This window comes from Micromys minutus (genome assembly GCF_963924665.1).
Source record: "Micromys minutus genome assembly, chromosome: 2".
Taxonomy (NCBI): Eukaryota; Metazoa; Chordata; class Mammalia; order Rodentia; family Muridae; genus Micromys; species Micromys minutus.
This window is the reverse complement of record NC_137971.1, coordinates 89,566,164-89,638,252: the sequence shown is the minus strand read 5'-3', so window position 1 is coordinate 89,638,252 and position 72,089 is coordinate 89,566,164. Positions and strand designations below refer to the sequence as shown.

Here is a 72,089-nt window from a genome sequence, read left to right as displayed (position 1 = left end):
TTGGTGTTATATTTAACAAAGTATAATTTCCAGGGCAATCTTATCTTAGAACTGTTAAAATAGATGATATAATCATTACATTCTAGACATCTAGTTGGAAGCATATATATGTGTTATCTTAGTCCTAACAACAATGTTTTAAAACAAATGTTGTATTACTAAAAATTTATAGCTTTCACACCTTGGTTCAGAAAGGCTACATTCACAGTACTTTACTTGTTTTATCTACTACAAAAATGCATCCTATTGTATGAGTTAGTATTGTTCTCATTATTTTTCTTATAAGTATACTTTCAATAAACTTAAAATCTTATCCTCTCAAACATTTCTTATTGACATGTGGATAAAATTTTCAAAATCCTGGCGTTTTGGTTTTAAAAATCACTGTGCATTAATTTTATGTATTTACACACTACTCTGTAAGATCACATCAGAAGCAGTTGCCACCACCTAACTGCAACTTTGTACCATCGATGATGATCAATACATTCCTGATCCTGTCCCTTACCATCAACTTTACAAAACATCTGGTAAACACGATTCTATATTCGGTTTTTATGATGGAACTCAAAATGATTTTATTGGTGTTATAAATAAATTAGGTATAAGACATCCTTTGAGTTAAACATGAGCATGAAACAATTGTCCAATTTTTATAAATGCAACACAACCTCACATAGTAAAGAATATTAAACTAGCAAAAAAATAAGTTATACTGTTTATTCCTATTAACCTTCCAATTTCACCTATTTGTCCATTGAAACACTTTTATAAATTCTATTTTAACTGACTTACACTATACTAGATTTACACATTTTTAATATACATTTCAACATTCCTGCACCTCCATCATTCTACCACTTCTCTGTTTTAACCTTGCTCCCTCTAATATCTTATTTCTCTACTTTCACATCACCATATTCTGCCAAACTACATTGTTTATAGCATGTTTCCCAATGCACCCTTTCTAGTTTCCTAGCCCTACAAATAATCTAGATTAAACACATGAACTAAGGATTTAGAGCTAGGATCCATAGAAAAGAGATACATACAGTCTTTATTTTGGTGTGTCTATGTTACCTCACTTGGTGTGTTATTATTATTATTTTTTTACAGTTTCATCAATTTAACTACAATATTCATTTTGCAGTTTTCTTTTTATCTGAAGAAACTTCTGGAGTACATACATCCTAAAGTTTCATTATTGATTCATCCATTAATAGATATCTACAGTGATTTTATTTTCTATTATGAACAGAGTTGCAATGAACATAAATTTTCAAGAGTCTTTATGGTAGTATATAAAGTCCATTAATTATGTGCCCAGAAGTGCCATCACTTGGTCATATATTAGTTCTATGTCAAGGTTTTGGAGAAATATCTCAGCTTATTTCCATAGAGGCTACATTCATTAACATTTCCATCTTGTTGTTTGGTGTCCCTCACACCACATCATGGCAATATTTGTTGTCATTTCTCAAAGATAGTGATTTAACCAGGGATTTATGGATACAAATCAACAGAAATTATACATATCCTTATGTAACAAGATGATGCTTCTGCACATGTAAACACTGTACAATGTTTAAGTCATATGTACATATTAAGAATGTGCACTCGAGGTAATTTTGCGATATTTCAAGATAGGTTAAAAAATTAGAAAAGTATCTATTTTTATCATAAAATTAGAAGTATGAATGTTTGGTTCAGTTCAGTTTCCATTATTAAAAATAAAATGGAGAAAGAAAAAATGTATATCACACACACATACAACATAATCTATGGATAGTATCCGTCAAATCTTCCTGAAGGCTGGTGCTAATTCAATAATCAACAAAACTGTGACTGTTATTTTTTTCCAAACAGTATACAAAGCTCAGGAATCTTCCCTGATTGATGTTTCAATGAGAAAATTGAAATATAATCTAAATCTCACTTATTACAGTTACACATTATTGCTTTATTAGCTACAAAAGTTTCCAATTTCCAATGTAAAATCACTCTAGAACATCTAAATGCCATTTACCACCTGGTCTTTTTCTTCATAGATGACAAATCACCAGTTTCCACAATATATCCTGAAAAAAAATTCAAGAAGCATTTCCAAAGGATTGTACACTTCCTTGCCTTTCCATACTTCTCTACCAAAAGACATACTTCTTACTCCAGGATGTAGCAGAAACATTTCATTCCCAACAGGATTCGAACTTTCTGGAAGTTTTAAGTTTAAAAGATTACTACTAGAGCAAACTAGAGGTTGGGCTATGTTGACAATTGCTTTCCCAGGACTCTCTTCAAAGCTCCAGTGACCTCCTTATTCCTCAGGCTGTAGATGAGGGGATTCAGAGCTGGAGTAACAATCGTGTAGAAAACTGAGCTGATATTGTCTTGTTTGGGGCTGTGGAAAGGACTGGGTAGAACATACATGAATGACGCTCCCCCATACCACATTCCAACCACAGTCAGGTGGGAAGAGCAGGTGACAAGGGCTTTCTTCCTGCCCTCATTTGAGGGCATGTTGAGCACAGTGAACAGAATTAGTGAATAGGAGGCCAGGATGGCAGTAAGAGGAAGAATTAGCATAATCACACCCATCAAATAAACCATGAGTTCATACCTGGAAGTATCTGCACAGGCCAGCTTCAGCAATGGGGGTATCTCACAGAACAGGTGATTGACCATACGAGATTTGCAAAAGGAATACTGCATGGTGTAGATGCTATATCCTAGAGCACTGAGGGATGCCAGGGCCCATGAGGTGGCTATCATGAGCCAGCAAACTTTGTGACTCATTAAGATTGTGTAATTCAGAGGTTGACAAATGGCTACATACCTGTCATAGGCCATAAAGGCCAGAAGGAGGTCCTCTGCACTACCCAGTGCCAGTTCTAGAAACATCTGAAGGGCACAACCTCCAAAGGAGATGGTATTATCTTTGAGGAGGAAGTCCACAACAGCCTTGGGAGTGATAACTGATGTGAGGAGGAGGTCCATGAGAGATAGCTGTCCAAGTAGAAGATACATGGGCACATGGAGCCGAGCATCCAAGGTAATGACTAGTAGCAGCAGTCCATTGCTGCTTAGGGCTAAGAAATACAGAGTGGTAATTGCAGCACAAAGGAGTTCAGGTGAGCCACTGCCATCCAGAATTCCCACCAAGATGAAGCCACTTCCCAAGGTTGAGTTCCAGAGCTCCATTTTATGTGGTCTTCTTATCTGGCTAGAAAAATATGGCTCAGGTTCTATGAACTTGGGCTAATATAGGTCCTAATTTTGTGTCATTAGAAGTCCCTTAGGATTCCCAACATGATTTCCTATGTCTTTTATAATACTGAATAACTTTGCTTCTTGATTTTCAAATTTCTCATTCTTTTTAATTTTTTATTCAATTTTTTAAAAGTTCATACATGAATACTATGATTACTCTCATTCTGTTTCCCCCTCAACTCCTTCCATGTCCCCTACTCTCTCTTAAATTCATGACTGGCTTTTAATTCTTTAAGTGTTAATGTTATACATGTGTGTGTGTTTGTGTGTGTGTGTGTGTGTGTGTGTGTGTGTGTGTGTGTGCACACGAGCACACACATACACACATTCATGTATACATACATATATAATCAGTCTATTTAGTGTTGCTCATATATACGTGTTTTTAAGGCTCATTTTCTATATCCTATTAGTCCCCATCTGTGAGTAATCACTGTAGAAATCACACTTTTCCCATGTTAGTTATCTATTTTTCTCAGTCTCCTATTTTTCCATGATGGTTAGAAAAGAATACCAATTCTCTAAAATTATGTGGTGCTATATTTAAAAAAAATGTTGCTATGAGAGTTAAAATTTTGGGAGTAATTTGAACATCTTTGTAAGCTGTAAATACTTAGATTTATAACATGTCTTCCATTGAAAACAAGTATATGTTTTTCTCATAGGAAATAATTAAAAACATCTACAATAGCTATTTTATATTGTGCTATAGATGAATAATCCTATCCAAATGCAGCCTTTAATGATAATGTTTCAGTTCCCCTTTTGCACATCCAGGGTAATTGCACTATGTAGGAATAGGAATGAGAAGAGCAGTTTCTCTATTATGAAAAATCTTATTTGTGTATACTATTTAATCTTATACTGAATACAACAAAGTTTATAGTGTCAGATTTACATGAGCTTATGATCTGCTTACAACAGTACCACTAAAGCCAACTCAGGGTATGAAAATAAAGATGTGGAAGTCAAGTGTCCTTATAGGGATCATTCACCTTTTTCTTGGCATATGTATATTAACATTTCATTAGTCTCCATAGACCTCTTTGGGGACCATTAGCACTGTGACACTTAAACAGTATGGAAGGACAATACAGCCCAAAGATCTAGCAAATCTGACAATGTAGCTCAAGGTCTTAGGGTTGGCTTTGGATTCTGCGTTTTGATTAGCCTCAATTTGAGGCTACACAATTCAATAACATAGAAATGAAATTCTTACTTTACCTGTTGCAAAGCCTTTTGCTTGAGCACTCCTGCTGCACTTGAACAGCTTGAAGACCGAGGATGCAGCCTTTCTTGGCAGCACTTAATTAGTTTTGCTGTTAGTGAAGTATGTTCAAGTATATCCAATATCACATGTCAGGGCTGTTTCTGTCTTTCCTCTCATCTGCAGCTATAAACTTGCTGTAGCAGTGGGCTCAGACAGACTGCTAAGTGTTTTTGGGTGATGTAATATGAGGCAAGACATATAGAGATATAAATTTTTTCCTGGTTTTAAGTCTGAGAATTTGTTGAAATCTCTTTCACATAACAGGCTGAATTTACGTAATGTCTCTTTGTGTCATTTTTGGACTGCTTTTGGGTTCAGATGCTCATGGTTCTTTTCTCTTGATGCTTTCTGACAACACAGATCAAAGTAGTACATAGAACTTTAAAATTAGGAGAGATGTCCAAAGGATGCCATTGAGCCTCACCTAAATGTATCTGGAGGCTAGAGATTTTTTGAGGAAATTCTCTTTGGTTTTCTGAGCCTAGGACCTTTTCTTTCTTTTTCTCCTGAATATTCCCATAAGAAAAGCCTCCCTTTGAGGTACTGGCCTAGGAAAATAAATGTTAATGAATTCTCTTGAGGCTTTCATTTCAGAAGTTTTTCTGTAACTAAATGAGCTCTGGGTCCTTTCTCTGCATATAGGCTCCAGCTTCATTATCCTTCCGAGTGAGGAGACTGTAGGCACACAATAGCCATATTTTCTAGGTTTCTTTGTAACTCTAAAAAACTCTTGCAGTCAATGTTTTCATTTCTAATTGAATAGATTTGCATCGATATTCTCATTTGTAGTTCTCCAACTCATGAACTAGGCTAATTTCTTAGGTTCTATAGAACTATACTTCCCATATTATTGTCCTCTATGGCTGATTTCTAACTCTCTATGGCTCTTTTATGTCGAATCTGTAGATATAAGAATCTCTCTTCATTGACGTCTGGAGACTTAGGACAGCTTCTATGTCTGTTCAGGTCCTGTTGTATTGGTGGTGATTAAAACTTAATCCACTTTCCAGTATTAGGTGGGCAATGAAAAATAAATTCACATAGTACTAGAGTTGTAAAAGATTAATATTTAACATCTTAAATGTTCCAATAAATCAAAGATAGGCTGTTCATTATGTAGACATATTTCACTGACAATTGTTCATCAGTGATAGAAATAGATGAGAAATATATGGTTTTTAAATGATGAGGAAATAAAGCTACTCATATAGACTCTCAGGGCACAGATGAACTGTCATCAGTGAGTGAAATTAAATGAAAAGTAAAGAGAAGTCTTTCCTAAGACTCCCAGTAGAATGACTGTAGTAAGAAGAAAAGTGATGTTTATTAGGTATATTACGTATAAGGAGCTTTGCTGATCTCAAATATAGTTAATGATTGTCATATTTAACTCATGAAATTTAAAAATATTTATATTTTTAATCCTAAAGATTTATTATTTTTAATATTGTGAATAAGATTGCATCTGTTTGGGCCTATGTTTGTGTCAATGCAGTTCCATCCAAAGGCCAGAATTTCCTGAAGTTGTAGCTAGAGACAGGTGTGAGTTCCATATTAGGGAACTAGGACCAGAACTTAAGTCCTTTGGGAAAACAGCAAGTGATCTTACTCTGTGCAATCTACCTACATTTATATTTTTAAAAGGGTGAATCCATAAAAATGATTATATAAGAGTTTAATATAACATTTACTGAGGTACAGAAGCAGTGTCTAAAGCATCATAATTATTCATTAATAATACCATTTCTGTTTTCTTTTTTATAAGACCAAGTTAAATACATTAAAATTAGTATCTTCTTACTTTACAGCTTTGTAAGTTTTGACAAATAAAATAATGTAATAAATGCCAAAGTTAAAAGAACCCAAAAGTTTTTTTGTAACACCTCCAAGTGTGCTAGTGCCCTTTAGATTGCTTTTCATTTATTATTTAAAAAATTCATACATGCAAACAAATATGTGGTCAAATACACTCTCTGCTTCTTCTCACTACCAATTCAGAAGTATCATGCACAAATCTTACTATGAGGGGAACCACTTCATAGTAAAAACAAGAAAACTTCTAAGCAAGAAAACTAAAAGAAGAAAGACACACAGGCACAATTCAACTTACCAAGGCAACAACAGCAGGAAACAGCAACAATATATAATAGATATATTCCTTGATATCTATTAAAATAAATGGACTCAACACCCCAATAAAAATATAAAGGCTATCAGACTGGATACATAAACCAAACCCAGCATTTTGCTGCATACAGGAAACTCATCTCAGAGACAAAGACAGACACCATCTCAGAATAAAAGGTTGGGAAAAAACCTTCTAAGCAAATGGCCTCAAGAAGCAAGCTGGAGTGGCAACTCTGATAATGAATAAAGTAAATTTCCAACCAAAAGTTATCAAAAAAGATATGGAAGGACACTTTTTATTCATTACAGTTGAAATCTGTCAGGAGGAACTCTCAATCTTTAACATATACGCTCCAAATAAAAAAGCACCAATATTCATAAAAGAAACTTTACTAAAGCTCCAAAAATACAATTCACCCCACAAAATAATAGTGGGAGACATTAATACCCCACTCTCACCAATGGACAGATCATGGAAACAAAAACTGAACAAGGACACTGTAAAAATAACAGAAACTATGAACCAACTGGAATTAATAGATATCTATAGAACATATCATCCTAAAACTAAAGAATACACCTTTTTCTCATCACCTCACAGCACCTTCTCAAAAATTGACCACATAATTGGACACATTACGAGGCTCAATCGATACACAAAGATCGAAATTCTCCCATGCATCCTTTCAGATCACCATGGTCTAAGGCTGGTCTTTAATAACAACAAAGACAACAAAAAGCTCATATACACATGGAAACTAATCAATGCTCTGTTAAACAATAGCAGGGTCAAAGAAGAAATAAAGAAAGAAATTAGGGATTTTCTAAAATTCAATAAAAATGAAAACACAACATACCCAAACGTATGGGATGCAATGAAAGCAGTACTGACAGAAAAACTCTGAGTGTTTCGAAAAAGAAAATAATGAGAGCATACACTAGCATCCTGACAGCACAGTTGAAAGCTCTATAACAAAAGGAAGCAGATACATCCAAGAGGAGTAGACAGCAAGAATTAATCAAACTTAGGGCAGAAATAGACCAAATAGAAACAAAAGGAACCATTCAAAGAATCAACAAAACCTAGAGCTGGTTCTTTGAGAAAATTAAAAGGATTGATAAATCCTTAGCCAGAATAACTAGAGAGAAAAGAGATAGTATCCAAATTAACAAAATCAGAAAGCAAAGTGGAGAAATAATGACTGAAACTGAGGAAATTAAAGAAATCATCAGATCCTACTACAAAAGCCTATACTCAACAAAGCTGGAAAATATGGAGAAAATGGATAAAATCCTAGACAGATACCAGATACCAAAGTAAAACCAGGACCAGATAAACCATCTAAATAATCCCATAACACCTAAAGAATTCGAAGCAGTCATCAAAAGACTCCCAACCAAAAAAAGCCCAGGTCCAGACGGGTTCAGTGCAGAATTTTATCAGACATTTATTGACGACATAATACCAATACTCTCCAAACTATTCCACAAAATGGTATCAGATAGAACACTACTTAACTCATTTTTTGAGGCTACAATAACCCTCGTTCCTAAACCACACGAAGACCCTACAAGGATAGAGAACTTCAGAGCAATATCACTTTTGAACATTGATGCAAAAATACTCAACAAAATCTTTGCAAACTGAATCCAAGAACACATCAAAATGATCATTCACCATGATCAAGTAGGTTTCTTCCCTGGGATGAAGGGATGGTTTAATATAAAGAAATCCATCAATGTAATCCACCATATAAACAAACTCAAATTAAAAAACCACATGGTTATCTCACTTGATGCTGAGAAAGCATTTGACAAAATCCAACACCACTTCATGTTAAAAGACTTGGAAAGAACAGGAATCCAAGGCCCATACCTAAACATAATAAAAGCAATATACAGCAAAACAACAGACAATATCAAACTCAACGGTTCCATACTTGAAGCAATCCCACTAAAGTCAAGGACTCAACAAGGCTGCCCACTCTCTTTCTACCTATTCAATATAATACTGGAAGTCCTGGCCGGAGCAATTAGACAGCAAAAGGAAATCAAAGGGATACAAATTGGAAAGGAGGAAATAAAAACATCACTATTTGCAGATGACAAGTTAGTGTACTTAAAAGCAACCCCACAACTTTCAGCAGAGAACTCCTACAGCTGATAAACAAGTTCAGCAAAGTGGCTGGATATAAAATTAACTCAAACAAATCACTAGCCTTCCTATATTTAAAGGACAAACATGTAGAGAAAGAAATTAGGGAAAAGATACCCTTCAGAATAGTCACAAAAACTATGATATACCTTGGTGTGACTCTAACTAGGCAAGTGAAGGACCTGTATGACAAAAACTTCAAACCTCTAAAGAAGGAAATCAAGGAAGATCTCAGAAAATACAAAGATCTCCCATGCTCATGTATTGGAAGGATCAACATTTTAAAAATGGCCATCTTACCAAAAGCAATCTACAGATTCAATGCAATCCCCATCAAAACTCCAACCCAGTTCTTCCTTGAGTTGGAAAGAGCAATGTGCAATTTTATCTGAAATAACAAAAGACCTAGTATAGCGAAATCCATCCTCAACATCAAGAAAATATCTCTGGGAATCACTATCCCTTACCTCAAGCTATATTTCAAGGTAACTGTGCTGAAAACTGCATGGTACTGGTACAGAAATAGGCATGGGGATCAATGAAATAGAATAGAAGATCCAGAAATAATTCCTCATTATATGATCACCTGATCTTTGACAAAGGAGCTGTAAACATTCAACGGAAAAAGGAATGCCTATTCAACAAATGGTGTTGGTCCAACTGGCACTCAGCATGCAGAAGAATGAAAATTGACCCTTTCTTATCTCCTTGTACACAGCTCAAATGTAAGGGGATCAAAGATCTCCACATTAAAACAGGTACACTGAAACTATTAGTTGAGAAAGTAGGGAAAACCTTAGAACACATAGGCACAGGAGAAAATTTCCTGAACAGAACACCAATGGCTCAAGCTCTAAGGTCAAAGATTAACAAATGGGACTTAATGAGATTGCAAAGTTTCTGTAAGGCTAAAGACATTGTAAAGAAAACAAAATGGCAGCCTGATTGGGAAAGATCTTTACCAACCCCACATCAGATAGAAGCCTAATATCCAAGGTATACAAAGAACTCAAAAAGCTGGACACCAGAGAATTAAACAACCCTATTAAAAATGGGGTACAAACTTTAATAAAAGGTTCTCAATGTAGGAATATCGAATGGCTGAGATTCATCTAAGGAAATGCTCAACATTCTTAGCCTTCAGGGAAATGCCAATCAAAACAACCCTGAGATTCCACCTCACACTAGTCAGATTGGCCAAGATCCACAACTCAGATAACAACAGATGCTGTCGAGGATGTGGAGAAAGAGGAACACTTCTTCACTGTTGGTGGGGTTGTAAACTGACACAACCACTCTGGAAATCAGTCTGATGGTTTCTCAGAAAATCGACATAGTATTACCTGAAGACCCATGTATTCCACTTCGGGGCATTTACCACAGAGACGCTACAATGTTGGAAGCCACCCCAATCACCATTACAAGATGGCGCCCAGCCCAAAGGGAGGTTGGCCAGTTTTGAGATAAACACCCTAAGTGCACCTCATGCTGACTCATTCTCTAGTCCCAAGTTTGCTAATTAGGACACACAGGATGCACAAATCAGGTAGGAACACATCGATGCTTAGCATATATAAGGAGGGTTTATCTCTGGGCTCCAGTTCTTTCTAGATTCAATCAAACCCGAAATAAACGCCTGTAGAAGGATCTTGTTGTGGTGTCTCTTTCTTGCTGGCAAGATAGGCAATCGCTACACTCCAACATACAACAAAGATACATGCAGAACAATGTTCATTGCAGCTCTATTTATAATAGCCTGAAGCTGGAAAGAACCCAGATGTCCTTTAGTAGATGAATGGATACAAAAATTGTGGTACATTTACACAATGGAGTACTACTCAGCTATCAGAAACAATGACTTAAACAAATTCTTTTTTTTAAAACAACTTTATTTTACAAAACAAAGATAAATGTACATATTTTAAACATTTTTTGCTTAAAATTATACATTTTTGTAAGTACTTTTTTCAGATTTTAACATAATTTTTACATAAAACTATATAATTATATTTTTTAGTCAGTACTTGATTTTTTTCAAGGTTTGATAGTATACCTTGAAAACTTAATAGTTACAAAGAGCATAAAGTACATGTAAAACAAAATGTAACATGGAAATAGTTAAAGTTTTCTTGTTTTGTAAATATTTTTTTTGTTTTGTTTTGATTTCTTTATTTTTTGGATTTCATACAGTCTGTGAGTTGTTTCTGGGGAAGTGCAAGCCTCTGGGGTTAGCATTCCACTATCAGTGACTGCATATTATGTCTGTTCTTTTGTGACTGGGTTATCTCACTCAGTATGATATTCTCTAGATGCAGACATTTTCTTAAGAATTTGGTTAAGTCATTGTTTCTGGTGGCTGAGTAGTATTCCATTGTGTAAATGTACCACAATTTTTGTATCCATTCATCTTCTGAAGGACATCTGGGTTCTTTCCAGCTTCTGGCTATTATAAATAGAGCCGCTATGAACATTGTGGTGCATATATCTTTGTTGTGTACTAAGGTGTCTCTGAGGTATATGCCCAGAAGTGGAATAGCTGGGTCTTCAGGTAGTACTATATCCAATTTTCTGAGGTATCCCCAGACAGATTTCCAGAGTGGTTGTATTAGCTTGAAAACCCAACAACAGTGGAGAAGTGTTCCTCATTCTCCACAGCATCGCCAACATCTGCTGTCATCTGAGTTTTGGATCTTGGCCAATCTGACTGGTGTAAGGTGGAATCTCAGGGTTGTTTTGATTGGCATTTCCCTGATGGCTAAAGATGTTGAGCACTTCCTCAGATGTTTCTCGGCCATTCGGTGTGCCTCAACTGAAAACGTTTTGTGTAGCTCTGTACCCCATTTTTTAAATAGGGTTATTTGTTTCTCTGGTGCCTAGTTTTTTGAGTTCCTTGTACACCTTGAATATTAGGCCTCTATCTGTTGTGGTGTTGGTAAAGATCTTTTCCCATTCTCTTGGTTGCCTTTTTGTTTTCTTGACAATGTCCTTAGCCTTACAGAAACTTTGCAATCTCATTAAGTCCCATTTGTTAATCTTTGACCTTAGAGCTTGAGCCATTGGTGTTTTGTTCAGGAAATTTTCTCCTGTGCCTATGTGTTCTAAGGTTTTCCCTACTTTCTCATCTAATAGTTTCAGTGTATCTGGTTTGATGTGGAGATCTTTGATCTACTTACACTTGAGCTTTGTACAAGCAGATAAGAAAGGGTCTATTTTCCTTCTTTTGCATGCTGAGAGACAGTTGGACCAGCACCATTTGTTGAATAGGCTGACCTTTTTTTATTGAATGTTTACTGCTCCTTTGTCAAAAATCAGGTGACCATATACACGAGGGCCCATTTCTGGATCTTCTATTCTATTCCATTGATCCACATGCCTATTTCTGTAACAGTACCATGCAGTTTTCAGCACAATTGCCTTGTAATATAGCTTGAGGTCAGGGATAGTGATTCCCGCAGATGTTTTTTTTGTTGTTGTTGAGGATGGATTTAGCTATTCTATATATTTTGTTATTCCATATGAAATTGCACATTGATCTTTCCAGTTCCATGAAGAACTGGGTTGGAATTTTGATGGGGATTGCATTGAATCTGTACATTGCTTTTGGTAGGATGGCCATTTTTAAGATGTTGATTTTTCCAATCCATGAGCATGGGAGATCTTTCCATTTTCTGAGATCCTCCTCAATTTATTTTTTTTAGAGGTTTGAATTTCTTCTCATACAGGTCCTTCACTAGCTTAGTTAGTGTTACACCAAGGTATTTCATAGTTATTGTGACGATTGTGAAGGGTACCTTTCCCCTAATTTCTTTCTTCACATGTTTGTCCTTTGAGTATAGGAAGGCTACTGATTTGTTTGAGTTAATTTTGTATCCAGCCACTTTGCTGAACTTGTTTATCAGCTGTAGGAGTTCTCTGGTGGAATTTTTGGGGTCACTCAAGTACACTATCATGTCATCGGCAAAGAGTGATGTTTTTATCTCTTCCTTTCCCATTTGTATCCCCTTGATATCCATTTGCTGTCTAATTGCTCCAGCCAGGACTTCCAGTACTATTGAATAGGTAGGGGGAGAGTGGGCAGCCTTGTCAAGTCCCTGATTTTAGTGGGATTGCTTCAAGTTTCCCACCATTTAGTTTGATGTTGGCTGTTGGTTTGCTGTATATTGCTTTTATTATGTTTAATTATAGACCTTGGATTCCTGTTCTTTCCAGGACTTTTAACATGAAGGGGTGTTGGATTTTGTCAAATGTTTTCTCAGCATCTAGTGAGATGACCATGTGATTTTGATCTTTGAGTTTGTTTATATGGTGGATTAAGTTGATGGATTTACGTATGTTAAATCATCCCTGCATCCCAGGGATGAAGCCTACTTGGTCATGATGAATGATCGTTTTGATGTGTTCTTGGATTTGGTTTGCAAGGATTTTGTTGAATATTTTTGCATCAATGTTCATAAGTGAGATTGGTCTGATGTTCTCTTTCCTTGTAGGGTTTTGTGTGGTTTAGGTACTAGGGTTATTGTAGCCTCAAAAAATGAGTTGGGTAATATTCCATCTGATTCTCTCTTTTGGAATAGTTTGGAGAGTATTGGTGTTATATCTCCAATAAATGTCTGATAAAATTCTGCACTGAACCCCTCTGGACCTGGGCTTTTTTTGGTTGGGAGGCTTTTGATGACTTCTATTTCTTAGGTGTTATAAGGTTATTTAGATGGTTTACTTGGTCCTGGTTTAACTTTGGGATCTTGTATCTGTCTAGGAATTCATCCATTTCCTCCAGATTTTTCAATTTTGTGGAGTATAAGTTTTTGTAGTAGAATCTGATGATTTTTTGAATTTCCTCAGTTTCAGTTGTTATGTTGCCACTTTCCTTTCAGATTTTGTTAATTTGGATACTCTCTCTTTGCCCTCTAGTTAGTCTGGCTAGGGGATTATCAATCATGTTGATTTTCTCAAAGAACCAACTCTTGGTTTTGTTGATTTTTCAATGGTTCTTTTTGTTTCTATTTGGTTAATTTCTGCCCTAATTTTGATTATTTCTTGCTGTCTACTCTTCTTGGGTATATCTGCTTCCTTTTGTTCTAAGGCTCTTAGCCATGCTGTCAGGTTGCTGATGTAAGCTCTCTCCAGTTTCTTTTTGGAAGCACTGAGGGCTGAGTTTTCCTCTCAATACTGCTTTCATTGCATCCCATAGGTATGGGAATGTTGTGTTTTCGTTTGGGTTGAATTCTAGAAAATTGATTATTTCTTTCTTTATTTCTTCTTTGAGTCTGCTATAGTTTAACAGAGCATTGTTTAGTTTTAATGTGTATGTGGGCTTTTTGTTGTCTTTGTTGTTGTTAAAGATCAGCCATAGACCATGGTGATCTGAAAGGATGCATGGGAGTATTTCAATCTTCTTATATCGATGAAGGCTCATTCTGTGTCCAATTATGTGGTCAATTTTTGAGATTGTGCAATGGGGTGGTGAGAAGAAGGTGTATTCTTTTACTTTAGGATGATATGTTCTGTAGATATCTATTAATTTTAGTTGGTTCAAAGTCTCTGCTAGTTTTTCAGTGTTCTTGTTCAGTTTCTGTTTCCATGACCTGTCCATTGGTGAGAGTGGGGTATTAAAGTCTCCCACTATTATTGTGTGGTGTGAAATGTATTTTTTTGCACTTTAGAAGGGTTTCTTTTATGAATGTGGGTGCTTTTTTATTTGGAGCATATATGTTGAGGATTGAGAGTTCCTCCTGACAGATTTACCCAGTAATGAGTAAAAAGTGTCCTTCCATAGTTTCAGTTGTTATGTCACCACTTTCCTTTCTGATTTTGTTAATTTGGATACTCTCTCTTTGCCCTTTAGTTAGTCTGGCTAGGGGTTTATCAATCTTGTTGATTTTCTCAAAGAACCAACTCTTTGTTTTGTTGATTTTTTCAATGGTTTTTTTTTGTTTCTATTTGGTCTATTTCTGCCCTAATTTTGATTATTTCTTGCCATCTACTCTTTTTGGGTAAATCTGCTTCCTTTTGTTCTAGGGCTTTTAGCTGTGCTGTCAGGTTGCTGATGTGAGCTCTCTCCAGTTTCTTCTTGGAAGCACTTAGAGCAATGAGTTTTCCTCTCAATACTGCTTTCATTGCATCCCATAGGTTTGGGTATGTTGTGTTTTCGTTTTCGTTGAATTCTAGAAAATCCTTAATTTCTTTCTTTATTTCTTCTTTGACCCTGCTATCCTTTAGCAGAGTGTTGTTTAGTTTCCATGTGTATGTGGGCATTTTGTTGTCTTTGTTGTTGTTAAAGACCAGCCGTAGACCATGGTGATCTGAGAGGATGCATGGGAGTATTTCAATCTTCTTATATCGTGAAGGCTCGTTCTGTGTCCAATTATGTGGTCAATTTTCGAGAAGGTGCCATGGGGTGGTGAGAAGAAGGTGTATTCTTTTACTTTAGGATAGTATGTTCTGTATATATCTATTAATTCTAGTTGGTTCAAAGTCTCTGCTAGTTTTGCAGTGTCCTTGTTCAGTTTTTGTTTCCCTGATCTGTCCATTGGTGAGAGTGGGGTGTTAAAGTCTTCCACTATTATTGTGTGGGATGAAATGTATTTTTTGAGCTTTAGTAGAGTTTCTTTTATGAATGTGGGTGATTTTTTATTTGGAGCATATCCAAATTAACAAAATCAGAAAGGAAAGTAGTGACATAACAACTGAAACTAAGGAAATTCAAGAAATCATCAGATCCTACTACAAAAACTTATACTCCACAAAATTGGAAAATCTGGAGGAAATGGACAAATTCCTAGACAGATACAAGGTACCAAAGTTGAACCAGGACCAAGTAAACCATCTAAATAACCCTATAACACCTAAAGAAATAGAAGAAGTCATTAAAAGCCTCCCAACCAAAAAAAGCCCAGGTCCAGATGGGTTCAGTGCAGAATTTTATCAGACATTTATTGGGGATATAACACCAATATTCACCAAGCTATTCCAAAAGATAGAATCAGATGGAATATTACCCAACTCATTTTTTGAGGCTACAATAACCCTCGTACCTAAGCCACACAAAGACCCTACAAGGAAAGAGAACTTCAGACCAATCTCACTTATGAACATTGATGCAAAAATACTCAACAAAATCCTTGCAAACCGAATCCAAGAACACATCAAAACCATCATTCATCATGACCAAGTAGGCTTCATCCCTGGGATGCAGGGATGGTTTAACATAAGGAAATCCATCAATGTAATCCACCATATAAACAAACTTAAAGACCAAAATCACATGGTCATCTCACTAGACGCTGAGAAAGAATTCGACAAAATCCAACACCCCTTCATGTTAAAAGTCCTGGAAAGAACAGGAATCCAAGGCCCATATTTAAACATAATAAAAGCAATATACAGCAAACCAACAGCCAACATCAAACTTAATGGCGAGAAACTTGAAGCAATCCCACTAAAATCAGGGACTCGAGAAGGCTGCCCACTCTCTCCCTACCTATTCAACATAGTACTGGAAGTCCTGGCTGGAGCAATTAGACAGCAAAAGGAGATCAAGGGGATACAAATCGGAAAGGAAGAGATAAAAACATCACTCTTTGCCGATGACATGATAGTGTACTTGAGTGACCCCAAAAATTCCACCAGAGAACTCCTACAGCTGATAAACAAGTTCAACAAAGTGGCCGGATACAAATTTAACTCAAACAAATCAGTAGCATTCCTATACTCAAAAAACAAACATGTGGAGAAAGAAAATGGGGAAAAGGTACCCTTCACAATAGTTACAAAAGCTATGAAATACCTTGGTGTGACTCTAACTAAGGAAGTGAAGGACCTGTATGACAAGAACTTCAAACCTCTGAAGAAAGAAATTGAGGAGGATCTCAGAAAATGGAAAGATCTCCCATGCTCATGGATTGGAAAGATCAACATCTTAAAAATGGCCATCCTACCAAGAGCAATCTACAGATTCAATGCAATCCCCATCAAAATTCCAACCCAGTTCTTCATGGAATTGGAAAGATCAATGTGCAATTTCATCTGGAATAACAAAAGACCTAGAATAGCGAAAACCATCCTCAACAACAAAAAAACATCAGCGGGAATCACTATCCCTGACCTCAAGCTATATTACAAGGCAATTGTGCTGAAAACTGCATGGTACTGGTACAGAAATAGGCAAGTGGATCAATGGAATAGAATAGAAGATTCAGAAATGAGCCCTCATGTATATGGTCACCTGATTTTTGACAAAGGAGCAGTAAACATTCAATGGAAAAAGGACAGCCTATTCAACAAATGGTGCTGGTCAAACTGGCACTCAACATGCAAAAGAATGAAAATAGACCCGTTCTTATCTCCTTGTACAAAGCTCAAGTGTAAGTGGATTAAAGGTCTCCACATTAAACCTGATACACTGGAATTATTAGATGAGAAATTAGGGAAAACCTTAGAACACATAGGCACAGGAGAAAATTTCCTAAACAAAACACCAATGGCTCAAGCTCTAAGGTCAAAGATTAACAAATGGGACTTAATGAGATTGCAAAGTTTCTGTAAGGCTAAGGACATCGTCAAGAAAACAAAACGGCAACCAACAGAATGGGAAAAGATCTTTACCAACACCACATCAGATAGAGGCCTAATATCTAAGGTGTACAAGGAACTCAAAAAGCTCGACACCAGAGAATCAAATAACCCTATTAAAAAATGGGGTACAGAGCTAAACAAATCTTTTTCAGTTGAGGAACTCCGAATGGCCGAAAAACATCTGAGGAAGTGCTCGACATCCTTAGCCATCAGGGAAATGCAAATCAAAACAACCCTAAGATTCCACCTCACTCCAGTCAGATTGGCCAAGATCCAAAACTCAGATGACAGCAGATGCTGGCGAGGCTGCGGAGAAATAGGAACACTTCTCCAGTGTTGGTGGGGTTGCAAGCTAATACAACCACTCTGGAAATCGGTCTGGCGATACCTCAGAAAATTGGATATAGTACTACCTGAAGACCCAGCTATTCCACTTCTGGGCATATACCCCAGAGACACTTTAATACACAACAAAGATATATGCACCACAATGTTCATAGCGGCTCTATTTATAATAGCCAGAAGCTGGAAGGAACCCAGATGTCCTTCAGAAGACGAATGGATACAAAAATTGTGGTACATATACACAATGGAATACTACTCAGCCACCAGAAACAATGACTTAACCAAATTCTTAAGAAAATGGCTGCATCTAGAGAAGATCATCCTGAGTGAGATAACCCAGTCACAAAAGAACAGACATAATATGCAGTCACTGATAGTGGGATGCTAACCCCAGAGGCTTGCACTCCCCCAGAAACAACTCACAGACTGTATGAAGTCCAAGAAATAAAGAAAACAAAAACTATACATATATTCACAAAACAAGAAGACTTTGACTATTTCCATGTTGCGTTTTGTTTTGCATGTACTTTACGCTTATTGCAACTAGTACGTTTTCAATGCATACTGTCAAGCCCTTGAAAAAAATCAAGTACCGACTAAAAAACATATTCACATGGTTTTATGTAAAATTTATTTTAATGTCTGAAAAAACAGTACTGACAAAAATGTACAATTTTAAGCAAAAAATGTTTAAAATCTTTACATCTATCTTTGTTTTGAAAAATAAAATTGTTTAAAAAAAAAGAAAAAAAAAAAGAAAGATTACTGTGTGGATAATATTATTTGAATTCATCTTTGGAGTTCATGCACAACACTAGAAAAACTTTTCAGAAACACATGTAAGATTCCCTCGGTTTATTCTGATGGAAATAATGGTGTCAATGATGTAAATACTTATGGTTCTTTCCTGGCGGTTGTCTGATCACCGTCTTTGTTTTTTTGGTTTGTTTGTTTTCCATCCTCATGGAAGTGATGATGGCTGTTGTCAGGGCATAAACCTGATAGTTTCCTGCCTTTCAGGATGATCCTTTATCCCTCAGGTCCACATGACCATGCTCTTCCCAGACAAAAGCTAAATGCATGGCATCTCTTTGGCATCTTCAAACCCACAGTCTTGAGTATGAGCCTGGCAGGCTCCTTCCTTCCCCTTCATCTCACCCAGTGTGAGCTCAGCCTACTTCACTGTGTTTGTGCTTCATCCGGATCCTCTTCACTGTTCCATATGCAACCATCACTCAAATGATGCTGAACTTAATAAAGAAAGTTGTGCTTGGTCAACGGGACCAGGAAAAAAAAAAAGTGTCCTTCCATATCTTTTTTGATAACTTTTGGTTGGAAATTTACTTTATTCGATATTAGAATAGCCACCCCCACTTGCTTCTTGGAGCTGTTTGCTTGGAAGTTTTTTCCCACCCTTTTACTCTGAGATAGTTTCTGTCTCTGTCTCTGAGATGAGTTTCCTGTATGCAGCAAAAGGCTGGATTTTGTTTATGTATCCAGTCTGATAGTCTATGTCTTTTTATTGGGGAGTTGAGTCCATTTATGTTAATAGATATCAAGGAATAGTTGTTTCTCTTTTCTGCCATTATTGCTTTTTTGGGTTGTGTTGTGTCTGTGTTTTTTTCTTCTTTTAGTTTTCTTGTTTAGGAGTTTTCTTGTTCTTACTAGGCTGTATTTTCCCTCATTGTATTGGGTTTTCCACCTTTAATTCGTTGTAGTGCTGGGTTTGTGGTCAGATATTGTGTAAATTTTGATTTGTCTTGAAATATCTTCATCTCTCCATCGATGGTGACTGATAGTTTTGCTGGGTATAGCAGCTTGGGCTGGCACTTTTGCTCTCTTAGACTGTGCATGATATCTGTCCAGGCTCTTCTAGCTTTTTTAGTCTCTGTTGAGAAATCGGGTGTGATTCTGATTGGCCTGCCTTTATATGTTACCTGAACTTTTTCCCTTACCGCTTTTAGTATTCTTTTTTTGTTTTGAGCACTTGATGTTTTTACTATTATGTGTGGGGAGGTATTTCTTTTCTGGTCCAACCTACTTGGAGTTCTGAAGGCTTCTTTTATGCTCGTGGTCATCTCATTCTTGAGGGTAGTGAAGTTTTCTTCTACAATTTTGTTGAAAATATTTACTGTGCCTCTTAGTTGATACTCTTCTCCCTCTTCTATTTCCATTATCCTTAGGTTTGGTCTTCTCATTGTGTCTTGTATTTCCTGGACATTTTGTGTTAGGAGCTTTTTGTTTTTTGCATCTTCTCTGGCTGTTTTGTCTATGTTTGCAATGTTGTCTTCTGCCCCCGAGATTCTCTCTTTGATCTCTTGTAATCTATTGGAAATGCTTGCTTCTGTGACTCCTGATTTCTTTATTTGGTGTTCTGCCTCTAGGGTTATCTCTTTTAGCGTTTTCTTTATTGTGTCAATTTCCGTTTTAATTTCCCTCTTCCATTCCTTTATTTCTTTGCCTCTGTTTTCTTCTAGTTCTTTGAGTTTTTTGAGTGTTTTTCTTGTTTCTTCTTTGAAAGCTTCTGAGTCTTTTTGCTTTTCCTCCCTTTTTTGTTTAAGCATCTCTATCAGTGTCTTGAAGTATGATTTCAGGTCTGTGTCTTCTTTTTCTGGAGTGTATGGATTTCCGATGTTTGCTGTTATGGGAGAGCGGGGTTCTGGTGTTGGTAGTTTTTCCTGGTTTTTTTGGAATATACTCTTTAGCTTTCTTCTTGCCATTTTGTTGTCAGTGATATGTTCTTGCCTTTCCCTTGTATCTGGTCTGTTTCCCTGTATCTCCACTGGTCCAGGTGTCAGATGGGCTGAGCCCTTTTCTATGCCCCAGAGTCTTCGGGTGGGAACAGAAGTTCTAAATCTCTGTTCCCGATCTCTTGATCAGGCATGGCAGGGCAGGGCAAGGCAGGGGGGTTCACTTTCCGTGTGAGCTCTGCAGAGATCCCTCTGCTCCCCTGCAGCCTAGGTCTCCTCGACTTAACCAAATTCTTAAGAAAATGGTTGCATCTAGAGAATATCATCCTGAGTGAGATAACACAGTCACAAAAGTAGAGACATAATATGCAGCCACTGATAATGGGACACTAACCCTAGAAAGCTCTGAACACCCCAGAAACAACTCACAGACTGTGTGAAGCTCAACAACAACAAAAAGAACGTATTTTAATCAAAATAGAACTGTTTCACATCCCCCTTTCCTTTCTACAGCCCCTCCTAGTCTCTCTCTTATCCCCTCAATTTAATAGCCTCTTTTCCTATATTATTGTTACATATATACTTATGTGTATGTATATGTAAAAAAAAGAATTGAGTTAAAATTATGCCCATTTATTTGAATATCAGCTGTAGATTTTCCCAAATAGTCTATGTAAAAATACCTTGTTTGGTATTTATAGACTAAAAACCATGCCAGGCATATTTCTATGTTCTGGGGATGGCCTTAAATCCAAGTAGAAATAGTTGTATTCTCCCATAGAATGTGTGCCCGGATCCATAGAGATACTGTACCAGGCATGATACAGTTTACAGAGTTGACATTTTGGTAAGACTAATAATAACTTTTCTCCTCCAGTAGTATTTGTTGATTGACATAAGTCACACATGACATAATAGAGAAGCTTGCCAAGATGCTAGACCTTCAATTCCTGAAAGAACAGGGGTGTTCAGATTTTTTAAAAAAGTATGACACTCAACTAGTTTAACTCAGTGACTTTATTCAAATATTATACAAAGTTAATTGGAGCTTGGAAAAGTTCTGTCTATTGAAGTTACCATGTCCTCAATGCTTATTAGAACAGAAAAGCCATACAGATCTAGGTCCCTTTGACCGAGACCTGCCATAACCAAAGTAAGAACTTCAAGTTTCCAGGACTGTCTTAGCACCAAAGACGGTGCAGCTGCTTGTTTTCATGTAGCACCAAGTGCAGATTCTTTTTATAGCCATCACTTCTTCAAGGTTTAAACAGTCTCAAAACAATTTCTCAGCCTCCACTGATTGACCCACACATAGTAAATGTTTTGTTAAAATATTTCACTCAAAGCCGGACACAACAACATTACTATATTTATTGCTATAGAATTCACAGTAACTTTCAGAACTCTGAAAGCCAGAGAATATGTATGAAACTTTCAGATACATATTTAATTTCTCCTTGCTATATCATTCAAATATGTCATGTCTTTAGTAACAATGTTTCACCACTAAGGTCTGGAGGGTTAGCAATAGTATTGGCAATAACTTGTAATGTTTGTGAACCCCACAAGCCAAGAACTCCAATAGAGGTACCACATTCCTGGAGCTGCTTGCTTATTTATTTATTTATTTATTTATTTATTTATTTATTTATTTATTTATTTATTTATTTATCTATTCATTCATTCATTCATTATTTATTTTTGTTTTTTGTTTTGCTTTTCTTATTCTTTTCCTTTTTATGGGATATTTTATTTACATTTCAAATGTTATCTCCTTTCCCGATTTCTTCTCTGGAATCCCCCTATCCCATTTCCCCCTCCCCTGCTTCTGTGAGGTACTCATTCCTCCAATTCCTTCGTACCTCCCCACCCTGGTATTCTCCTACACTGGGGTATCAAGCCTTCCTGCTGATGTCCGATAAGGCCATTCTTTGCTACATGTTGCTACAAATGTGGCTGGAGCTATGGGTTGTTCCATGTATATTCTTTGATTCGTAGTTTAGCCCCTGGGAGCTCTGGGGGGAGGAATGGTTGCTGTTCTTTCTATGGTATTGCAAACCCCTTCAGCTTCCTCGGATTTTTTTCAAACTTCTCCATTGTGGACCTTGTTCTCAGTCCAATAGTTGGCTTTAAACATCTATCTGCCTCAGTATTTGTCAGGCTCTGGCAAATTCCCACTGTAATATGCCATAATCCAAATAAGAAAATACAGAGTGAGCAGAGTTTAGTGGCACAGTACTGTAGTATGTGAGATTTTCTTCTTTTACATTCTGTAGAAGAGCTTTAAAAAATATTCACACTTTCAAACATTTTAATATTTTATATGTATTACAATCTAAAATCTTATAATTTTCAATAATATATACAATTATGAAGATTGTAGATTAGTATATATACCTTCCTGTTTTTCTTCAACTTAATGACTTATTCATGTTCATTTTTATATTCTGTTTAGCTTTATTTTGTGTGATAGAATATTAACAGATTTTATATGCTCTCACTATTAGTAAATATGTATAATTTCATTATAATTCTTGATGAATTGCTATGTAATCATATTTTAATTTTCAGATTTGCAATGCTCTTAGACCTATTGGGGACCTTGCCTGAACTTCAGGTTCCCTCTCCCTCAGCCCAATTCTTAGGGACACTCCCTAGCTTTGCAACAGAACACCAGCCCTTACCTCCTTACCTTACCAGTCCACGCCTTCTGTGGATCTGACAGTCTACACTCTGACTTCGTTCTCCACTTTAAACAGTCAGAAAAGAAGCAGAAACCAAGAAAAGCACCCACCCAAAAAAGGCAAATCCGCAAATTAGCACCTAGTCCTATAATAATCCCGAACGTAGGTACTTAGACAACAGTATTAGAACACAATCAATAACAACCAGGGCAATGTTTCTCCACCAGGGCTCAACTATTTTATCCTACCAAAATTGTAATTGTTTGCTTTCCTAGTGCTGTTTGTTTCTGCATCTCTTGCATATACTATATACTAACCCTTTGTCAGAGGTGGAGCTGATAAAAGGTTTTTTTTTAAAGGGTATGACTTTACTATAATGATGTGATATTCTTTGGCACACAGGTTTTAATTTCATAAGGTTCCATTTATTAATTGTTTGTCTTAATGCCAGGTCAATTGGTATCCTGTTCAGAAAGTCTTTTCCCATATCTACAAATTGATGTGCATTCCTATATTTCTTAAGATGCAGGGAATTTGGTTATAAATTTAAGTCCTTCATCCATTTGGAGTAAGTTTTATGTAGAGTAAACATAACATGTTGGTCCTCAAATCTATTCTGCTGATGAATATGATTATTTTTCTGTCAGTATGATGCTTTTTGTTTTGATACTCTAGAGTTAGTTCATATAACCTGAAAATAGGAATGGCAATATCTTTTGCAGTAAGTTTACTGTTATGGACTGCTTGGGTTATCATGCGATTCTTGTTTTCACATAAAGTCTAAAATTATTTGTTTTCCATCAATTGAATAATTGCATTAGAATTAGTGTGTGGATTGTGCTGACTCTGAATTTTTTTTTAAATAGGGTGATATCCTTTTAAGATAGTTCTGTTCTTGATTGCAAGGTGTGTTTCATGGAAACAACAAAATTATGGTTCCTATTTTCTAATTTAATCTGTTAGTTTGTGTCTTTTCATGGTGTAATTAAGACTGTCAGTTAGTGTTGAGTTATTATTGAACAGTGCTTATAGTGTTGTGATTTTTTTCAGACCTCTTTTGGTTAACTTTTCTAAGATAATTTATCCCTTGTATTTTCTTGGGTGTAGATAACTTCTTCAGACTGAGATATTCCTTCTAATCTCTGTATAGATGACTTGGTAAATATAACTTCTTTAATTATGGTCTTATTGTGAAATGGTTTCTTTCTCTTTCTACTCTAAAAAGATGTTTTTTGGGTACAGTAATAAAACTACTCTATGTGGCCTCTCAGAGCTCTGAGTACATCATTTTAGGCCCATTCAGCTTCCAGGTTTCCATTTTATTCATTATAAAAGAGTCACATTTTGTTCTAATGAGCCTGCCTCTTTGTGAAAGTTGGTTTTTTAATCTGGAAGTTTTTAAGATCCTTTCTTTGTCCTATATATTTAGTGTTTTTTTATGTCTTGAGTATGTGTACTGGGAGTTTCTTATACCTACTGAAATGCAGTTACAACTATAGCAGATAACACAGATATGGCTACATTATTAATTGTGGTTTCTCTATACACATTACTCTTTATGACATTATTAATATTATTTTCTACATCATGAAAAGCCAATGAAAATAATAACATCGAAATATTCAACTCAAAATTAATTGGTAACTTAAACAGTTTTTACCATACTCAGTTTATGACAAAAAAAAACATTGTCATGTTTTCCAAATATATTCCTGTTTCCTTTTTAATAGATGCTTGATATTTTTGATATCACCTTATCATCTTGTCCAATATTTTATTTAGAGTAGACTATTCAGTCAATAGTGTATTCATCTCTTTTTCCTCTTCAAATCTTCTATCTACTTGCATCTGAGTTTAAACAGCATGTGCTGGTTTCCCTAATATAATTTTATATCAATTGCTATCCAATGTCCAATTTCATTGGACTCCTCAAAAAATTTGATCCTGAACAATAATTTTTAAAGGAAACTATATTTTTCTATTTTCTGGAAGATAACCACAAAGTACAAATAAATACTGATTGCCTCATCATAGATACTGTTCCCCACAACTCAGTTTGTTTCAGTTATTGCACCATTTTTTTCAGTCTCATCACATAAAGGAAAAAATTAATATTTTTTCCTCTAATGACCATTAGATTCAATGCCAATCAAGCTTTTTTCTCATTTCATATGCATGTTATTGCTAATTCACCATTTGAGCTATATAGAAAGCCCCTTTCTAATCTTTCTTTTCCACACTCTCAGCAACATAGATAGTTGATTATTTACTCTTCCCTTGAAAGCTTTTATCTCTTAGTTTCCACAAACACAGAGACACTGGTTTTCTCCCTTTTCTCCACTGTCATACTTTTTTATCCCATCTCTTTCTAGTTATGGAAGTTTCTTGAGATTTTTTTCTCAATGGCAAGAAATCAATGCATTTACTTGTAAGCAGTAAGAATTCCAAGTATAAGTAACTGTGCATGCTTTGTCCTAATTAGAACTCCATTTTCAAGTTCTAATTCAAACTCACTCTCAAAATCAGCAAGACTGAGAAAACATGAAAGGATTGCTGCAAAATTCCAGTGGTGGTACATGCACTGAAGAAAAGAATAATACAGTATAGATGAAAGTAGAGAGCTGAAATGTGGGGTACAGAAAGGTTGAAACTGCTAAGAATATGAAGGTGGGGATATGAGGCAGACAGGTAAAGTCTAAGTAGTCCAAAGTGTGTATAAAGAAGATACACTGGAACCTATAATTTTCAAACTTAAATAAGCAAAATAATCAGAGTGAATATTACAATACAATGGTGTGAAACAGGCTACTAGAAGCCAAAGGTTTAGGAAGGTATATGGGCAGGGTTGGATAGGAAAGATAGGAGAAGTTTACTTTAAAAGTAGGATCTATAAAGAAACTTTTACAAAACCACTTTTGTTTCTGAGCTAATTAAAATATACTTCTTTCAAAAGGAGTTTGAGCAGAGGTACTCCACATAGGTGAACACTGTTTACCACAGAATACATGAGCTATTGATGAAAATCTAAGTTACAGATATGTCACCCTTTGGTAGGGTCAGAAAGTCCCAACACATGCATGCAATCCAACAAAAACTATGGTTGTAGCTCTTGTTTACAAACCATAACTAGATGATAAGTTTCTGATAACTCTACAAACTTTGAAAAGTTCTACTTTCAATTTCTATGATATCAAAGCAAATAATAATAATAATGAATGTTTATTTCATTTTATAATTTAACCAGTTCCTACACTATTTATTACAGATTAAAATCAAAGACTTAGAAAGAATTAAAAAAAATCCACACCAGTAATATCTCATTATGTATAACATATTTAAAACAGATGAAAAATACTTTCAAATAAATTTTAAATTTATTTTTAAGTTGGGTTACAAGATAGTAGATTTTCGTATGACTTTTCCATACAGCATTTATTTTTATCCACACCCCCATCCTATCACTTCCCCATCTTTTATACCTTCATTCCACCCCCAGTATTCCCACCTCTACTCTTATATTCTATATGTTCTGCTACAATTTGTTTTTAAAGCTACCCACACTATAATATTCCCACTAAACTCTCATTGCTTCTTTTACAGATGTATAAGGTTCAACATACAAATCTAAATACTCAAAGTCAGGTTCAATACATGAGAAGATATGGAGCACCTGTCTTTCAGTATATGAGTTACCTCACTCATTATTACTTTTCAGGCTAGAGAGATGACTCAGCACTTCAGAGTACTGACTATTTCCTTTAGTCTTTCTTCCAAACTTTGTCTTCGTATTTCTTTCTGTGCACATTTTGTTTTCTCTTCTAAGAAGAACTGAAGTGTCCACTCTTTGATTTTCCATCTTCTTGAGCTTCATGTGCTTTGTGGAGTGTATCTTGGGTATTCTGAGAGTTTGGGCTAATGTCCACTCATCAGTGACTACATACCATGTGTGTTCTTTTATGATTGGGTTACTTTATTCAGTATGATATTTTCTAGTTCTATTTGCCTAAGAATTTCATGAATTCATTCTTTTTAATACCTGAGTACTACTCCATTTTTTAAATGTACCACATTTTCTGTATCCATTCCTCTGTTGAAGGACATCTTGGTTATTTCCAGCTTCTGACCAATAAATTAAGGCTGCTATCAACATAGTGGAGCATGTGTTCTTGTTATATGTTGGAGCATCTTTTGGGTATATGTCCAGGAGTGGTATAGCTGGCTTTTCATGTAGTACTATGTCCAATTTCCTGAGGAACCACCAGACTGATTTCCAGAGTGGTTGTACCAGCTTGCAATACCATTAACAATGGAGGAGGATAGGCCATCCATAGACAGTGTCACTTGGGGATCCATCCCATACACAGTCACCAAACCCAGACAATATCATGGATGACAAAAAATGCTTGTTGACAGGAGCTTGATATAGCTGTCTCTTGAGAAGCTCTTCCAGAGCCTGACAAATATAGAGGGAGATACTCATAGCCAACCATTGGACTGAGAATGGGGTATTCAATGGAGGAGCTAGACAAAGGACTGGTGGAGCTAAAGAAGTTTTCAACCCTATAGGAAGAACAACAATATCAACCAACCAGACCCCCCAGACCTTCCAGAGACTAAACCACCAACCAAAAATTACACATGGAGGGACCCATTTCTTCAGCCTCATATGTAGCAGAGGATGGCCTTATCAGACATCAACAAGAGGAGAGACCCTTGATCCTGTAAAGGTTGTATGCCCCAGTGTTCAGGAATTCCATGGCAGGGAGGTGTGAGGGAGTGGGTAGGTTAGTGGGGGAGTACTCTTATAGAAGAAGAGGGGGATGGAAGGAGGATTGCAGAGAGGAAGCAGGGAAAGGGATAACATTGAAATGTAAATAAAGAAAATATCCAATAAAAAATTCAGTACAAGAAAAAGAAGAAAAGAAAAGAAAAGCACTAACTCATATTCCAGAGGTCCTGAGTTCTGTAATCAGATCCAAAGCCCTCTTCTGGTTTATCAGAAGATAGCATCAGTGTACTCGTGTATAAAATAAATCAATTTTTTAAAAATTAGTTTTCAATTGCATCAGGTTGTCTGCCAATTTCATATTTTTCCTGACTGATTTTTTTTTATTGTGATTCATTTCTAGCTGTTATAAACAGGACAGAAAAAATACGGACAAGCAAGTGTCTCTGTAATGTGGTACAGATTCTTTTTAGTATGCTTCTAGGAGAATATGGAATGGTAACATGGCAGTTTGAATTTAGTTTTTTGAGAAACCTCTAGATGGATTTTCAAAGTTTAATCATTATTTTACTCTACTGCTAACAGTGTGCATGTAAACTTCCTCATGCCATCATTTGCTTTTTTTTTTTTAAATGTTTTTATAATGGTAATCCTGACTAGGTTTTTCACTAATTGAAAAAGGTATAAAACCCAAACATATATTTGGGGTGCCATCGGTTATTTTGACAAATGTTCAGATTGTATATTGTTTAAAGTACACACACCAAATATATGAATCATTTATGCTTGTTAAGATACTTTGAAAACATGATTAGAACAAATGAAAAGCCATTATTTTATTCTGCCCCCTTTAATATATTATTCACAAGTTAGAATTAAAATTGACGATTTTATTACCAAGCATTTCAAGAAGAAGAAAAAAGAATGCAAAGGAAAAGGAAGAGGGGAAAAAGAGAAGGTTGAGGAGGTGGAATGGAAGGAGGGAGGTATATTATGTCACATACACACATCACATGTACACACACAGACACACAGACACACAGGCACACATGCACACTCAAACACACACACACACACACACACACACACACACACACACACACACACACACACAACCACACACATGCACTGAATCAAAGAAAAGTCATCTGTCAGCTTACCCTTAAAAGCTGATGCTTACAGGGAGAGGAAGAGAAAACAGGGTGCAGAGCTCTGTTAGCTGAACCTTAGACAAAACTGTCTGTGTTGGTTTATATCTGACCAAGAGTACTTGGTTTGAAATGTGTGAGAACCTCAAAAATCCTCTTCTATTGATCTTTGAGAAACCCACTTAAGATTACTTTCTCTGATTTTAAGGTTCAATATGGACACAAGTCCAGAGTGGTCTTGTCTCACTATCCTTTATACCCTAAAAAAAACAGCTACACTGGGAAACAGAAACTAACTTCTAAAGACAATGAATGATTTTAAATAGTGTGAACCTCTTCTTGTATGAAGCCAAATAATGAGAAGATTCATATTCCCTGCTTTTCTAGAAAAACAAAACCTTTTTCTTTCTTGGTTTCATTTGGGAGAATTTCATTTATAACAGAAATCTGATGATACTGAGAAAGAATTAAGTCTAGAAGATACCTATTAGAAGCCACTAAAAAGTAGTCCGTGTAGGCAGAAATCATTTACCCAAGACCCTCCTCAAGGCCCCAGTGACCTCCTTATTCCTCAGGCTGTAAATGAGGGGATTTAGAGTTGGGGTCACTACAGTGTAGAAAACAGAGAGCATGTTCTTTTGTTTGTGACTAAGAAAGGAACTGGGTAAGACATACATAACCGTGAGAGCCCCATAATACAGACCGACTACTGTCAAGTGGGAAGAACAGGTGACAAGGGCTTTTTTCCTTCCTTCATTTGAAGGCTTGTTGAACACTGTGGAAAGAATTAATAGGTAGGAAGTCAGGATTGCAGTAAGTGGGGGAATTAGGAAGGCCACACCCATCACGTAAACCATGAGTTCATATTTGGAGGTGTCTGCACAAGCCAGCTTCAGCAATGAAGGGATCTCACAAAATAGATCTCTGATCTTATGAGATTTGCAGAAGGGATATTGCATTGTGTGGATGGTATATCCTAGAGCACTCAGAAATCCAAGGATCCATGATGTGGCTACTCCAAGCCAGCAGATGCTTGGCCTCATGAAAACCATATAGTTCAGAGGATGACAAATGGCCACATATCTGTCATAGGCCATGAAGGCCAGAAGGAGGTCCTCTGCACCACCAAGTGTCAGTGCAAGGAACATCTGAAGGGCACAACCCTCTAATGAGATGGTGTTGTCTTTGAGAAGAAAATCCATGACAGCCTTGGGAATAATAATTGAAGCGATAAAGAAGTCTATGAGAGAGAGCTGCCCAAGCAGAAGGTACATGGGTACATGGAGCTGTCCATCCATGGTGATGACCAAGAGCAGCAGTCCATTGCTGGTCATTGCCAAAACGTACAGGGCTGTGATTACAGCACAGAGAAGTTCAGGGGAGCTACTGTCATCCAGAATCCCCACCAAGATGAAAGCACCTCCTAGTGTAAAGTTCCAGGACTCCATTCTGTGTCATTTCTTTAGTAGCCAAAAGAAGATGGTTCAACACAATTTTGCTAATATGGATTGTGTTTTTGTAACATCAGATTTTACTTAGGATGTTCAATAGGACTCCGGTAAAGTGATGTCTTTTCCACTAGTGAAGATCTTTTCTTCTTGGTTTCCAAAGTTAGAATTTATGATTATATCTTGAAGAAAGATTTATCTAAGTGGAGATCATATACTACAGAAGTATTTTTAAAATAGGTTATAACCTGATGAAAATATTATACAAGATATAACTTTAAGAAGAATTTCTCTAGAAAGACCAAATTATCTCTTTGTTATGATTAATAAAATACTCATAATTACTTTAGAGTCAATTTGGTAAATAGTTTTAACATTCCAGTTTTCTTTATGAATAGAAATATTTTAAATATGAGATTCTCAACTGAGATAGAGGTGTGGCTTTAATAAAGTATATCTATTGATTGTCCACATTTTTTAGGTTTTATTATTTATTTATTTATTTCTTATGTTTTCTTTAAGACAGGGTTTCTCTGTGTAATCCTGGCTGTCCTGAAACTCACTTTATCCTAATGCAGCCATTGATCCTAATGTCCACTCTTTCTCCTATGAGTACAGAAAATATACTCTAGATACAATGGAAACAGGGATAGGAAAGCTTCCTCTCTAAGAAGTTGATATTGTAGATTGGCACAAAAAGCCATTGAGAAGCCAGTATAAGGAACCATCTAAGATTGAAAAGAGCTTTGCTGCAGACCATGGAACAGGACAGATGAGGCCAACTGAAAGCATTAAGTCAAAATTAATGTAAAAATGAAACATCTCATGTAAGTCATGTAGCTATATATTGGCATATTCACATTAATATTTCAAATCTCCATTGTCTTGTCTGGGGGACATTACTATTTTGAGAATTAAAAGATATGAGAATGTGGAACAAGTATCTCATTAATTCAGGTAGTGATTATGGTCATTCTTCTATCTTATAGTCATTATCAGGAGCCAGGGACATTACTCAAGTCTAGACTATGACATGAAATTGATCAGGCCTAATGATATTCTTTTCATGTTCAAAAATGAAAAGTAGATAGACTGACAAAGTTGTGGATTTGAAGCATTAGAAAGACTGAGAAATGTCAGTTTAACCTCATAGGTATTTCTTTGGACTCTTTGTAGACTCAAAATACTTTAAAACTACATAAATGTCTTTAAAAGAGATAAAAGTCCTTACCTTGGGTGGTAAGAATCCTAGCTGCCTGGATCCAGGCTTCACATTGGATTGTTTGGCAAGAAGGATAATCTATCACAAACATGGAGGGGAGATGTGGTTTCCTTCAATACTTTTTGATTTAAGTTTTGCTACATTGGTGCAGTATATTATGAATCCATCTTGTCAGGTATAAAGGATGTGTTGTAAACTCCTTTCATCTGCATACATCTCTGGAAATAACCATGGGATAGGCAGGCAGCTAACAGATTTTGGTCAGTGTCCAATGCAGCAATAAAATGTCTCTTCTGTTCTCACACTTAAGCAGAATTACTAGAAAATGTCAACTAAAACAATTCGCATTGAGTTAGCCCTCTGTTAAAGCTTCCTGTCAGTCTTCAGACTGTTTTTGTGTGTCACACTGAGGTTTCGACATTTCTGTTGCCAATATCAAAGTGTGGTAAGGAAGTAAAATACTTGATCAAAAGCTCAAAGGTCCTTGCCTAGTACTATTAAAAATCCCTGAGGCCTTGTTTTCTATTCCCAAGAACCTCTCTCTTCATCATTCTATAAATATTTTTAGGTGGACTTATATCTTATCTCAAATGACCTTCTTGAAAATGTTTATTTCTGAAACAAGTTAATGAGTTCTCTTGGGTTTGTTTTCTGGCTTAATTTTCTGACGTCTTCTGCCACTAAATGACATTTCAGGCTCTAGGTTTCTCTTCCCATTGAATGTAGGATCCAGTTTTCTTAGCCTTTTGACTGATGAGATTAAGAATGTACAAGATCACCAAGACCTCATCAGACTTTCCAAAGTTTTTATGTCATTGTAAATGAAAAAAAAACTAACTGAGTAGAACTACAAAAGTTTTTTTTTTTTTTTGATAATCTCTCTATTCTATAAAGTAATGTCCTCTTACCAGTATTTGTGGAATGCTGCTTCCCTCCCCCTTTAATTTAGCATGGTTTCTTTAGGTAGTTGTAGATGTGGGATATTTGCATTGTCCACTGGCAGCCTAGTACCGTTTTCTGTATGTGCTCATGTCTTAGTGCCACCAGTAATGGCTAAAAAAAAAAAAAGAGCTTAATTTTCTTTTTATTAAGCATGAAAATAGAAAGGAATTTATTCAGTGGTAGAGTTATAAAGATACATGTTAATGTGAATCATTTAAATGCTTTCAGAGCCAAAATACCCACTATATAGGCACACATAGATGATAATAGCTTATCATTGACAGTAATAGGACAATGAGGGTTTGTCTTCAAAAATGCTTAGAAAATAAAACTGCATATTCAAGAAGTGGGTGATTGCGGGAGTTATGCAGATGAAATACTTCCATGTAAATTCCTCCAAAACATGTTTAAATCATCAATAATACATAAGTGTGAATGCTACAAAATTCAATAACCATCCAGGGCAATAATTAAACAATGCCTTTGGAGTAACCAGCCATTTTCTGATTAGATTTAAGGCCCATAGCACAAGGTGAAATCAGTAACTGTCACTAATGTCATGGCCAAGTATCTAACTGTGGCTAAAGAGGTCACCATCCCTAGGGCAAAACCTACTGTACTGTACTATAAATGAGCAAAGTATTAAACCAGATCCCAGATACTTGTAATTATACTCACAATTTCTCATCAGAAACATTTTTGCTTGTAGTGGATTACAACACACAGACCAAAAGTAGTCAAGGCGAGAAAAGATAAGAGATTACATAGTGGTCATTCCTAAAGGAAACACTTATATCACACACTATTCCCCAGTGTTCTAGGATCATTCTGAAAGTATAGAAAGATTATTAAAACCAGAAGTGGATCACTACAAAAAATAGTGTTTTCTGGAACCAGCAGGGCAATTGTACACGGGGTTTTGCAGCAATTGAGGTACTATATACAAGACCTGTCCAAGATCAAGCCAGACAAAATCCAAACATAAAGGGAGAAGTGACAGGAATGAAGCCTTAGTCCTACCTAGGGATCTATTGGTAATTGATGACTGCTGAGAAAGATAGAGTCAGTTTTTCTGGTGGGTTGACCATGCTTCTTTATTAAAAAACTCACCAAAAAATGAGAAAGAAAGAAAACTATTATAATTGTAAAAAATTATTCTTTGAAAATTTTATAAATGTATCCAGTGATATACTTATACACAAATTTCTTTATCTACCTTCCTCAATATACTATACTTTCCACTTTTTGTAATTCTTTAAAACCAATTAGGGCTATAAATATGTATATGAGAATTTGGCTATCCAATGTACATGAGGAGCCTACCAGTTCCCACATCCTCAAAGAAGAATGATTGTTCTACCCTTAGCCGCTATTAAGTAGCAAGAAACTTCTTAGTTAGAGATAAGATCTTGAGAACTTATTGCTCTTGTAGGCTTGAATTTTGGGTGACTTTGTATTTTGCAATTGTGTGTACGTAACTACAGGTTCTGAACGTTCATGAGTGCATGCTGTATTTTGTTCAGAGGACTGCATTTCTCTATTTGTTGGCTCATATTTATCCTTCCCATTCACAATGTTTCCTGAGTTATGGTAGGTTAATGAGGAGGTTCCATTTAGAGCTGAGCACTCATAAGAACCTTTTCTCTGTCTTTTGGATACTCATAATTCTCTTCATTGACTTATGTCCACTGCAAAAAGAAACTTCTCTGACCAAGTCTGAAGATAACCCAAATCTATGACTATACACACAAATGCTTAGAAGGTACTTTCACAATAAAATTAAGTTCTACCCTAGGGCCTATTACCTCTACAGACATGACTATTAGAACATGTTTAGGGTATCATGCCTGCATGAATTACAACCTGTGGGTCAGAACTCAAAATTATAGAATGGTTGGTCAACCATAGTCATATCACTAATAGACCTATCATGTCTTTCCTGACATGTCAATATTATAATATCCAACATTAGGTAAGCCCATCTATGTTTTTTCCTCCATCCTGACAGCTTCTTAATATATTCCACTACTCTCTAGACACTACTGGAGATGTTTCATGATCTGTTTGAGATTTCTCTATGTCCTTCAGTCAGAGTACATGGTGTCTTCAGCAACAATTTTTATCATATAATTTGTGGTGACTAAAAAAGAGCAATAGAAATGACCTTCATTAATTTGTAGGTATATGTGCCCTACTGACCAATAATTTGTGGGAAGGTATTCCATGCCTGGCATCATGATTTTAATGACAAATGTCTTCCTGGAATACTACCACTACTTACCCATCAAGGGTAACTCCATTAATATTTCTTATATGAACATGTGATTTGGAATGAGCTTACTAAATTGTGGGTTTTAATAAAACTTTTTGAGGTATTATTATTTTTGGTTAACCTAAATACCAATAATGTATACTCTATACTGCCATTCTCCATACTCATCTTGCTTAAAAATCTACTTTCCACAAACTTTCCTTTTTTGTTTCAGATGTGTTCTATTACTACTTCCAATTATATGTCCAAATTTTGTTTCAAAATAGTATGTTTTCATATGTCTTTTTCATAGTCCCTTTCTTTAGGTTGAATTCCTATTGACTCCTTCATTTCGCTTGCTTCTTTTGCCTCTTCCTATTTAAATCTGCCAATTATAAATATTCCATTTATCTTCATTTTTATCTTATTTATGATCTTTTATTTACTTTCTCTTAAAAAATTCTACAGAGGCCATTTATAGGACACATGGATTTTACTTGTGCACCATGTTAAACACCCAAATCAAATGTTTGAATCTTAGTTCCCCTTGTAAGCAAAAATAGCCTGAGTTTGTTTTCTGGTCTTGAGATACTCCCATGTAACTTTTGGGTACCATTTATCTACAGATTTCAATTTTTTTCATTAAGTAATTCTATTGTATGCATGTACCATATATTCATAGAGTAGTTTTAGGTTGCATTTTCTAAACAGTTAAGGATGATGAGCACTTTTTATGTGTTTATTAACTATTTGTATTTTTTTTCTAATGTGGTTTCCTAATATTCAACTCCAATTCTTTAGCTCTACTCAGACCTATTTCTTACATTTCTGATAATTTGTGTGCTTTTTACTAACCCTTCAAGAACAATTTATGATTCCCAAATAATGTTCAATGTGTGGTATTTCACTGTAGTGTGGTTGACTTATCAGGGGCTATATACTCTTGAAGAAGAGTGTCTCTTTCTTCTCTACTAGCTACACAACTACTTCACTGGGACAACTGGGTGCTGAAATCCCCTCCCATGATTGAATTTGATCATATTGGGGCTTGGACTGGTCTTTTGTGTGTTCATATGTGCAACTTCCCTGTTGTGATCAGATATAATGTTTTCTTGTAGTTATATGCCACCACTGGCTTTTGTAATTTTTCTTTCCATTCTCCCCAATCATCCCTAAGGCCTTGAAGAGATTGTGTGATATAGATGTTACTCTTAAAAATGATGATTCTGCAGGCTCTTGTTTTCTGTACTTTGGCCAGTTGTGGGATTTTTGTGTTAATCACCATCTATGGCAAGCAGAAGCTTCTAAGATGAGGATTGATATATGCATTAATTCATTGGTTTAATGTCATTAAGAATCAGATTAATATACTTAGCAGCATTGTAAAAGTAGTAGTTGATCTCTTAGAGCCAATGCTCTGTTTAGGTTCTTGTCCTAATAATGGTACTAGATACAGGTTTTATCTTATGCATTTCTCCTTTTGATAAATTTTCTGTTCAGTTCTATAGCTCATTTTAAAAATTATTTTATTTATTTATATCCAAAATGTTGCCATCCTTCAGAGTTCTTTACCTCATCACCCTACTCCTTCACATCTGAGAAGGTGCTACCCCCTCCTCAGGGAAACCCCTTTCCTTAGGGCACTAAGTCTCTATAGATTTAGGTGCATCCTTTCTCATTGAGGTTTGACAAGGCAGTCCTCTGCTACATATGTGCCAGGGGTCTTGGGCCAGTCTGTGTATGCTCTTTGATTGGTGGCTTAGTCTCTGGGATCTCCCAGAGGTGGTCCAGGTTAAATGACATGTTGGTTTTCCTATAGGGTTGCCATCCTTTTCTGTTCCTTCAATTATTTCCCTAACTCTCCTATAGGGGTACTCCACCTCAGTTCAATGATTGTGTATAAGTATCTGTATGTGTCTCAAACAGCTGTTTGTAGAGCTTCTCAGAAGATAGCCATGTTAGGCTCTTGTTTGTAAGCACAGAATAATTAGTAATAGTGTCAGGGTTCAGTGTCTGCCCATGGGATAGATCTCTAGTTGTGTCAGTCACTGGAGGGTCTTTCCTTCAGTCTCTGCTCCAAATTTGTCCTTGCATTTCTTTTAGACAGGAACAATTGTGGGTCAACATTTTGAAGAAAGTTTGATGACCTCATCCCTCTACTGAGGGCCCTGTCGATCTACTGGAGGTAATCTCAACAGATTCCATCTCCCCACAGTGGGACATTTCAGCTAAGGTCATTCCTATTAAGTCCTTAGAGCCTCTCATATTTCAGGTCTCTGGCATTTTCTAGATATTCCTTCCACCTCCACTCCCATTTATTTCCATTTTTTTCACCTTGCCCTCTAGGCTTCTTGCCTGTCATTCCCAAAGCTAATCATCCTCCCATTTTCCCTGTTCTTCTCCTGTCCACTCAGGTTCTTCCCTCCATTTATCCCCCATGATTATTTTGTTTCTCCTTCTATGTGGAGTTGAAACACTCACACTTGGGCCTTCCTTCTTGTTAAACTTCTTAGTCTGTGGAATGTATCATAGATATTTCATACTTTTGGGATAATATTCACTTATCAGTGAGTAAATACTATGCCTGTTCTTTTGGGTTAGGGTTACCTCATTCAGGATGATATTTTCTAGTTTTATTCATTTGCCTCCAAAATTGATGATGTCCTCATCTTGAATATGTGAATAATATATCACTGTGTAAATGAACTATATTTTCTGTATCCATTCTTTTGTTGAGGGACAGCTGGGTTGCTTCCAGTTTCTGGCTATTGTGAATAAGGCTGCTATTATTGTAGTGGAGCACATGTCCTTCTGGTATGGGGAAACATCTTTTGGGTATGTTCAGGAGCAATATAACTGGGTCTTGAGGTAGAACCATTTTTAATTTTCTGAGAAGCCATCAGATCGATGTCCAGAATTGTTTTTCCAGTTGGTAATCCCACAAACAATGGAGGAGTGCTCATCTTTCTCTCCATCCTTTCTGTCACTTAAGTTTTTGATCTTAGTCATGTTGATTCATGTAAGACAGAATCTCAAGGTCATTTGATATGCATTTCTATGATGACTGAGGATGGTGAACATTTCTTTAAGTGCTTCACAACCATTAAAGATTTCTCAGTTAAGAATTCTCTTTTTATCTTGGTACTACACTTTTTAGTTGGGTTACTTGTTTTTTTGGAGTCTAATTTCTTGAGTTCTTTACATACTGGGAATTTTAATCTTCTATTAGATGTAGGGTTAGTAAAGATCTTTTTTTCAATTCTTAGGTTGCTGTTTTGTTTTATTGATGATATCCTTTGCCTTACTGAGTCTTTTAGAGAGATTCTATATTAGCAAATTCACAGCATACCTGAAAACTCTAGAACAAAAAGAAGCAAACACATACAAGAGAAATAGAATATAGGAAATAATCAAAATCAAGGCTGAAATTAACCAATTTGAAACAAAGAGATCAATACAAAGAATCAACAAAACCAATACCTGGTTCTTGAAGAACATCAACATGATAAATAAATCCTTAGCCTAACTAACTAAAAGGCACAGAGGCAGAATCCAAATTAACTAAATCAGAAATGAAAAGGGAAACAACCAACAGAAACAGAAATTGAAAAAAACTATCATCACATGTTACTACAGTAGCCTGTAGTTGACATAACTGGAAAACCTAGATGAAAGAATGATTTTCTGTGGAGATACTGTTAACCAAAGTTAGATCGATATCTGGTAAACTAACCAGTCCCATAATTCCTGAAGAAATAGAAGCAGTCATTTAAAACCTCCCAAATCCTTCTCCCAATAAAAAGAAGCCCAGGGCCAAATGATTTTAGTGCATAATTCTATCAGACCTTTAAGAAGAGCTAATATAAATGATATTCACACTATTCCACAAAATGGAAATAAAAGGAATTAATTCATTTTATGAAGAACAGTGACTCTGATATCTAAATAACACAAAGACTCAACAAAGAAATAGAATTTCAAACCAGTTTCACTAATGACAGTATTTGTTGTCAGTTTTACACTTAATGATGGCAGTTTTGACTTAGGTTTTATGTTACACAAATCCCATAAAATTGTGCATACAGAAAGACTGCCATAAGATGTTTTGACACATGTTCTTATCAGGTAGACACATCATGCATACAGACCTTTCAAAATTATTAATGTATTGCATGATACACTTGGAAAAATAGAAAAGACCAATTTTATTCAGCCTATTTGTTCTTAGTATTCACAGTATAGAAGCATAAATATTCACTTCAATTTCCATCACCAAAGCATCAAAAGATAATAGAAAGAAGAAAGAAAAAGATGAGGAAGAAGTGGAATGAAAGAGGAGAACAGGATGAAAAGAAAAATGTGGGCTCACACACACACACACACACACACACACAAACACTCACTCACTCACTCACAGAGCCATGACATTTGTCAGAATATCCACAGAAGTTGATTCTTGAAAAGACATTAAAAGTTGAACATAGTCAACTTTTACCAATAGGGCTTTAGATAAAACTATCAAAATTAACTTTACCAAGATTAGTTTTTTAAAAATTGTGCAAATGTCAAAAAATTTCCTCACTGGTATCACTTAAAATATTTTCTGTGGTATTAGTTCAAATATATATTTAAAAGTTCAAGGGTAGTGTCCCGGTGATTATGTTTGGAAAATGAAGGGTTATCCATTTAAAACTATAAAAAGTAATATTAAACACTGTAAATCATATCCTGTTAGTACCTCATAAAGAAGAGTGTCAAAGAGTATTTGACATGTATAATCAAGTTCTAAGTCTCTAATCAAATGTTTTAATAAATATTTTAGTGTGTCCCTTTGTAAGTTAGAATTTCATTTATAGCAGAAATCATATAATTTTGAGAAGAAATGAAGAGGAGGGGCCTGCTAGAACAACTTAGAACGTAGAGTGTTCTGGCAAGAGGCGTCCTCCCAGGACTCTCCTCAAAGCCCCAGTCACTTCCTTATTCCTCATGCTGTAGATGAGGGGGTTCAGAGCTGGAGTGACAATTGTATAGAAAACAGAGAAGATATTGTCTAGTTTGGGTGTGTGAAAGGCACTGGGTAGGATATACATAAAAGAAGCTCCCCCGTACCACATCCCAACCACAGTTAGGTGTGACAAGTAGGTGACAAGGGCTTTCTTTCTGCCTTTATATGAAGGCATGTGAAGCACAGTGAGAAGAATTAGTGTATAAGAGGAAAGAATAGCAGCAAGAGGGAGAAGTAGAAAGATCACACCCATCACATAAACCATGAGCTCATATTTGGAGGTGTCTACACAGGCCAGCTTCAGCAATGGAGGGATCTCACAGAACAGGTGTCTGATTTTCCTAGATTTGCAGAAAGGGTATTGCATGGTATAGACGGTATATCCTACTGCACTCAGAGATGCCAGGGTCCATGACATTAATACCCCAAACCAGCAGATCCTGGGTTTCATGAAGATCATGTAGTTCAGAGGGTGACAAATAGCCACATACCTGATAGGCCATGAGGGCCAGAAGAAGGTCTTCTGCACCCCCGAGTGTCAGTTCCAGGAACATCTGAAAGGCACAGCCCCCAAAGGAGATAGTGTTGTCTTTAAGCAGAAAATCTATAACAGCCTTGGGAGTGATAACTGACGTAAGGAGGAGGTCCATAAGAGAGAGCTGCCAGAGCAGAAAGTACATGGGGATGTGGAGCCGGGCATCCATAGTGATGATCAGGAGTATCACTCCATTGCTGATTATAGCCAACATGTACTAGTCTGTGAATGTGGCACAGTGCAGTTCAAGAGAGCCACTGTCATCCAGAATCCCCACCAATATGAAGCCGCTTTCCAAAGTAGAGTTCCAAAACTCCATTCTGTGAAGCTTCCTTGTCTTCCTAGGAAGAGATGGCTCATTGAAGTTTTGCTAATATAAACTCCAGTTTTATAATATCAGATACCTGTGATAATTCCAGGAATATAATACTCTTTTCCATGGGCAAATATGTTTCCAATTTCTTGCTGTTAATTCTATCCCGGTAGTAGACCCATGTAATGCGATCATATGCTTATAATAGCAGATAGCTAAACATTAGTAGGTCACCTCCTAGAAATATTTATCATGCATTGTAACTGAAAAAAAATCTTTTAAGAAAGGTTAACTGCTTCTTTGTTAAGAGGAAAGCAATACTCTGTCATGCATGAAATTTACTGTAAGTGTTTGGCTAATGCCCTAGAAATCTCAGTAAATTTTCTGCAGAGACAGTATGCAAGTACGAATTTCTGACAGGATCAGAGGCATGATTTCAATAAATTACTTAGAGCGGTTTGGCTTTGTTCTTGTTTCTTTGTTTTTATTGTTTTGTACATTTTGTCCAGGTCTTTGTATGTGGGAGGGCCACAATCTATGAACCTTTTGACTTGACCTCTTATTTTTTAATGAATTTATAATTTTTTAAACGACTTTATTTTACAAATCAAAGATAAATGTACAGATTTTAAACATTTTTTTCTTAAAATTAGATATTTTTGTCAGTACTTTTTTCAGATATTAAAATAATTTTAACATAAAACTATGCGAATATATTTTTTAGTCAGTACTTGATTTTTAAAAGGCTTGACAGAATGCATTGAAAACCTAATAGTTACAATGAGCGTAAAATACATGCAAAACAAAACGCAACATGGAAATAGTCATAGTCTTCTTGTTTTGGAAATATTTATTTTGTTTTGTTTTCTTTATTTCTTGGACTGCATACAGTCTGTGAGTTGTTTCTCGGGGAGTGCAAGCCTCTGTGGTTAGCATCCCACAATCAGTGACTACATATTATGTTTGTTTTATTGTGACTGGGTTATATCACTCAGGATGATATTCCCTAGATGCAGCCATTTTCTTAAGAATTTGGTTAAGTCATTGTTTCTGGTGTCTGAGTAGTATTCCATTGTGTAAATGTACCACAATTTTTGTATCCATTCATCTTCTGAAGGACATCTGGGTTTTTTCCAGCTTCTGGCTATTATAAATAGAGCTGCTATGAACATTGTGGTGCATATATCTTTGTTGTGTATTAAAGTGTCTCTGGGGTATATGCCCAGAAGTGGAGCAGCTGGGTCTTCAGGTAGTACTATATCCAATTTTCTGAGGTATCGCCAGACTGATTTCCAGAGTGGTTGTATTAGTTTGCAACCCCACCAACAGTGGAGAAGTGTTCCTCTTTCTCTGCAGCCTAGCCAGCATCTGCTGTCATCTGAGTTTTGGATCTTGGCCAATCTGACTGGTGTGAGGTAGAATCTCAGGGTTGTTTTGATTTGCATTTCCCTGATGGCTAATGATGTGGAGCACTTCCTCAGATGTTTCGCGGCCATTTGGTGTTCCTCAGCTGAGAAGGTTTTGTTTAGCTCTGTACCCCATTTTTTAATAGGGTTATTTGATTCTCTGGTGTCTAGCTTTTTGAGTTCCTTGTACACCTTGGATATTAGGCCTCTATCTGATGTGGGGTTGGTAAAGATCTTTTCCCATTCTGTTGGTTGCCGTTTTGTTTTCTTGACAATGTCCTTAGTCTTACAGAAACTTTGCAATCTCATTAAGTCCCATTTGTTAATCTTTGACCTTAGAGCTTGAGCCTTTGGTGTTTTGTTCAGGAAATTTTCTCCTGTGCCTATGAGTTCTAAGGTTTTCCCTACTTTCTCATCTAATAATATCAGTGTATCTGTTTTAATATGGAGATCTTTGATCCACTTATACTTGAGCTTTGTACAAGGAGATAAGAAAGGGTCTATTTTTCTTCTTTTGCATGCTGAGTGCCAGTTGGACCAGCACCATTTGTTGAATAGGCTGTCCTTTTTCCATTGAATGTTTATGGCTCCTTTGTCAAAAATCAGGTGACCATATACATGAGGGCTCATTTCTGGATCTTCTATTCTATTCCATTGATCCACATGCCTATTTCTGTACCAGTACAATGCAGTTTTCAACAAAATTGCCTTGTAATATAGCTTGACGTCAGGAATAGTGATTCCCGCAGATGTTTTTTTGTTGTTGAGGTTGGATTTCGCTATTCTAAGTCTTTTGTTATTTCATATGAAATTGCACATTGATCTTTCCACTTCCTTAAAGAACTGGGTTGGAATTTTGATGGGGATTGCATTGAATCTGTAGATTGCTTTTGGTAGGATGGCAATTTTTAAGATGTTGATCTTTCCAATACCTGAGCATGGGAGATCTTTCCATATTCTGAGATCCTCCTCAATTTCTTTCTTTAGAGGTTTGAAGTTCTTGTCATACAGGTCCTTCACTTGCTTAGGTAGAGTCACACCAAGGTATTTCATAGTTTTTGTGACGATTGTGAAGGCTATCTTTTCCCTAATTTCTTTTTCCACATGTTTGTCCTTTGAGTATAGAAAGGCTACTGATTTGTTTGAGTTTATTTTGTATCCAGCCACTTTGCTGAACTTGTTTATCAGCTGTAGGAGTTCTCTGGTGGAATTTTTGGGGTCATTCAAGTACACTATCATGTTTTTATCTCATTCTTTCCGATTTGTATCCCCTTGATTTCCTTTTGCTGTCTAATTGTTCCATCCAGGACTTCCAGTACTATGTTGAATAGGTAGGGGGAGAGTGGGCAGCCTTGTCGAGTCCCTGATTTTAGTGGGATTGCTTCAAGTTTCTCGCCATTAAGTTTGATGTTGGCTGTTGGTTTGCTGTATATTGCTTTTATTATGTTTAAGTATGGACCTTGGCTTCCTGTTCTTTCCAGGACTTTTAACTTGAAGGTGTGTTGAATTTTTCCAATGTTTCTAAGCATCTAGTGAGATGACCATGTGATTTTGATCTTGAGTTTGTTTATATGGTAGATTACATTGACGGATTTCCTTATATTAAACCATCCCTGCATCCCAGGGATGAAGCCTACTTGGTCATGATGAATGATCATTTTGAGGTGTTCTTGGATTCGGTTTGCAAGGATTTTGTTGAGTATTTTTGCATCAATGTTCATAAGTGAGATTGGTCTGAAGTTCTTTCCTTGTAGGGTCTTTGTGTGGTATAGGTACGAGTGTTATTGTAGCCTCAAAAAATGAGTTAGGTATTATTTCATCTGATTCTATCTTTTGGAATAGTTTGGAGAGTATTGGTGTTATATCCCCAATAAATGTCTGATAAAATTCTGCACTGAATCTGTCTGGACCTGGGTTTTTTTTGGTTGGGAGAAGTTTGATGACTTCTTCTATTTCTTTAGATGTTATATGGTTATTTAGATGGTTTACTTGGTCCTGGTTTAACTTTGGGATCTTGTGTTTGTCTAGGAATTCATCTATTTCCTCCAGATTTGCCAATTTTGTGGAGTATAAGTTTTTGTTGTAGGATCTGATGATTTCTTGAATTTCCTCAGTTTCAGTTGTTATTCTTTACTTTCCTTTCTGATTTTCTTAATTTGTATACTCTCTCTTTGCCCTCTAGTTAGTCTGGCTAGCGGTTTATCAATCTTGTTGATTTTCTAAAAGAACCAACTCTTGGTTTTGATGATTTTTTCATTGGTTCTTTTTGATTCTATTTGGTCTATTTCTGGCCTAATTTTGATTATTTCTTGCCATCTACTCATTTTGGGTATATTTGCTTCCTTCTGTTCTAGGGCTTTTATCTGGGCTGTCATGTTGCTGGTGTAAGCTCTCTCCAGTTTCTTTTTGGAAGCACTTAGGGCTATGAGTTTTCCTCTCAGTACTGCTTTCATTGCATCCCATAGGTTTGGGTATGTTGTGTTTTCATTTTCATTGAATTCTAGAAAATCCATAATTCCTTTTTTTATTTTTTCTTTGACCCTGCTATCATTTAACAGAGTGTTGTTTAGTTTCCATGTGTATGTGGGCTTTTTGTTGTTTTTGTTGTTGTTGAAGACCATCTGTAGACCATGGTAATCTGAGAGGATGCATGGGAGTATTTCAATCTTCTTATATAAATTAAGGCTTTTTCTGTGTCCAATTATGTGGTCAATTTTTGAGAAGGTGCCAAGGGGTGGTGACAAAAATGTGTATTCTTTTACTTTAGGAAAACATGTTCTCTATATATCTATTAATTCTAGTTGGTTCAAAGTCTCTGTTAGTTTTGCAGTGTCCTTGTTCAGTTTCTGTTTCCACGATCTGTCCATTGGTGAGAGTGGGGTATTAAAGTCTCCCACTATTATTGTGTGGGGTGAAATGTATGTTTTGAACTTTAGTAGGGTTTCTTTTATGAATGTGGGTGCTTTTTCATTTGGAGCATATATGTTAAGAATTGAAAGTTTCTCCTGACAGATTTCCCCGGCAATGAGTAAAAATTGTCCTTCCTTATCTTTTTTGGTAACTTTTGGTTGGAAATTTACTTTATTCGATATTAGAATAGCCACTCCAGCTTGTTTCTTGGAGCTGTTTTCTTGGAAGTTTTTTTTCGCACCTTTAACTCTGAGATAGTGTCTGTCTTTGTCTCTGAGATGAGTTTCCTGTATGCAGCAAAAGGCTGGATTTTTTTTATGTATCCAGTCTGACAGCCTATGTCTCTTTATTTTGGAGTTGAGTCCATTTATGTTAATAGATATCAAGGAATAGTTGTTTCTGTTTCCAGCCATTATTACTTTTGTGGGTAGAGTTGTGTCTGTTTCTTTTTTTTCTTTTAGTTATCTTGTTTAGGAGTTTTCTTGTTTTCACTAGGCTGTATTTTCCCTCATTGTATTGGGTTTCCACCTATAATTCATTGTAGTGCTGTGTTTATGGTCAGATATTGTGTAAATTTTGATTTGTCTTAAAATATCTTCATCTCTTCCTCGATGATGATTGATAGTTTTGCTGGGTATAGCAGCTTGGGCTGGCACTTGTCCTCTCTTAGGGTGTGCATGATGTTTGTCCAGGCTCTTCTAGCTTTCATAGTCTATGTTGAGAAATCGGGTGTGAATCTGATTGGCCTGCCTTTATACGTTACCTGACATTTTTCCCTTACTGCTTTTAGTATTCCTTCTTTGCTTGGGGAACTTGGAGTTTTTACTATTATGTGTCGCGAGGTATTTCTTTTCTGGTCCAACCTACTTGGAGTTCTGAAGGCTTCTTTTATGCTCATGGTCATCTCATTCTTGAGGGTACAAAAGTTTTCTTCTATGATTTTGTTGAAGATATTTACTGTGCCTCTTTGTTGATACTCTTCTCCCTCTTCTATTCTTATTATCCTTAGGTTCGGTCTTCTCATTGTGTCCTGGATTTCCTGGACATTTAGGTTAGGAGCTTTTTGTTTTTTGCATCTTCTCTGGTTGTTTTGTCTATGTTTACAATGTTGTCTTCTGCCCCAAAAATTCTCTCTTCCATCTCTTGTAATCTATTGGAAATGCTTGCTTCTGTTACTCCTGATTTCTTTTTTAGGTGTTCTACCTCTAGGGTTATCTCTTTTAGTGTTTTTTTTTTTAATTTATTTTAAGTAATAATTTTTTGAATTCTTTTATGTATATTAATGAATTAATCAAGGTGCACCAAATTGTACAAATATCACAGTAAGGAATAAAAACTGAAGCTTCCTCATGGAACAGTTTGACCAGAAAGCTATATTTGAAGTCTCTATTTCTTTCTCTATGTCTTCTGCTGTCTATAGTCTGTAGTTTCTGACCCGCCTAATCAGTCTATTTTTGCTGCTCCCCTCCTGTGCCTGACATTGTGTTATGCCTATCTGAGGTCTGTGTCTTTCCCTAACAATGGGCTTTGCTCTGTGTTTGTTGCTAACACCCCCCAAAAAAACCAGTATAGAAAAAAAAATGAAGAATACCTGATTATAGAAACCCCTAACAAAGTTTTATAAAGTAAAAAGATACTTTGCCGATCCCAACTGACCCAGAATAGTACTCAAAAAAAAAAAAAAAAAAACAAATTATAAAACAAAACCAGATGTTATTAACCTATGTCCATACATCATTGTCTCCAATATTTATGAAATATTTGTTTCATTTAAGGTGGTTACATTCAGTAAAAGACTACCATCATATTTGTACTCTCTTCTGGGTCAGAGGGATGCAAGATCTATAACTGAATATTAAAGTTATGCATTAATTAGATGGTAAAAGCAGATTACATGTAAAAGCAGAAATACAAGACATGGTAAGTTTGTTTACATTGCTTTCTTAAAGGCAAGTTAAACAGTCTGAGTGAGAGTAGGACAATAGGTTAAGTCCATAATCTTTTTTCCTTAAACAACTTTATTTTACAAAACAAAGATAAATGTACAGGTTTTAAACATTTTTTTGCTTAGAATAATACATTTTTGTCAGTACTGTTTTTTTCAGATTTTAAAATAATTTTTACATAAAAATATATGAATATATTTTTTAGTCAGTACTTGATTTTTTCAAAGGCTTGACAGTATGCATTGAAAACCTAATAGTTACAATGAGCATAAAGTACATGCAAAACAAAACGCAACATGGAAATAGTCAAAGTCTTCTTGCTTTGGAAATATATATTTTGTTTTGTTTTCTTTATTTCTTGGACTTCATACAGTCTGTGAGTTGTTTCTGGGGGAGTGCAAGACTCTGGGGTTAGCATCCCAATATCAGTGACTGCATATTATGTCTGTCCTTTTGTGACTGGGTTATTTCACTCAGGATGATATTCTCTAGATGCAGCCATTTTCTTAAGAATTTGGTTAAGTCATTGTTTCTGGTGGCTGAGTAGTATTCCATTGTGTAAATGTACCACAATTTTTGTATCCATTCATCTTCTGAAGGACATCTGGGTTCTTTCCAGCCTCTGGCTATTATAAATAGAGCTGCTATGAACATTGTGGTGCATATATCTTTGTTGTGTATTAAAGTGTCTCTGGGGTATATGCCCAGAAGTGGAGCAGCTGGGTCTTCAGGTAGTACTATATCCAATTTTCTGAGGTATCGCCAGACTGATTTCCAGAGTGGTTGTATTAGTTTGCAACCCCACCAACAGTGGAGAAGTGTTCCTCTTTCTCTGCAGCCTAGCCAGCATCTGCTGTCATCTGAGTTTTGGATCTTGGCCAATCTGACTGGTGTGAGGTGGAATCTCAGGGTTGTTTTGATTTGCATTTCCCTAATGGCTAAGGAAGTGGAGCACTTCCTCAGATGTTTCGCGGCCATTTGGTGTTCCTCAACTGAGAAGGTTTTGTTTAGCTCTGTACCCCATTTTTCAATAGGGTTATTTGATTCTCTGGTGTCTAGCTTTTTGAGTTCCTTGTACACCTTGGATATTAGGCCTCTATCTGATGTGGTGTTGGTAAAGATCTTTTCCCATTCTGTTGGTTGCCGTTTTGTTTTCTTGACAATGTCCTTAGTCTTACAGAAACTGTGCAATCTCATTAAGTCCCATTTGTTAATCTTTGACCTTAGAGCTTGAGCCTTTGGTGTTTTGTTCAGGAAATTTTCTCCTGTGCCTATGTGTTCTAAGGTTTTCCCTACTTTCTCATCTAATAATATCAGTGTATCTGTTTTAATATGGAGATCTTTGATCCACTTACACTTGAGATTTGTACAAGGAGATAAGTAAGGGTCTATTTTCCTTCTTTTGCATGCTGAGTGCAAGTTGGACCAGCACCATTTGTGGAATAGGCTGTCCTTTTTCCATTGAATGTTTATGGCTCCTTTGTCAAAAATCAGGTGACCATATACATGAGGGCTTATTGCTGGACCTTCTATTTTATTCCTTTGATCCACATGCCTATTTCTGTACCTGTACCATGCAGTTTTCAGCACAATTGCCTTGTTATATAGCTTGAGGTCAGGAATAGTGATTCCTGCAGATGTTTTTTTTTGTTGTTGAGGGTGGATTTCGCTATTCTAGGTCTTTTGTTATTCCATATGAAATTGCACATTGATCTTTCCAATTCCTTAAAGAACTGTGTTGGAATTTAATGGGGATTGCATTGAATCTGTAGATTGCTTTTGGTAGGATGGCAATTTTTAAGATGTTGATCTTTCCAGTCCATGAGCATGGGAGATCTTTCCATTTTCTGAGATCCTCCTCAATTTCTTTCTTTAGAGGTTTGAAGTTCTTGTCATACAAGTCCTTCACTTGCTTAGTTAGAGTCACACCAAGGTATTTCATAGATTTTGTGACGATTGTGAAGGCTTCCTTTTCCCTAATTTCTTTCTCCACATGTTTGTCCTTTGAGTATAGGAAGGCTACTCATTTGTTCGAGTTAATTTTGTATCCAGCCACTTTGCTAAACTTGTTTATCAGCTGTAGGAGTTCTCTGGTGGAAGTTTTGGGGTCACTCAAGTACACTATCATGTCATCAGCAAAAAGTGATGTTCTTATCTCTTCCTTTCCAATTTGTATCCCCTTGATCTCCTTTTGCTGTCTAATTGTTCCATCCAGGACTTCCAGTACTATGTTGAATAGGTAGCGGGAGAGTGGACACCCTTGTCAAGTCCCTGAATTTAGTGGCATTGCTTCAAGTTTCTTGCCATTAAGTTTGATGTTGGATGTTGGTTTGCTGTATATTGCTTTTATTATGTTTAAGTATGGGCCTTGGATTCCTTTTCTTTTTAGGACTTTTAACATGAAGGGGTGTTGGATTTTGTCAAATTCTTTCTCAGCATCTAGTGAGATGACCATGTGATTTTGATCTTGAGTTTGTTTATATGGTAGATTACATTGATGGATTTCCTTATATTAAACCATCCCTGCATCCCAGGGATGAAGCCTACTTGGTCATGATGAATGATCATTTTGATGTGTTCTTGGATTCGGTTTGCAAGGATTTTGTTGAGTATTTTTGCATCAATGTTCATAAGTGAGATTGGTCTGAAATTCTCTTTCCTTGTAGGGTCTTTGTGTGGTTTAGGTACGAGTGCTATTGTAGCCTCAAAAAATGAGTTAGGTAGTATTCCATCTGATTCTATCTTGTGGAATAGTTTGGAGAGTATTGTTGTTTTATCCGCAATAAATGTCTGATAAAATCCTGCACTGAAACCGTCTGTACCTGGGCTTTTTTTGGTTGGGAGGCTTTTGATGATTTCTTCTATTTCTTTCGATGTTATAGGGTTATTTAGGTGGTTTACTTGGTCCTGGTTTAACTTTAAGATCTTGTATCTGTCTAGAAATTTGTCTATTTCCTCCAGATTTTCCAATTTTGTGGAGTATAAGTTTTTGTAGAAGGATCTGATGATTTCTTGAATTACCTCACTTTCGGTTGTTATGTCTCTACTTTCCTTTCTGATTTTGTTAATTTGTATACTCTCTCTTTGCCCTCTAGTTAGTCTGGCTAGGGGTTTATCAATCTTGTTGATTTTCTCAAAGAACCAACTTTTGGTTTTGTTGATTTTTTCAATGGTTCTTTTTGTTTCTATTTGGTCTATTTCTGCCTTAATTTTGATTATTTCTTGCTGTCTACTCTTCTTGGGTATATCTGCTTCCTTTTGTTCTAGGGCTTTTATCTGTGCTGTCAGGTTGCTGGTGTAAGCTCTCTCCAGTTTCTTTTTGGAAGCACTTAGGGCTATGAGTTTTCTTCTCAGTACTGCTTTCATTGCATCTCATAGGTTTGGGTATGTTTTGTTTTCGTTTTTGTTGAATTCTAGAAAATCTTTATTTTCATTCTTTATTTCTTCTTTTACCGTGCTATCGTTTAACAGAGCGTTGTTTAGTTTCAATGTGTATGTGGGCTTTTTGTTGTCTTTGTTGTTGTTAAAGACCAGCTGTAGACCATGGTGATCTTAGAGGATGCATGGGAGTATTTCAATCTTCTTATATTGATTGAGGCTCCCTCTGTGTCCAATTATGTGGTCTATTTTCGAGAAGGTGCCATGGGGTGGTGAGAAGAAGGTGTATTCTTTTACTTTAAGATAATATGTTCTGTATATATCTATTAATTCTAATTGGTTCAAAGTTTCTGCTAGTTTTTCAGTGTTCTTGTTCAGTTTCTGTTTCCATGATCTGTCCATTGGTGAGAATGGGGTATTAAAGTCTCCCACTATTATTGTTTGGGGTAAAATGTATTTTTTGAACTTTAGTAGGGTTTCTTTTATGAATGTGGGTGCTTTTTCATTTGGAGCATATATCTTAATAATTGAGAGTTCCTCCTGACATATTTCTCTGTTAATGAGCAAAAAGTGTCCTTCCTCATCTTTTTTGATAACTTTTGGTTGGAAATTTACTTTATTCGATATTAGAATAGCCACTCCAGCCTGCTTCTTGGAGCTGTTTGCTTGGAAGTTTTTTCCCACCCTTTTACTCTGAGATAGTGTCTGTCTTTGTCTCTGAGATGAGTTTCCTGTATGCAGAAAAATGCTGGATTTTTTTATGTATCCAGTCTGATAGCCTATGTCTCTTTATTGGGGAGTTGAGTCCATTTATGTTAATAGATATCAAGGAATAGTAGTTTCTGTTTCCTGCCATTATTGCTTTTGTGGGTTGAGTTGTGTCTGTTTCTTTTTCTTTTTTTAGTTTTCTTGTTTAGGAGTTTTCTTGTTTTTACTAGGCTGTATTTTCCCTCATTGTATTGGGTTTTCCACCTATAATTCATTGTAGTGCTGGGTTTTTGGTCAGATATTGTATAAATTTTGATTTGTTTTGAAATATCTTTATCTCTCCATCGATGGTGATTGATAGTTTTGCTGGGTATAGCAGCTTGGGCTGGCACTTGTCCTCTCTTAGGGTGTGCATGATGTCTGTCCTGGCTCTTCTAGCTTTCATAGTCTGTTGAGAAATCGGGTGTGAGTCTGGTTGGCCTGCCTTTATATGTTACCTGACCTTTTTCCCTTACTGCTTTTAGTATTCTTTCTTTGCTTTGGGAACTTGGTGTTTTTACTATTATGTGTCCGGAGGTATTTCTTTTCTGGTCCAACCTACTTGGAGTTCTGAAGGCTTCTTTTATGCTTGTGGTCATCTCATTCTTGAGGGTACAAAAGTTTTCTTCTTTGATTTTCTTGAAGATATTTACTGTGCCTCTTTGTTGATACTCTTCTCCCTCTTCTATTCCTATTATCCTTAGGTTCAGTTTTCTCATTGTGTCCTGGATTTCCAGGACATTTTGGGTTAGGAGCTTTTTGTTTTTTGCATCTTCTCTGGCTGTTTTGTCTATGTTTACAATGTTGTCTTCTGCCCCCGAGATTCTCTCTTCTATCTCTTGTAATCTATTGGAAATGCTTGCTTCTGTGACTCCCGATTTCCTTTTTAGGTGTTCTACCTCTAGGGTTATCTCTTTTATTGTTTTCTTTGTTGTGTCAATTTCTGTTTTAAATTCCCTCTTCCATTCCTTCATTTCTTTGGTTGTGTTTTCCACTAGTTCTTTGAGTTCTTTCAGTGTTTTTCTTGTTTCCTCTTTAAAAGATTCTCAATCATTGTGCTTTTCCTCCCCTTCTTGTTTAAGTATCTCTATCAGCATCTTGAGGTATGATTTCAGGTCTGTGTCTTCTTTCTTTTGGAGTGTTTGGCATTCCTATGTTTGCTCTTATGGAAGAGCTGGGTTCTGGTGTTGCCAGTTTGTCTTGGTTTCCTTGGAATATACTCTTTTGCTTTCCTCTTTCCATTTTGTTTTCAGTGACATGTTCTCGACTTTCCCTTGTTTCTGGTCTGTGTTCCTAGATCTCCACTGGTCCAGGTGGCAGATGGGCCAAGCCCTACTCTATGCCTCAGAATCGCCGGGTGGAAACAGAAGTTCCAAAGTTCTGTTCCTGGTCCCTGGATCAAGAAGGTCGGAGGGTGTGCTTTAAGTGCGCACTCCGCATAAATCTCTCTGCTCCCTTGCTGCCTAGTTCTCCTACTCACCAGGTTTTCAGCCTTTACGAGCTGCCGGTCTGGGTGGCAGTTGGGCTGGGCTCTGTTCTGCCTGAATTTTTTTTTTTTTTAAATAGGGTGATAACCTTTTAAGATAGTTCTGTTTTTGATGGCAAGGTGTGATTCTTGGAGACAACAAATTGATGGTTCCCATTTCCTATTTTAATATATTAGTTTGTGTATTTTCATGGTGTATTTAAGACTGTCAATTAGTGTTGAGTTATTATTGAACAGTGCTTATAGTGTTGTGATTTTTATCAGACCTCTTTTGGTTAACTTTTCTAAGATAATTTATCCCTTGTATTTTCTTGGGTGTAGATAACTTCTTCACACTGAGATATTTCTTCTAATCTTTGTATAGATGACTTGGTAAATATAACTTCTTTAATTTTGGTCTTATTGTGAAATGGTTTATTTCTCTTTCTACTCTAAAAAGATATTTTTTGGGTACAGTAATCAAAATAATCTATGTGGCCTCTCAGAGCTCTGAGTATATCATTTTAGGGCCATTCAGCTTTCAGGTTTCCATTTTATTCATTATAAAAGAGTCACATTTTATTCTAATGAGCCTGCCTCTTTGTGAGAGTTGGTTTTTTAATCTGGAAGTTTTAAAGATCCTTTCTTTGTCCTATATATTTTGTGTTTTTTATATTTAGTGTTTTGAGTATGTGTACTGGGAGTTTCTTATACCTACTGAAATGCAGTTACAATTATAGCACATAACATAGATATGACTACATTATTAATTGTGGTATCTCTATACACTTTACTCTTTATGACATTATTAATATTATTTTCCACATTATGAAAAGCCAATGCAAAAATACCATTGAAATATTTAACTCAAAATTAATTGGTAACTTAAACAGTTTTTACCATACTCAGTTTACGACACAAAAAACATTGTCATGTTTTCCAAATATATTCCTGTTTCATTTTTAATAGATGCTTGATACTTTGATATCACCTGATCATCTTGTCTCATATTTTATTTAGAGCAGACTATTCAGTCAATAGTGTATTCATCTCTTTTTCCTCTTCAAATCTTCCATCTACTTGCATCTGAATTTAAACAGCATGTGCTGGTTTCCCTCAATATAATTTTATATCAATTGCTATCCAATGTCCAATTCATTGGACTCCTCAAAAAATTTGCTCCTGAACAATAATTTTTTAAGGAAACTGTATTTTTCTATTTTCTGGAAGATAACCACAAAGTACAAATAAATACTGATTGCCTCATCATAGATACTGTTCCCCACAACTCAGTTTGTTTCAGTTATTGCACCATTTTTTTCTGTTTCATCACATAAAGGAATTTTTCCTCTAATGACCATTAGATTCAATACCAATCAAGCTTTTTTCTCATTTCATATGCCTGTTATTGCTAATTCACCATTATGAGCTATATAGAAAGCCCCTTTCTAATCTTTCTTTTCCACACTCTCAGCAACATAGATAGTTGATCATTCACTCTTCCCTGAAAGCTTTTATTCTCTTAGTTTCCACAAACACAGAGAGACTGGTTTTCTCCATTTTCTACACTGTCATACTTTTTTATCCCATCTCTTTCTAGTTATGAAAGTTTCTTGAGATTTTTTTTCCAATGGCAAGAAATCAATGCATTTACTTGTAAGCAGTAAGAATTCAAAGTATAAGTAACTGTGCATGCTTTGTCCTAATTAGAACTTCGTTTTCAAGTCCTAATTCAAACTCACTCTCAAAATCAGCAAGACTGAGAAAACATGGAAGGATTGCTGCAAAATGCTAGTGGTGGTACATGTACTGAAGGAAAGAATAATACAGTATAGATGAAAGTAGAAAGCTGAAATGTGAGTACAGAAAGGTTGAAACTGCTAGTAATATGAAGGTGGGGATATGAGGCAGATAGGTAAAGTCTAAGTATTCCAAAGCGTGTATAAATAAGATACACTGGAACCTATAATTTTCAAACTTAAATAAGCAATATAATAAGAGTGGATATTACAATACAATGGTGCAATGGTGTGAAACAGGCTACTAGAAGCCAAAGCTTTAGGAAGGTGTATGGGCAGGGTTGGATAGGAAAGACAGGAGAAGTTTACTTTAAAAGTAGGATGTATGAAGAAACTTTTACAAAACCACTTTTGTTTCTGAGCTAATTAAAATATACTTCTTTCAAAAGGAGTTTGAGCAGAGGTACTCCACATATGTGAACACTGCTGATGACAGAATACATGAGCTATCGATGAAAATCTAAGTTACAGATATAAGTCACCCTTCGGTAGGGTCAGAAAGCCCCAATGCATGCATGCAATCCAACCTAAACTATTGTTGTAGCTCTTGTTTGCAAAGCATAACTAGATGATAAGTTTCTGAAAACTCTACAAATTTTGAAAAGTTCTACTTTCAATTTCTACGATATCAAAGCAAATAATAATAATAATGAATGTTTATTTCATTTTATAATTTAACCAGTTCGAAGACAATTTATTACAGATTGAAATCTAAGACTTAGAAAGAATTAAAAAATTCCAAACCAGTAATATCCCATTACGTATAACATATTTAAAACAGGTGAAAAACACTTTTAAATAAATTTTAAATTTATTTTTAACTTGAGTTACGAGATAGTAGGTTTTCGTATAACTTTTCCATACAGCATTTATTTTTATCCACACCCCCATCTTATCACTTCCCCATTTTTGATACCTCCATTCCACCACCAGTATTTCCACCTCTACTTTTATATTCTATATGTTCTGCTACAATTTGTTTTTAAAGCTACCCACACTATAATATTCCCACTAAACTCTCCTTGCTTCTTTTACAGATGTATAAGGTTCAACATACAAATCTAAATACTCAAAGTCAGGTTCAATACCTGAGAAGATATGGAGCACCTGTCTTTCAGTATATGAGTTACCTAACTCATTATTACTTTTCAGGCTAGAGAGATGACTCAGCACTTCAGAGTACTGACTATTTCCTTTAGTATTTCTTCCAAACTTTGTCTTTGTATTTCTTCCTGTGAACATTTTGTTTTCCCTTCTAAGAAGGACTGAAGTGTCCACTCTTTGGTCTTCCATCTTCTTGAGCTTCATGTGGTCTGTGGAGTGTATATTGGGTATTCTGAGATTTTGGGCTAATATCCACTTATCAGTGACTACATACCATGTGTGTTCTTTTATGATTGGGTTACCTTATTCAGTATATTTTCTAGTTCTATCTATTTGCCTAATAATTTCATGAATTCATTTTTTCTAATACCTGAGAACTAGTCTATTTTTTAAATGTACCACATTTTCTGTATCCATTCCTCTGTTGAAGGACATCTTGGTTCTTTCCAGCTTCTGACCAATAAAATAAAGCTGCTATCAACATAGTGGAGCATGTGTTCTTGTTATATGTTGGAGCATCTTTTGGGTATATGTCCAGGAGTGGTATAGCTGGCTTTTCATGTAGTACTATGTCCAATTTCCTGAGGAACCACCAGACTGATTTCCAGAGTGGTTGTATCAGCTTGTAATATCATCAACAATGGAGGAGTATAGGTCATCCAGAGACAGTGCCACTTGGGCATCCGTCCCATACACAATCACCAAACCCAGACAATATCATGGATGACAGAAAGTGCTTGTTGACAGAAACCTGATATAGATGTCTCCTGAGAGGTTCTGCCAGAGCCTGACAAATACAGAGACATATACTCATAGACAACCATTGGACTGAGAATGGGGTATCCAATGGAGGAGCTAGACAAAGGACTGGTGGAGCTAAAGAAGTTATTAACCCTATAGGAAGAACAACAATATCAATCAACCAGACCCCCCAGACCTTCCAGAGACTAAACCACCAACCAAAGATTACACATGGAGGGACCCATTTCTTCAGCCTCATATGTAGCAGAGGATGGCCTTACTGGACATGAACAAGAGGAGAGGCCCTTGATCCTGTAAAGGCTGTATGCCCCAGTGTTTGGGAATTCCATGGCAGGGAGGTGTGAGGGAGTATGTAGGTTAGTGGGGGAGCACTCTCATAGAAGCAGTGGGAGGGGGATGGGAGGAGGATTCCAGAGAGGAAACAGAAAAAAGGGATAACATTGAAATGTAAATAAAGAAAATATCCAATAAAAAAATCCAATACAAGAAAAAGAAGAAAAGAAAAGCACTAATTCCTATTCCAGAGGTCCTGAGTTCTGTAATGGGATCCAGTGCCCTTTTCTGGTGTGTCAGAATATAGCATCAGTGTACTCATGTGTATAAAATAAATCAATTTTTAAAAAATTAGTTTTCAATTGCATCAGGTTGTATGCCAATTTCATAATTTTTTGACTGAGTTTTTAATTGTGATTCCATTTCTAGCTGTTATAAACAGGACAGAAATGAATATGGACAAGCAAGTGTCTCTGCAATGTGGTACAGATTCTTTTCAGTATGCTTCTAGGAGAATATGGAATGGTCACATGGTAGTTTGAATTTAGTTTTTTGAGAAACCTCTAGATAGATTTTCAAAGTTTAATCATTATTTTACTCTATTTTTAACAGTGTGCATGTAAACTTCCCCATGCCATCATTTGCTTTTTTTTTTTTTTTTTAATGTTTTTATAATGGTAATCCTGACTAGGTTTTTCACTAATTGAAAAAAGTATAAAACCAAAACATATACTTGGGGTGCCATTGGCTATTTTGACAAATGTTCAGATTATATATTGTTAAAAGTACACAAACCAAGTATATGAGTCATTTATGCTTGTTAAGATACTTTGAAAACATGATTAGAACAAATGAAAAGCCATTGTTTTATTCTGCCCCCTTTAATATATTATTCAAAAGTTAGAAGTAAAATTGGCAATTTTATTACCATGCATTTCAAGAAGAAAAAGAAAAATGGATGCCAAGAAAAAGGAAGAGGGGAAAAAAGAGAAGGTGGAGGAGGTAGAATGAAAGGAAGGAGGTATATTATGTCACATACACACATGTACACACAGACACACAGGCACACATGTACACACACATGCACTGAATCAAAGAAAATTCATCTGACAGCTTACCCTTAAAAGCTGATGCTTACAGGGAGAGGAAGAGAAAACAGGGTGCAGAGCTCTGTTAGCTGAACCTTAGACAAAACTGTCTGTGTTGGTTTATATCTGACCAAGAGTAGTTGGTTTGGAATATGTGAGAACCTCAAAAATCCTCTTCTATTGATCTTTGAGAAACCCACTTAAGATTACTTTCTCTGATTTTAAGGTTCAATATGGACACAAGTCCAGAGTGGTCTTGTCTCACTATCCTTTATACCCTAAAAAACAGCTACACTGGGAAACAGAGACTAACTTCTAAAGACAATGAATGATTTTAAATAGTGTGAACCTCTTCTTGTAAGAAGCCAAATAATGAGAAGATTCATATTCCCTGCTTTTCTAGAAAAAGAAAACCTTTTACTTTCTTGGTTTCATTTGGGAGAATTTCATTTATAACAGAAATCTGATGATACTGAGAAAGAATTAAGTCTAGAAGATACCTATTAGAAGCCACTAAAAAGTAGTCCGTGTAGGCAGAAACCATTTACCCAAGACCCTCCTCAAGGCCCCAGTGACCTCCTTATTCCTCAGACTGTAAATGAGGGGATTTAGAGCTGGGGTCACTACAGTGTAGAAAACAGAGAGCATGTTCTCTTGTTTGTGACTAAGAAAGGAACTGGGTAAGACATACATAACTGTGAGAGCCCCATAATACAGACCGACTACTGTCAAGTGGGAAGAACAGGTGACAAGGGCTTTTTTCCTTCCTTCATTTGAAGGCTTGTTGAACACTGTGAAAAGAATTAATAGGTAGGAAGTCAGGATTGCAGTAAGTGGGGGAATTAGGAAGGCCACACCCATCACGTAAACCATGAGTTCATATTTGGAGGTGTCTGCACAAGCCAGCTTCAGCAATGAAGGGATCTCACAAAATAGATCTCTGATCTTATGAGATTTGCAGAAGGGATATTGCATTGTGTGGATGGTATATCCTAGAGCACTCAGAAATCCAAGGATCCATGATGTGGCTACTCCAAGCCAGCATATGCTTGGCCTCATGAAAACCATATAGTTCAGAGGATGACAAATGGCCACATATCTGTCATAGGCCATGAAGGCCAGAAGGAGGTCCTCTGCACCACCAAGTGTCAGTGCAAGGAACATCTGAAGGGCACAACCCTCTAATGAGATGGTGTTGTCTTTGAGAAGAAAATCCATGACAGCCTTGGGAATAATAATTGAAGTGAGAAAGAAGTCTATGAGAGAGAGCTGCCCAAGCAGAAGGTACATGGGTACATGGAGCTGTCCATCCATGGTGATGACCAAGAGTAGCAGTCCATTGCTGGTCATTGCCAAAATGTACAGGGCTGTGATTACAGCACAGAGAAGTTCAGGGGAGCTACTGTCATCCAGAATCCCCACCAAGATGAAAGCACCTCCTAGTGTAAAGTTCCAGGACTCCATTCTGTGTTATTTCTTTAGTAGCCAAAAGAAGATGGTTCAACACAATTTTGCTAATATGGATTCTGTTTTTGTAACATCAGATTTTACATAGGATGTTCAATAGGACTCCGGTAAAATGATGTCTTTTCCTCTAGTGAAGATCTTTTATTATTGGTTTCCAAAGTTAGAATTTAAAATTATATCTTGAAGAAAGATTTATCTAAGTAGAGATAATATACTACAGTAATATTTTTAAAATAGGTTATAACCTGATGAAAATATTATACAAGATATAACTTGAAGAAGAATCTCTCTAGAAAGACCGAATTATCTCTTTGTTATGATTAATAAAATACTCATAATTTCTTTAGGGTAAATTTGGTAAATAGTTTCAACATTCCAGTTTTCTTTATGAATAGAAATATTTTAAATATGAGATTCTCAACTGATATAGAGGTTTGACTTTAATAAATTACATCTATTGATTGTCCACATTTTTTAGGTTTTATTATTTATTTATTTATTTATTTATTTATTTATTTATTTATTTATTTAATGTTTTCTTTAAGACAGGGCTTCTCTGTGTAATCCTGGCTGCCCTGAAACTCACTTTATCCTTATGCAGCCATTCATCCTAATGTCTACTCTTTCTCCTATGAGTACAGAAAATATATACTAGATACAAGGGAAACAGGAATAGGATAGCTTCCTCTCTAAGAAGTTGATATTGTAGATTGGCACAAAAAGCCATTGAGAAGCCAGTATAGGGAACCATCTAAGATTGAAAAGAGCTTTGCTGCAGACCATGGAACAGGACAGATGAGGCCAACTGAAAGCATTAAGTCAAAATTAATGTAAAAATGAAACATCTCATGTAAGTTATGTAGCTATATATTGGTATATTCACATTAATATTTCAAATCTCCATTGTATTGTCTGGGGGCCATTACTATTTTGAGAATTAAAAGATATGAGAATGTGGAACAAGTATCTCATTAATTCAGGTAGTGATTATGGGTCATTCTTCTATTTTATAGTTATTATCAGGAGCCAGGAACATTACTCAAGTCTAGACTATGACATGAAATTGATCAGGTCTAATGATATTTTTTTCCTGTTCAAAAATGAAAAGTAGATAGACTGACAAAGTTGTGGATTTTAAGCATTAGAAAGACTGAGAAATGTCAGTTTAACATCATAGGTATTTCTTTGGACTCTTTGTAGTCTCAAAATACTTTAAAACTACATAAATGTCTTTAAAAGAGATAAAAGTCCTTACCTTGGGTGGTAAGAATCCTAGCTGCCTTGATCCAGGCTTCACATTGGATTGTTTTGCAAGGAGGATAATCTATCACAAACATGGAGGGGAGATGTGGTTTCCTTCAATAGTTTTTGATTTAAGTTTTGCTACATTGGTGCAGTATATTATGAATCCATCTTGTCAGGTATAAAGGATGTGTTGCAAACTCCTTTCATCTGCATACATCTCTGGAAATAACCATGGGATAGGCAGGCAGCTAACAGATTTTGGTCAGTGTCCAATGCAGCAATAAAATGTCTCTTCTGTTCTCACACTTAAGCAGAATTACTAGAAAATGTCAACTAAAACAATTCGCATTGAGTTAGCCCTCTGTTAAAGCTTCCTGTCAGTCTTCAGACTGTTTTTGTGTGTCACACTGAGGTTACAACATTTCTGCTGCCAATATCAAAGTGTGGTAAGGAAGTAAAATACTTGATCAAAAGCTCAAAGGTCCTTGTCTAGTACTATTAAAAATCCCCGAGGCCTTGTTTTCTTTTCCCAAGAACCTCTCTCTTCATCATTATATAAATATTTTTAGGTGGACTTATATCTTATCTCAAATGACCTCCTTGAAAATGTTTATTTCTGAAACAAGTTAATGAGTTCTCTTGGGTGTGTTTTCTGGCTTAATTTTCTGAGGTCTTCTCCCACTAAATGAGATTTCAGGCTCTAGGTTTCTCTTCCCATTGAATGTAGGATCCAGTTTCCTTAGCCTCTTGTCTGATGAGATTAAGAAGGTACATGATCACCAAGACCTCACAAGACTTTCCACAGTTTTTATGTCATTGTAAATGAAAAAAAAAGTAACTGAATAGAACTACAAAAGTTTTTTTGATAATCTTTCTATTCTATAAAGTAATGTTCTCTTCCCAGTATTTGTGGAATGCTGCTTTTCCCCCCTCTAATTTAGCATGGTTTTTTTAGGTAGTTGTAGATGTGGGATATTTCGTTGTCCACTGGCAGCCTAGCACAGTTTTCTGTATGTGCTCATGTCTTAGTGCCACCAGTAATGGCTAAAAAAAGGGCTTAATTTTCTTTTTATTAAGCATGAAAATAGAAAGAAATCCATTCAGTGCTAGAGATATAAAGATACATGTTAATGCGAATCATTTAAATGCTTTCAGAGACAAAATACCCACTATATAGACACACAAAGATGATAATAGCTTATCATTGACAGTAATAGGACAATGAGGGTTTGTCTTCAAAAATGCATAGAAAATAAAACTGCATAATCAAGAAGTGGGTGATTGCGGGAGTTATGTAGATGAAATACTTTCATGTAAATTCCTCCAAAACATGTTTAAATCATCAATAATACATAAGTGTGAATGCTACAAAATTCAATAACCATCCAGGGCAATAATTAAACAATGCCTTTGGAGTAACCAGCCATTTTCTTATTAGATTTAAGGCCCATAGCACAAGTTGAAATCAGTAACTGTCACTAATGTCATGGCCAAGTATCTAACTGTGGCTAAAGAGGTCACCATCCCTAGGGAAAAAACCTACTGTACTGTAGTATAAATGAGCAAAGTATTAAACCAGATCCCAGATACTTGTAATTATACTCACAATTTCTCATCAGAAACATTTTTGCTTGTAGTGGATGACAACACACAGACCAAAAGTGGTCAAGGCGTGAAAAGATAAGAGATTACAGAGTGGTCATTCCTAAAGGAAACACTTATATCACACACTATTCCCCAGTGTTCTAGGATCATTCTGAAAGAAAGTATAGAAAGATTATTAGAACCAGAAGTGAATCACTACAAAAAATAGTGTTTTCTGGAACCAGCAGAAATTGTACACGGGGTTTTGCAGCAATTGAGGTACCATATACAGGACCTGTTCAAGATCAAGCCAGACAAAATCCAAACATGAAGGGAGAAGTGATAGGCATGAAGCCCCAGTCTTACCTAGGGATCTATTGGTAATTGATGACTGCTGAGAAAGATAGAGTCAGTTTTTCTGGTGGGTTGACCATGCTTCTTTATTAAAAAACTCACCAAAAAATGAGAAAGAAAGAAAACTTATAATTGTCAAAAATTATTCTTTAAAAATTTTATAAATGTAACCAGTGATATACTTATACACAAATTTCTTTATCTACCTTCCTCAATATACTATACTTTCCTCTTTTTGTAATTCGTTAAAACCAATTAGGGCTATAAATATGTATATGAGAATTTGGCTATTCAATGTACATGAGAAGCCTACCAGTTCCCACATCCTCAAAGAAGGTAGATTCTTCTACCTTTAGCCACTATCAAGTAGCAAGAAACTTCTTAGTGAGAGATAAGATCTTGAGAACTTATTGCTCTTGTAGGTTTGAATTTTTGGTGACTTGGCATTTTGCAATTGTGTGTACGTAACTACAGTTTCTGAACGTTCATGAGTGCATGCTGTATTTTGTTCAGAGGACTGCATTTCTCTATTTGTTGGCTCATATTTATCCTTCCCATTCACAATGTTTCCTGAGTTATGGTAGGTTAATGAGGAGGTTCCATTTAGAGCTGAGCACTCATAAGAACCTTTTCTCTGTCTTTTGGCTACTTATAATTCTCTTCATTGACTTATGTCCACTGCAAAAAGAAACTTCTCTGACCAAGTCTGAAGATAACCCAAATCTATGACTATACACACACAAATGCTTAGAAGGTACTTTCACAATAAAATTAAGTTCTACCCTAGGGCCTATTACCTCTACAGACATGACTATTAGAACATGTTTAGGGTATCATGCCTGCATGAATTACAACCTGTGGGTCAGAACTCAAAATTATAGAATGGTTGGTCAACCACAGTCATATCACTAATGGACCTATCATGTCTTTCCTGACATGTCAATATTATAATATCCAACATTAGGTAAGCCCATCTATGTTTTATCCTCCATCCTAAACGCTTCTTAATATATTCCATTACTCTCTAGACACTACTGGAGATGTTTCATGATCTGTTTGAGATTTCTCTATGTTTTTCAGTCAAAGTACATGGTGTCTTCAGCAACAATTTTTATCATATAATTTGTGGTGAGTAAAAAAGAGCAATAGAAATGACCTTCATTAATTTGTAGGTATATGTGCCCTACTGACCAATAATTTGTGGGAAGGTATTCCATGCCTGGCATCATGATTTTAATGACAAATGTCTTCCTGGAATACTACCACTACTTACTCATCAAGGGTAACTCCATTAATATTTCTTATATGAACATGTGATTTGGAATGAGCTTACTAAATTGTGGGTTTTAATAAAACTTTTTGAGATATTATTATTTTTGGTTAACCTAAATACCAATAATGTATACTCTATACTGCCATTCTCCATACCCATCTTGCTTTAAAATCTAGTTTCCACAAACTTTCCTTTTTTGTTTCAGATGTGTTCTATTACTACTTCCAATTATATGTCCAAATTTTGTTTCAAAATAGTATGTTTTCATATGTCTTTTTCATAGTCCCTTTCTTTAGGTTGAATTCCTATTGACTCCTTCATTTCGCTTGCTTCTTTTGCCCCTTCCTATTTTTTTTTAAAGTAAAAATAAAACTTTAAAATGTTTTAATAGATTGACTCAAGAATTATAGCCATGCATAATTAATTGTAGCATTTACTATAAACATTGCCAAAAGAAGATAAATTTGAGTACAGGAAAAGATAAACAGGCAAATACTCAAAGAAACTGTAAACCAAGAGAAAAATTCTATGAGCTGCTATAGTTGGATATAAAGATATTTCCTAACATATTTATTTATTTTAAAGTGCAGAAAATAAAAAATAAATGGTATTTTATCCTCATTCTTGCTGTTATTTCTAAAATATTCACTTACATTGTTCAGAGCATGATGAAGAAGATTATTATGGTTTTTTTTTTTTTTGTCTTCAAAACAAGATTTATTTTTTTAACATGAAAATACATGGAAAATACATTGGTCTCTTATCTGTTACAAATAAGACTCAAATTATTAATCATAACAAGAAGTGTTTCTTGAGATATTTCCATCTACACAAAAGACTAACAGCTTATTATTTTTTTAAAAGATTTTAAACATTTTTTGCTTAAAATTATACATTTTTGTCAGTACTGTTTTTTCAGACATTAAAATAAATTTTACATAAAACCATGTGAATATGTTTTTTGGTCAGTACTTGATTTTTTTCAAGGGCTTGACAGTATGCATTGAAAACGTACTAGTTGCAATAAGCGTAAAGTACATGCAAAACAAAACGCAACATGGAAATAGTCAAAGTCTTCTTGTTTTGTGAATATATGTATAGTTTTTGTTTTCTTTATTTCTTGGACTTCATACAGTCTGAGAGTTGTTTCTGGGGGAGTGCAAGCCTCTGGGGTTAGCATCCCACTATCAGTGACTGCATATTATGTCTGTTCTTTTGTGACTGAGTTATCTCACTCAGGATGATATTCTCTAGATGCAGCCATTTTCTTAAGAATTTGGTTAAGTCATTGTTTCTGGTGGCTGAGTAGTATTCCATTGTGTATATGTACCACAATTTTTGTATCCATTCGTCTTCTGAAGGACATCTGGGTTCCTTCCAGCTTCTAGCTATTATAAATAGAGCCGCTATGAACATTGTGGTGCATATATCTTTGTTGTGTATTAAAGTGTCTCTGGGGTATATGCCCAGAAGTGGAATAGCTGGGTCTTCAGGTAGTACTATATCCAATTTTCTGAGGTATCGCCAGACAGATTTCCAGAGTGGTTGTATTAGCTTGCAACCCCACCAACAGTGAAGAAGTGTTCCTATTTCTCCGCAGCCTCGCCAGCATCTGCTGTCATCTGAGTTTTGGATCTTGGCCAATCTGACTGGTATGAGGTGGAATTTTAGGGTTGTTTTGATTTGCATTTCCCTGATGGCTAAGGATGTCGAGCACTTCCTCAGATGTTTCTCGGCCATTCGGTGTTCCTCAACTGAAAATGATTTGTTTAGCTCTGTACCCCATTTTTTAATAGGGTTATTTGATTCTCTTGTGTCTAGCTTTTTGAGTTCCTTGTACACCTTGGATATTAGGCCTCTATCTGATGTGGTGTTGGTAAAGATCTTTTCCCATTCTGTTGGTTGCCGTTTTGTTTTCTTGACGATGTCCTTAGCCTTACAGAAACTTTGCAATCTCATTAAGTCCCATTTGTTAATCTTTGACCTTAGAGCTTGAGCCATTGGTGTTTTGTTCAGAAAATTTTCTCCTGTGCCTATGTGTTCTAAGGTTTTTCCTACTTTCTCATCTAATAGTTCCAGGGTATCTGGTTTAATGTGGAGATCTTTAATCTACTTACACTTGAGCTTTGTACAAGTAGATAAGAACGGGTCTATTTTCATTCTTTTGCATGTTGAGTGCCAGTTGGACCAGCACCATTTGTTGAGTAGGCTGTCCTTTTTCCATTGAATGTTTACTGCTCATTTGTCAAAAATCAGGTGACCATATACATGAGGGCTCATTTCTGGATCTTCTATTCTATTCCATTGATCCACTTGCCTATTTCTGTACCAGTACCATGCAGTTTTCAGCACAATTGCCTTGTAATATAGCTTGAGGTCAGGGATAGTGATTCCCGCAGATGTTTTTTTGTTGTTGAGAATGGATTTCGCTATTCTAGGTCTTTTGTTATTCCATATGAAATTGCACATTGATCTTTCCAATTCCATGAAGAACTGGGTTGGAATTTTGATGGGGATTGCATTGAATCTGTAGATTGCTTTTGGTAGGATGGCCATTTTTAAGATGTTGATCTTTCCAATCCATGAGCATGGGAAATCTTTCCATTTTCTGAGATCCTCCTCAATTTCTTTCTTTAGAGGTTTGAAGTTCTTGTCATACAGGTCGTTTACTTCCTTAGTTAGAGTCACACCAAGGTATTTCATAGTTTTTGTAACTATTGTGAAGGGTACCTTTTCCCTAATTTCTTTCTCCACACGTTTGTCCTTTGAGTATAAAAAGGCTACTGATTTGTTTGAGTTAATTTTGTATCCGGTCACTTTGCTGAACTTGTTTATCAGCTGTAGGAGTTCTCTGGTGGAATTTTTGGGGTCACTCAAGTACACTATCATGTCATCGGCAAAGAGTGATGTTTTTATCTCTTCCTTTCCGATTTGTATCCCCTTGATCTTCTTTTGCTGTCTAATTGCTCCAGCCAGGACTTCCAGTACTATGTTGAATAGGTAGGGAGAGAGTGGGCAGCCTTGTCGAGTCCCTGATTTTAGTGGGATTGCTTCAAGTTTCCCACTGTTAAGTTTGATGTTGGCTGTTGGTTTGCTGTATATTGCTTTTATTATGTTTAAATATGGGCCTTGGAGTCCTGTTCTTTCCAGGACTTTTTACATGAAGGGGTGTTGGATTTTGTCGAATGCTTTCTCAGCATCTAGTGAGATGACCATGTGATTTTGGTCTTTAAGTTTGTTTATATGGTGGATTACATTGATGGATTTCCTTATGTTAAACCATCCCTGCATCCCAGGGATGAAGTCTACTTGGTCATGATGAATGATGGTTTTGATGTGTTCTTGGATTCGGTTTGCAAGGATTTTGTTGAGTATTTTTGCATCAATGTTCATAAGTGAGATTGGTCTGAAGTTCTCTTTCCTTGTAGGGTCTTTGTGTGGCTTAGGTACGAGGGTTATTGTAGCCTCAAAAAATGAGTTGGGTAATATTCCATCTGATTCTATCTTTTGGAATAGCTTGGCGAATATTGGTGTTATATCCCCAATAAATGTCTGATAAAATTCTGCACTGAACTCGTCTAGACCTGGCCTTTTTTTTGGTTGGGAGGCTTTTGATGACTTCTTCTATTTCTTTAGGTGTTATAGGGTTATTTAGATGGTTTACTTCGTCCTGGTTAAACTTTGGGACCTTGTATCTGTCTAGGAATTTGTCCATTTCCTCCAGATTTTCCAATTTTGTGGAGTATAAGTTTTTGTAGTAGGATCTGATGATTTCTTGAATTTCCTTAGTTTCAGTTGTTATGTCACCACTTTCCTTTCTGATTTTGTTAATTTGGATACTCTCTCTTTGCCCTTTAGTTAGTCTGGCTAGGGGTTTATCAATCTTGTTGATTTTCTCAAAGAAACAACTCTTTGTTTTGTTGATTTTTTCAATGGTTTTTTTTTGTTTCTATTTGGTCTATTTCTGCCCTAATTTTGATTATTTCTTGCCGTCTACTCTTTTTGGGTATATCTGCTTCCTTTTGTTCTAGGGCTTTTAGCTGTGCTGTCAGGTTGCTGATGTGAGCTCTCTCCAGTTTCTTCTTGGAAGCACTTAGGGCAATGAGTTTTCCTCTCAATACTGCTTTCATTGCATCCCATAGGTTTGGGTATGTTGTGTTTTCGTTTTCGTTGAATTCTAGAAAATCCTTAATTTCTTTCTTTATTTCTTCTTTGACCCTGCTATCCTTTAACAGAGTGTTGTTTAGTTTCTATGTGTATGTGGGCATTTTGTTGTCTTTGTTGTTGTTAAAGACCAGCCGTAGACCATGGTGATCTGAGAGGATGCATGGGAGTATTTCAATCTTCTTATATCGATGAAGGCTCGTTCTGTGTCCAATTATGTGGTCAATTTTCGAGAAGGTGCCATGGGGTGGTGAGAAGAAGGTGTATTCTTTTACTTTAGGATAGTATGTTCTGTATATATCTATTAATTCTAGTTGGTTCAAAGTCTCTGCTAGTTTTGCAGTGTCCTTGTTCAGTTTCTGTTTCCCTGATCTGTCCATTGGTGAGAGTGGGGTATTAAAGTCTCCCACTATTATTGTGTGGGGTGAAATGTATTTTTTGAGCTTTAGTATAGTTTCTTTTATGAATGTGGGTGATTTTTTATTTGGAGCATATATGTTAAGGATTGAGAGTTCCTCCTGACAGATTTCCCCGGTAATGAGCAAAAAGTGTCCTTCTTTTTCTTTTTTGATAACTTTTGGTTGGAAATTTACTTTATTCGATATTAGAATAGCCACTCCAGCTTGCTTCTTGGAGCTGTTTGCTTGGAAGTTTTTTTCCCAACCTTTTACTCTGAGATAGTGTCTGTCTCTGTCTCTGAGATGAGTTTTCTGTATGCAGCAAAAGGCTGAATTTTGTTTATGTATCCAGTCTGATAGTCTATGTCTCTTTATTGGGGAGTTGAGACCATTTATGTTAATAGATATCAAGGAATAATTGTTTCTGTTTCCTGCCATTTTTGCTTTTTTGGGTTGAGTTGTGTCTGTGTTTTTTTCTGTAGTTTTCTTGTTTAGGAGTTTTCTTGTTTTTACTAGGCTGTATTTTCCCTCCTTGTATTGGGTTTTCTACGTATAATTCGTTGTAGTGCTAGGTTTGTGGTCAGATATTGTGTGAATTTTGATTTGTCTTGAAATATCTTCATCTCTCCATCGATGGTGATTGATAGTTTTGCTGGGTATAGCAGCTTGGGCTGGCACTTGTGCTCTCTTAAGGAGTGCATGATGTCTGTCCAGGCTCTTCTAGCTTTCATAGTCTCTGTTGAGAAATCGGGTGTGAGTCTGATTGGTCTGCCTTTATATGTTACCTGACCTTTTTCCCTTACTGCTTTTAGTATTCTTTCTTTGCTTTGGGCACTTGATGTTTTTACTATTATGTGTCGGGAGGTATTTCTTTTCTGGTCCAACCTATTTGGAGTTCTGAAAGCTTCTTTTATGCTCGTGGTCATCTCATTCTTGAGGGTAGGGAAGTTTTCTTCTATGATTTTGTTGAAGATATTTACTGTGCCTCTTAGTTGATACTCTTCTCCCTCTTCTATTCCTATTATCCTTAGGTTCGGTCTTCTCATTGTGTCTTGTATTTCCTAGACATTTTGGGTTAGGAGCTTTTTTTTTTTTTTTGCATCTTCTCTGGCTGTTTTGTCTATGTTTGCAATGTTTTCTTCTGCCCCCGAGATTCTCTCCTCGATCTCTTGTAATCTGTTGGAAATGCTTGCTTCTGTGACTCCTGATTTCTTTTTTTGGTGTTCTGACTCTAGGGTTATCTCTTTTAGCGCTTTCTTTATTGTGTCAATTTCTGTTTTAATTTCCCTCTTCCATTCCTTTATTTCTTTGGTTCTGTTTTCGTCTCGTTCTTTGAGTTCTTTGAGTGTTTTTCTTGTTTCTTCTTTAAAAGCTTCTGAATCTTTTTGCTTTTCCTCCCTTTCTTGTTTAAGTAACTCTATCAGCGTCTTGAGGCATGTTTTCAGGTCTGTGTCTTCTTTCTCTGGAGTGTTTGGAATTCCTATGTTTGCTACTATGGGAGAGCTGGGTTCTGGTGTTGCTAGATTGTCTTGGTTTCCTTGGGATATACTCTTTCTCTTTCCTCTTGCCATTTTGTTGTCAGTGATATGTTCTTGCCTTTCCCTTGTATCTGGTCTGTGTCCCTGGTACACTTTCCGTGTGCACTCCTCAATGATCTCTCTACTCCCCAGCAGCCCAGGTTCCGGGTGGCAGCTGGGACAGGCTCTGCTCTGCGTCCTGAACTCGCCCCCGGGTGGGAACAGATGTTCCTAAGATCTGTTCCTGGGCACAGATGCTCAGCCTCTCCGAGCCACCTTTCCGGCTGGCTGTTGGGCCAGGCCCTGCTCTGTGTCCTGAAGTCGTCTCCGGGTGGGAACAGAAGTTCCTAAGATCTGTTCCCGGTCACTGGATCGGGGAGGACAGGGCAGGTCAGGGCAGGGGGTGCCCTTTCCGTGTGCACTCCGCAGAGATCCCTCTGCTCCCCCGCAGCCTAGGTCTCCCACTCACCAGTTGTTCAGCCTGTACCAGCCGCCTTTCCGGCTGGTGGTTGGGCAAGGCTCTGCTCTGCGTCCTGAAGTCGTCTCCGGGTGGGAACAGAAGTTCCTAAGATCTGTTACTGGTCACTGGATCGGGGAGGACAGGGCAGGTCAGGGCAGGGGGTGCCCTTTCTGTGTGCACTCCGCAGAGATCCCTCTGTTCCCCCGCAGCCTAGGTCTCCCACTCCGCCCCTTCCTATTTAAATCTGCCAATTATAAATATTCCATTTATCTTCATTTTTATCTTATTTATGATCTTTTATTTACTTTCTCTTAAAAAATTCTACAGAGGCCATTTATAGGACACATGGATTTTACTTGTGCACCATGTTAAACACCCAAATCAAATGTTTGAATCTTAGTTCCCCTTGTAAGCAAAAATAGCCTGAGTTTGTTTTCTGGTCTTGAGATACTCCCATGTAACTTTTGGGTACCATTTATCTACAGATTTCAATTTTTTTCATTAAGTAATTCTATTGTATGCATGTACCATATATTCATAGAGTAGTTTTAGGTTGCATTTTTTAAACAGTTAAGGATGATGAGCACTTTTTGGGTATTAATTAACTATCTATATTTTTTTCTAATGTGGTTTCCTAATATTCAACTCCAATTCTTTAGCTCTACTCAGACCTATTTCTTACTTTTCTAATAATTTGTGTGCTTTTTACTAACCCTTCAAGAACAATTTATAATTCCCAAATAATGTTCAATGTGTGGTATTTCATGGTTGACTAATCAGGGGCTATATACTCTTGAAGAAGAGTGTCTCTTTCTTCTCTACTAGCTAACCAACTACTTCACTGGGACAACTGGGTGCTGAAATCCCCTCCCATGATTGAATTTGATCATTTTGGGGCGTGGACTGGTGTTTTGTGAGTTCATATGTGCAACTTCCCTGTTGTGATCAGATATAATGTTTTCTTGTAGTCATATGCCACCACTGGCTTTTATAATTTTTCTTCCCATTCTCCCCAATCATCCCTAAGGCCTTGAAGAGATTGTGTGATATAGATGCTACTCTTAAGGATGATGATTCTGCAGGCTCTTGTTTTCTGTACTTTGGCCAGTTGTGGAATTTTTGTGTTAATCACCATCTATGGCAAGGAGAAGCTTCTAAGATGAGGTTTGATATATGCATTAATTCATTGGTTTAATGTCATTAAGAATCAGTTTAATATACTTAGCAGCATTGTAAAAGTAGTAGTTGATCTCTTAGAGCCAATGCTCTGTTTAGGTTCTTGTCCTAATAATGATGCTAGATACAGGTTTTATCTTATGCATTTCTCCTTTTGATAAATTTTCTGTTCAGTTCTATAGCTCATTTTAAAAATTATTTTATTTATTTATATCCAAAATGTTGCCATCCTTCAGAGTTCTTTACCTCATCACCCTACTCCTTCACATCTGAGAAGGTGCTACCCCCTCCTCAGGGAAACCCCTTTCCTTAGGGCACTAAGTCTCTATAGATTTAGGTGCATCCTTTCTCATTGAGGTTTGACAAGGCAGTCCTCTGCTACGTATGTGCCAGGGGTCTTGGGCCAGTCTGTGTATGCTCTTTTATTGGTGGCTTAGTCTCTGGGATCTCCCAGAGGTGGTCCAGGTTAAATGACATGTTGGTTTTCCTATAGGGTTGCCATCCTTTTCTGTTTCTTCAATTTTTCCCTAACTCTCCTATAGGGGTCCTCCACCTCAGTTCAATGATTGTGTATAAGTATCTGTATGTGTCTCAAACAGCTGTTTGTAGAGCTTCTCAGAAGATAGCCATGTTAGGCTCTTGTTTGTAAGCACAGAATAATTAGTAATAGTGTCAGGGTTCAGTGTCTGCCCATGGGATAGATCTCTAGTTGTGTCAGTCACTGGAGGGTCTTTCCTTCAGTCTTTGCTCCAAATTTGTCCTTGCATTTCTTTTAGACAGGAACAATTGTGGGTCAACATTTTGAAGAAAGTTTGATGACCTCATCCCTCTACTGGGGGCCCTGTCGATCTACTGGAGGTAATCTCAACAG

The 72,089-nt window shown here is 36.3% G+C and overlaps 2 protein-coding genes and 1 pseudogene across 3 annotated transcripts; all 3 read right to left on the bottom strand.

The window, feature by feature from the left end:
- Window positions 1-2,262: 2,262 nt before the first annotated feature.
- Window positions 2,263-3,198, bottom strand: LOC308417713 (olfactory receptor 2AG1-like; the record flags this gene model as incomplete). Its single annotated transcript, XM_080913036.1, has 1 exon — window positions 2,263-3,198. The coding sequence occupies one exon, from the start codon at window positions 3,196-3,198 to the stop codon at window positions 2,263-2,265; it is 936 nt and encodes a 311-aa protein (XP_080769162.1).
- A 26,312-nt stretch (window positions 3,199-29,510) lies between these two features.
- Window positions 29,511-30,434, bottom strand: LOC308417209 (olfactory receptor 2AG1-like; the record flags this gene model as incomplete). Its single annotated transcript, XM_080912365.1, has 1 exon — window positions 29,511-30,434. One exon carries the CDS (start codon window positions 30,432-30,434, stop codon window positions 29,511-29,513), a length of 924 nt encoding a protein of 307 aa, XP_080768491.1.
- Window positions 30,435-39,759: 9,325 nt separating this feature from the next.
- Window positions 39,760-59,044, bottom strand: LOC308417206 (olfactory receptor 2AG1-like; annotated as a pseudogene). Its single transcript has 2 exons — window positions 58,850-59,044; window positions 39,760-40,513 (listed from the first exon to the last, which is right to left on the bottom strand). The product of its transcript is annotated as an olfactory receptor 2AG1-like (transcript).
- Between the last annotated feature and the right edge of the window lie 13,045 nt (window positions 59,045-72,089).